Source organism: Lonchura striata, chromosome 3 (assembly GCF_046129695.1).
Source record: "Lonchura striata isolate bLonStr1 chromosome 3, bLonStr1.mat, whole genome shotgun sequence".
NCBI lineage: Eukaryota > Metazoa > Chordata > Aves > Passeriformes > Estrildidae > Lonchura > Lonchura striata.
In genome coordinates this window covers 51,654,384-51,726,472 of record NC_134605.1, presented here as the reverse complement: position 1 = coordinate 51,726,472, position 72,089 = coordinate 51,654,384, and the positions used below count along the sequence as shown (strand labels likewise).

Genomic DNA, 72,089 nt, shown 5'->3' with positions numbered 1-72,089 from the left:
CACTGGTTTTGTTTGTACCGATTGCATTTGCCTTTTTAAATTGTTGTCTAGTTTTCTCCTAGTAAAGAATTGTTACTCCCACTCCCATATCTTTGCCTGAGAGCCTTTTAATTTAAAGATCCTCGTAATTCAGAGGGAGGGGGGTTTGCCGTTCTCCATTGCACAGGAGGCTTTGCCCTCTTTCACAGACTCCTGTCTTGTCGAACCAAGACAGTCAACTAGCCTGGAGAATTTATACATGAAAGACAATTAATGAAATGTTCAAAACATTGCAAACTGTTAGGAGTTTTGCCCTTAAATATGAAGACTTATAGAAAATCTGCAAAAGAAAATACAGAGTGGTGGATATTTCTCAAACTCATGAAGGAATAAAAGCAATATGTATGTGTCCATTAGTAGTAATAATCCTCTTCCTACCCTGGCATGGGAATGGTGGGGGGAGACAGGGATTGGAACTGCAGACAACTTTATTGAAGTACAAGTGTAGGTCAGCCTTCACTGTTGGAGGAAATATTCCTCTTAAGATCTTGAAGACAACTTCAGACAGATGCAAGAGCCCTAACACATATTCATGCTATCGCTTAACACCTTCCATACCACAGCAAATTATATGATGTTTGGTTTATCATGTATGGGCATTACAGTGAGGGAAGCTGTTTGATTTAGTATTTTTTAAATTAATGGAATTTGGTTATTGGGGTGTCAAGAGTCTGCAAGGAAGAAAGAGGCAGTGGATGTGGTAATGCAAAGAAGTTGTCAAAGAAGGTAACTTCACTGTGATTGATAGTATGTATGTTGCTGGACTGCTGCCATTCACCCTGTGAGAGATTTGGTGGGGGCTGTTGCACATAGCTGCAGGAAATGGGCTATTTGGTAGGAAAATTGCAGTGATCTTCCTGGACAAGAGCTATGAGGATTGAAAGTTTGCAGGGAAAATTCATCCTGGAGCAGAAAGGAAGCAAGAGCCTCCAAAGAGTCTTGCAGAGGTAATTGGTAAGAGGCACTGGGAGTGGAATATTTAGGACACAGGAAAGGCAGAAAAGAGTGGGGAGAAATTTTTCCTGTTGCTTGGATGGGACTGAACACAAGGTTATTGGAAGGGTTACCTTTTGGATGAGATTAAAAATACCAGAGTGTATCCTGCCTACACTGAAGTCAGTGATGGTAATGACTATTTCTACTGACATTAAGGTAGCCGGAGCCCCACTCATGATCTGAAATAAATGAAGAAAACTAGGATAGCTGTAAAACGCTTTGATGTCGAATATCTGTGGCCACAGTAGTGATTCTTAGGCATTAACCCAAAAAGATCTCTGCTAGCCATTTTCTAGGAGAAAGGTATCAATTTTTTCCACTTTGCAGAGATATAAAGTGAGGTCTATGTAGGACTTTCAGAGCAGAAAGGAATTTGGGTGCTTAAGTCTGATTTTAATTATACTGCTGGAGCTGGGAGAGAGGAGAGAACAAATACCCTGGCTCCTGGCCTTTTGATAAGACCACCGCACAGCTATTAAAGGACTTGTTTTCCTTTCTGATTATATTTGACCATTTAAATCCATTTAAGCTTCTACTCTAAAAGGAAAAGTGTTCATGTTCAATTCTGGAGTAATTAGGTAATGTTGGTATTATGCTCTGAAACTGTGAAGTGGTAATTTATGTAAAAGGCAAGTAGTAGTATTATTAGTGCTTGAGTATGATATCATCAGGCTGATGCATAAGAACAGCAAAGTGTGAAAAATTGCATACATCTGCTGTGCTTTCCTAAAAACAACTGAAATCAAAAATAATCAACTGGAAAAAAAAATTGATGGTGTAGTTTGCAACACTCATAAAATATGTCTGATAAGAAAACAGGGTGCATATTTCCAAATAAGGAGCTACCAAACATGAGGTTTGAGTAGTTTTAGGAAATCGAAACTATTTTGCATATTTACATTTCTTTGTTTACATTTCATTATTTTTCATGGGTTTGAAAGACTTACTGTACATATTTCAGAGCAAAACTTAAAGCATACTAGAATCGAGTCTGTCGTTTCCAAATCCTAGGGCCCACAAAACAGCTACTTACACAAATGGAAACAACATTTTCTGGTGCCAACCAAAATGAAAGGCTGAAGGAAAGCAGGAAGTAATCCACATAGAAAGTGTGTAACTAATCTTGAGAGGGATAGCAGCAAGGCTCTCTGCAGCAAGCATTCAGGAAGGGAGAAGCACAGATAGGCATCTTCTACACTGAGAATGGCCTGTCTGAGCAAGATTAACCCTTGCCACAGAAAACAAAGATAACCTATTGGTGTTCCAGAGAACACACGATGTGAAGTGCTGGATTGAGATGAGACCACATTTGGAATATAAAGCCTCAAAATACAGCTTTGCAGTAAAAAGGTTCTCAACTTAAGAAAGGCAGTGAAAATCCACTGATATGACAGGTCAGACTGGAATGATTCCTAGAGTCTTCATCTTTGTAAAAAAAATAAAACCACTGGAAAAGGTTTATGCACAGTAAGTTCCCTAAAATTACAAACAAAATGAGAAGGTTTATTGCTTACAAATTCTCCTGAACCCACAGCATATTTCTAAAGGCCTGGAATAGATAGTGCTGCCATCACCACAGAGTACACACATTATAATTATTTAATTTGGGAGAAGAACATAATCAAATCAAAGGAGAAAATGTAACTGAAACTGCAACTGTCTGCTGACAATGTATGACATGTGACACCAACACCACAGCTGCTTGTAACCCTTTATCATCAAGAGGACGACTAAACTACTTCCCTATTTCTTTAAATAAAAATTTAAAGTGGCAAAGTTGCTAGACAAACCATAGTGGTTATATGAAACAACTACTTTCCTACATTCTACATCACTATATTTGCACACACTTGTTTGCTGTACACAGAACTCTTGTAGTCCCACAAAAGTCAGTACTTCTCATGTGATTTAGAGAGATTCTGCTGCATGTTATGCCATTAGGTCCAATAAGCGCATCCAAAGTATGTGCTTATCCATATCTAAATTGGTGTTCAGCATTGCAACAGAACATTTCTCTTCTATAATAACCATTATGTTAATTTTCCTAACATTTTCTTCAAGTCAGAAATATTGCAATTGCAAGACAAAATCTGGACTTAATCAATGGAATAATATAATTATATTTTTAATTGGTTGTTATTAAATTCCAGGCCAGACACTCACACAAATCAATGTCTCAAGTAGACTGTTGTGCTATAAAGATGTGACCACCTGAAAATCCAGTCCCAAGTACAGATAGCTGCTGGAAATAAGTTGTGTCACTTTGATCTGGTAGTCTGAGAAGTTAAGATTTTGTCAACCTTACTCATTCTGAGAATGATCTTACTTCCTGCATAGCGTCATCCACTTAAAATAGAATGTTTGTATGCAGATACAAGAGAGTAAGGTACTGTGTGATCTGTCAAAAAAATGTGACTGTTAATCATGTATATAAATGTATCTGTATTGAGCCATATATTTGCAATCATAAATCTTTTTTTAGCATTCCAGTTCATTCTAATAATAAATTTCAATTATTCAATGGACTTCAAATAAATTACTTGTCAACTACCAGTTCAATTAATTACAGAATGTATGCAGCAAATGCTTTAGGTGTACTCATCCAGGTATAATACATACTTAGAAGTATGCACTCTGCTTTCTAATAATTTTAATTAAATAAACCATTGAAGTCTTTCTTAACATAGACAAGTAGTATTAGCATGTGGCTTGGTCTCCAAATTGAAAAAATACTTGTTCATACAGCCTAGCCCTGGTGACCGCTTTCCACCTCTGTGCTCTATTTGAAGCTTGTGTTATTCAGTTTACTACAGAAGCTGCCACTGCTTTATCAAAAGCACCTGAATGTTTCCTTTTGTTATTTCTGGTTCCCACTGATACCAAAACATAAAGAGTAGTGAAAAGGTCTGTGTTGGGATTCTCTGTGACAAATGGAATCATGCTTGATTCATTATTTGCTTATGTGTGTGTTTATTTTAGTATATTTACATCCTCGCATGCCTCTTCAGGAAATAATGTTCCTCATAAGTTTTCCCATTTTTGCAGAGTTAATTTTTCAAAAAAGATACCTTGCAGTGAAATTACACTTAAGGAATACTCTTAGTTGTGATCACACAAATTTGAAAGACTGCACAAAAAGGGTATGTAAGGGTAAAAAATTGAGCTTGCCAAGACATTCTCACATGAATAAGATCATGAAGATAAAGGGTGCAAAGCCACATTCATTGTTATCAAAATACAATATACTGGCACATTAGTATCTTGATCCATCTAAGAAAACACAAAAAATGTATGTGGGAAGAGAGTAGCACAACTTGCATAGCCTGTGTTCCTTAATTTTGACCAGCAATTTTATGTGTACATCTTTGGTTCCAGCACAACAAGAAGAGATGCAAGCACATGAAACTCTCTAACATATCCCCTAATGTTTCAAGGAAGGTCCTTGCCCTAGGAAACTCCTTTCAGAATGATTTGCTGCTAATAAAACACACCTGTAACCCCAATTCTCAGCACAGCAACCACTTACAACCAGCATAGAGATGGTTTATCCTGTCAAACCTGTCAAAGAAAAAATTAATTCCATACAGGCTAATTGAGATAGCACATTCTATGCCTCTTTCTGCATTTCCACTGACTTTCTCCCACTAGCCAACTCTTAAGAATACAATACAGATTTGCTTTGACATCACTCCAGTAACTCATGGTAACATAGGCCACCACTAAAAGAAATTCCCAGTGGGTCATCTCATCCACACTTGGGCTCCCTCCCAACAGAGGGGAGCAGTGATGGGTTCAGAAAACTCGTGTCTGATATTGAACTAAGTAAACTGAGATAATCCTATGTGTTCTGCCATAGTCTGGATTTTGGAGCTGTTCAAACAGCTAAATTTGTCATGGTAATTTCTTCCCACCTGGATACACAAAGGATCTCATTACTAGACCCATGGTTAATCTTGTGTCCAATCTTTCCCCTCAATCCCATAAGAATAGTCAGTCTCTCAATAACCCAGAAAACAGAGCTCCCTGTTAATCACAACCCCAACAGCAAAAAAACATAACTGTTCTTCTCACAAAGGGAATTCCAGGGGGTAATAAAAGGCATGCTGAGAGACAAAAGCAGATTTCTCTGCTCCCTGGGTGCCCATCTGGAACAAACTTGTCCTTTTTCCTCAGGATGGGCAGTGAAACTAGAGACAGCAATCCAGCAAAGAAATGGGGACATCCTGCACCTCCATCCTAACTGCCATGTGCCTCTGGGAAGGGTGTGTAGTTTTGGTGAAGGTAGCTTTGAGGAGATTAGATGTGAGAGCAGCCAGAAGATCATGGCTTGCCTTCCCAATAGCAGTGTCATTTCTACAGAAAGGGCATTTCTTCCAGGATATCATGCTAATATAAAATTTCCTATCAGATAACCCTAGCAGCTGTCCTGACCTGGATTTTCCTGACTGCTTTATGTCAGCATGGGAGGGAACACACAGAAACTCACCTCCACCATCATCTGGGACAGAGAAGTTATGGACAGTTAGGGATTACATTTTCAAAGTTGCAAAAAAAGGACTTGAAGATCCAAGTCCCCCTGAAATTTGTTGCCCTGGGTATCTTGTTCCAGGGATATATTCCCAATACTCAGCAAGCTTAAACATTTCCAATAAATATCTGAAAACAGACCATCTGGGATTCTCCTTTGTGATTTTCCTTTCCTTCCTTTCATCACGATCAGCAGACATTCCACTCTGGAATGAGTAAGCAGGGCTACATCTGCAAGCCAGCCTTCCAATCCAAAATGTTAACATTCAACTGAGGATCCACCTTTTTCTTTGCCATTGTCATGTTTGATATTCCTCAGTGATTTGTCCTAGATGGAACCTTCAGTCACATTCTCCTTTCAACTCTACTCTGATTCTTCACTTGAGAAGCAATTCTGTGAATCCTGCTGCTTTCGTTCCCACCCCTGGCCATCTCTAGCTTTCTCCTGATATGCAGTGCCCTGCTTTCTTGCTGCCTGACTGGGGAACCAACTCAAATGCAAAAGACTTTGAAGAGTATGAGCGAGAAGATTTCTTTGAGTAGCCATGGCCTAGATCAGGAGTAGCAAACAAAATGAGATTCAGGGTTTCCTGAGAACTTAGTGGTGATGGGCTCATGCTTTGTCCTGCATTCCCTTAACTGCCAGTCACAAGTCTTCCTGGAACGCAACCAACTGACTGTGTTCCCACTTTGCTGTGGCCATAAACAATGACAGACTTGCCTTGTCTGGCACCGCTCTGCTGAGCCTTATCTGGATCCCATTGTAGTCCCTGATGGAGAAAGTCCCGTCCCACCTAATTCTTTGTATGTTGACTGTAAATGCCTGAAGCTGTGTTTTGTATGAGTGAAGTGTCATGGAGGCTGTGACTTCCCTACTACTACTTCTGGCACTCTTGTGCCAATTGTCCATAACTCACTTTGGCAAGCTGGCAGCTTCCAGCACCTGAAAGCTGAAAATAGGAAAGGGCATTTGCAGGATAGTGATACGATGTGTGCTTGGCTTTAAAAAGGATTACAAATTTAAAGCAGTGGAGAACAAAAAGGCATACCAGTATCACCATGGATATGTGACATTAAACAAACCACTTGTCATGATACACAGCTGACTACTTGCCAAATGGAACAGGATCTTCATATTATTCATTGCTTTGTCCTGCTAAACCTGCACACCAATGAAAAAAAAAAATAACTCCAGAAAGGTACTGTCACTTTTCTGACCATCCCTGCCTGTGTTGGAGATGCTTGTTCAGAGGCAATTCCCACATCCATCTACTGACATGCATTTGAAGACCAAAAGGTGAAACCATGATGGGCACCCTACTTAACTGCTGCAGGAAAGGGAGCTCCAGGATAAGGTAACTTCCTTGAAGCAACTCACATTTTTAAAGCTTCCTGTTCTCCCAGCGCTTTGATCCCTTTCATCCCTTACAGCTGAGACATCAGCCAGGTATTTTCCTGGTATCCCATGTCTGCCCAACTACTGCCACCTGTCCATGTGGCTTTGCCAAAGGATTTCACCAGCCACACAGAGACACTCATCCATCACACCTCAGGTCATTCAGGAGCCCAGCTCTGCCTTGTGTCTCCTTGAGATGGAGGCAGAGCTAACCATCCTTTAGGTTTTATAAGTCACTGCAGCCAAGAACCTGGTCCACCCAAAAGGGGGCAAGATGCTGCCACCTGGAGAGCCTCTTGAAGCATCCCATTTGCCTCACCTGCACCTCCCCAGGGAGGCCCTCCTGCACTGTGCTGCATCCTTACAAAGCACGTGGAGGAGCAGAAACCCCATCTCAGCCTACACGATGGCCGTCTTGACCTCATATTCACAATGCTTTGTGCCAGGGGAGTGTCCTGCCTAGCACTGTCCTCTCTGCGTGTCCACAGACGGCTCCAAGAAGAAAAACAAACACAGAAGCAGAAAGCCAGGCAAAGGCACTGTGGAAAAGTGGGCCACCATCCAGCTCTTCCCTGTGGCATGCCTCCCCCAGCCCTTCAGCTCTTCCCTGCTATTTGAAGGGCAGCATGGCTGTCCTTCAGAAAGGAGCTGGTGGATCTGGAGCAAAAGGCAGGACCGACAGCCTCGGGGGTGGGGGAGCGGCTTGGGTACGCGTGGCCCTTGCTGGAGCTGTGCAGCGAGCCACGGCTCTGCCGGGCAGGGGGAGCGATCGGGACGTGCCCAGCCAGGGCGATTGCCCGTGCCCACCCGCAGCCCACACGTTCTGGGTTTTTTTTCCAATGGAAACAATCGTAAATAACTGTAATAAACCTCACCACACCGGCCAAGGGCAAGAGTGGGTGGGCACTCGCCCTGCACAGCCCGGGTGGCAGCGGGCAAAAAACAGGGAGATGAAGGGACGTGGGAAGTGGGGAGCGTGCCGGTATCCCCACATACACCTCCCACATACACCTCCCGCATGCGGCGCCCGTGTTTGTGGAAAAAGGTGGATTTCGGATCTCGCCTCCGGGAGAGGGGCCGGCCCCATGGACGCCCACGCGGGTACTGGGGCCTCACGCCGGCGGATCCGGGCACCTGCACCACGGCGGCGCCGGAGGGACGGACCTCGCCCTGCCCGGGCAGCGCTGCCGGAGCGACAGCCCCACTCGTGTCGGCGGCCGCCGCGCTGCAGCGACACGACCGGACGGGGCGCAAGGGGCAGCGGTGATGCCCGGGCGCGGGGCCGGACGTGGGCAGGAGAGCGGCCGAGGGGTGCGCGGGGTGCCGCTCCCGCCGCAGAGCCCCGCTTTGTTCCCGGGGGAGGCGCTGAGCGCAGGGTGCGCGGGTGCCTTCCCGACCGCCCGGCCCCTTCCCGCGTGTCTCCGAACACGCGTGTGCTCCGCTGCCTGCGCGCGCGCGCTGGGTGTTGGGTGCTCGGGTTGGTTGTTTTTTTTTTTTTTTTTTCCCTTTTCTTCCCCCCCTTTTCCCTCCCCCCCCCCCCGCCCCGCTTGCTCCAGGTTTTACTTCTGGTTGCCTGTAAGGGTTTTGCTCCTCCCTTCTGAAATCCTATATTAGCCGCGGCCAAAGCCGTGTAAGGAGCACAGCTCATTGTTGGCAAGTGCCGATGCGCCTCGCGGAGGGGCGAGAACCAGCTCCGGGGCTGCGGCAGCGATCGCGGCGCCGGTCACGTCAGCGCTGGGGAGAGGGAGCCGGAGAAGCCCTCTCTATGCTGGGTGACTCTCGCTGACTGATTCCACCGCCACCTTTGAAGGAGAAGAAGAAAGAAGCCGGGAGGTGAGTGCGGCGGTTCTCGTGGCTGGTGCCGGGTGTCCCTTTTGTGTGCAACAGGAAAAACGTGACTGTTATAAACACGCGAGGAAAGGTGTTTCTCAGCTGCCTGGCTTCATGTCCTTATCTGTGCATTACCGTATTTTCACCAAAATAATTGGTACTTAATTCCAAAAGTTGCTGACAGCGGCTAGGTGGGACTTGCCAATTCTTTGCTTGTTCCCCGCAAGTTAGCGAGAGTGCCGTGGGAATCCGCTGCCTTCGAGGGCGAAGCTGGGGGGCTTGGGCGGCTCCGGAGCGTGCGGGGAGGCGGCGGCGGTGGCCGAATGCGACGCTCCCCGCCGATAGGTATGCGCGATTTGGAGTGGGAAGGCGTGCTGCCCGCCGGATTAGCGGAGGGGACCGCGATTTTCGTTCCGTGGGTTCTCCTTTTATTTTTCCTTTTGTACTCCATGGTGGAGCCACTGTAGATTTTTGGGAGATTTTTTTTTTTTAATTATTATTATTTCCTCCACCGGGAAGGAGAGATGACTGCAGGACCAGCCAAGTAGTTTCTGCCAGGGCCAGGCAGATGCAGCTGGTCCGAGAGAGGGCGGCTGGATGTCCGAGGAGGGTGTATTTTCCTAATATATTCACACGCTAACTTTCCAGGTGAGCCATGGCAGACCACATGATGGCCATGAACCACGGGCGATTCCCCGACGGATCCGGCGGGCTCCATCACCACCCTGCGCATCGGATGGGCATGGGGCAGTTTCCCACCCCCCATCACCACCACCAGCAGCAGCAGCCGCCGCAGCAGCACGCCTTCAGCGCCCTGATGGGCGACCATATACATTACGGAGCTGGGAGTATGAACGCGAGCAGCGGGGTGAGGCACGCCATGGGACCGGGCAGCGTGAGCGGAGGGCACCCGGCCGGCAGCATGCCGCCCCCCGCCCGCTTCAGCGGCTCCCAGTTCATGGCCCCCCCCGTCGCCAGCCCGGGAGGGCAGCTGAGCGCCAGCATGCAGCTCCAGAAGCTGAACAACCAGTACTTCAGCCACCACCCCTACCCCCACAGCCACTACATGCCGGACTTGCACCCCGGTAGCCACCAGCTGAACGGCGGCAGCCAGCAGCATTTCAGGGACTGCAACCCCAAGCACGGCGGCGGCGGCGGCAGCGGCTTGCCGCCCGCCGTCCCCCACGTCCCCGCGGCAATGCTGCCGCCCAATGTCATAGACACGGACTTCATCGACGAGGAGGTCCTCATGTCCTTAGTCATCGAAATGGGGCTGGATCGCATCAAGGAGCTTCCCGAGCTGTGGTTGGGACAGAACGAGTTTGACTTCATGACAGACTTCGTTTGCAAACAGCAGCCCAGCAGGGTGAGCTGCTGATTCATTTAAAACAAACAAAGGACTTTTATCGGTGCGAATGAAAACATTCCCCTAGACACGGTGTCTCACTTTTCAGGGCTTGAAAAGGTGAGAATCTGGAAAGCAGAGTCAACTATGCGCTTGTATAATTTTTTTTTTTAATCGCTGCCATTTTTTTTCTTTTTGTAGCTTTGTCACTCACTTCCCCTCCTGTAGTAATAATATCTAGCGAACTCTGCCTTTTTATGTTGGTTGCCCCCCTCCCGACCTCCCCCTCTTAATTTCCTCGCAGTAACATGCCCAGAATTCCCACAGTGCCGGACTGTTAGATATTAATCTTGGCAAATTGCTTAATCTTGTGGATTTTGTAAACTATGATTTCCAATGACTTGAACTGCATTCAAATTTTGAGTGAACAGGGAAAAAAAATTGCATTAGTTGGTTGCATGAACTTTGAAGGGCAGATAATACTGCACAAAAGCTGCCATCTTGCTTAATTTTTAACTATGCATTGCAGTGCAGACTAATTTTTTTTTTCTGAATACGCTAAACTGGAAGCTTAACAGATGTGGGCCAAACCTTTCCAGATCAGGAAAAGTAATATTGTTACTTAAAAAGTCTGCTACCCATTCCCCCTCCCCCATATGTACAGACAATAATATGGTGTGGATGGAATGTTGACTAGTGGCAAACATTTCACAGATTTTTTTTTTTTTTTTCTGTCTTCAGCGTTTTGACACTGTGCTAATATAGTTTATTCAGTACATGAAAAGATACTACTGTGTTGAAAGCTTTTCAGGAAATTTTGACAGTATTTTTGTACAAAACATTTTTTTGAGAAAATATTGTTAATTTATTCTATTTTAATTTGCCAATGTCAATAAAAAGTTAAGAAATGCTTTAGTTTTTCTAGAAGTCATTTACCAGTATTTTTCTTCAAAACTCTTCCCCACTGTCCCTGGTAATAGAACATACCATCTATCTGTACAACCGTGTTGGTGTGCAAAAAGACATTCCAAGATAGAAAGTACACTACACCCATATATATGTCATGGTGAACTCGGTAGGTGAGCGGGATTTGAACATACTTACAGCATACAGCCTCATGCGTTACATTGTAATATGCCTGTCAGTGTGGTTTTCTGAAAAATAAAGTTGCCAAGGGCGCAACTTTTTTCGTGACTTGCCAACATACTTGCTTTAAATGTAGTTGTCCAGAGTTATGATGCATAAAGTATTTATTATATTTATCTATTAAACTTGTAATTTTATAAATCTGCTTTCATTTATATAGTAGACTTTGTTCTTTTGTATATTCATTATCTCACCTGGAAGAGCTATGTAAAAAGTGTTTGTAACATGGGAAGGGAGGGTGGTGGGTGTCACCCTCTGCCTCTCTCTTACCTCACAGGGTAACACAGGATATTGCTGTATCAGTCCAGATCTGCATGACACTGGAACCAGTTTTGTTTCATTTCCAGTGACTTAGGAGAAGGGGAATATATCGTTGAAGTACTCCACAGTGAGACATCTTTGACCCCTCTCCCCCAGAAGTTGTTGCCAACTGAAGCCACTGACATAAATCCATACAGGTCTATTTAAAATATTTCAGAGAAAAATGCCCATTAATTTAAGGCAGCTGACATTTAGTGCCAACTGTTGCTGCCTTCTGCCTTCACTCAGCCTTTGGCAAAGCTCCTGCACAAGTTATTAGTTTGGTGAGGGCTGTGGGATCAGGACCCTAATAATACATGTAATCCTGTTTAGCCACGCTTCCCAAGTTCGACAGGAGCAGTACCACTGAGCCTTCTTTTTGCTTACTTTTTAATCCTTGTCTTCTGAATTAGGAAGAAAAACAGCATGGTGGATGTAGTTAAATTTTAAACCTGGTCACGTTAACAGGAGGATATCACCACACAATGGGAGTGTAAATAGCAGTGTTTTGAATCAAGCTGGGAAATTAAAGTGATTACTATTTCTAAGATTGCCCCAGCTGGTGAGAAAAGTGATACTTGTCTTTCTTTGCCTTACAGACACAAAGCAGCTAACATGTTTATGGACCAAAAAAAAGAGTAAATATTCAAGTATTAGCAAAGGTAAAAAGAAGGAAGTGTATGCTTCCTGGAAAAACTAAGACAACAAAAATGCACTCTGCAGGCAGTGACAGTACATTCCTAGAAAACTCAATACCAAGAACTTAAAAAAAAGCAGCCTTCTGGTTTCAGCCAGTGATTGCTACTGTTCTGTGACAGTAAATTTTGCATCAAATGACAGTAAATCATAACTTACCAATTCACCAATAACGTAAAAGACTGCTTAGAAGAATACAGCTGTAGTTTTAAGAGCCATTGCCCAGTTTGCCACTATATAAATCCTTTATCCATTTTAAGGCTGTTTGATCTTCACACATTTCATTGCCCTCTTCTGCAGGAGTTAGGGAGGGTGATTTTTCTGATTCTAATCAACTTCTTGTAAAACAGACTATCAAATTATGTGCATACCAAATTGCATAGATGTTTAAAGCCTCAATGATCTTCTAAAACCAAAGGGAATACTCTCACTTTAATGATAGGCACTTTTGCTTCATAAAGTTGGTTAAACAACAGATTCTTCAGCTGAGACATCACTACTTAAGTCTGTCAACATTAAATCTTTCCATGCAAGATTTTCCAAGAGTAGGCAGTTCCATGGGCACACTGGTAGAGTCTATTTGCGTACAACTCCGTGTAAAACTGAGAGCTGCTGCCTCTGAGTAACAGCAGCTACGGAAAGCACTGGCTTTGGGCAAGGCAACGCCAAGGGGTTTTATGATTTCTTAAAAGTAGACTCCAGGGAAATTTGACAAATAATCATAATGTCTGTCTTGTCCCTTAATTTTTAATGAAGAGTCAGATCCCAGTGGATACCACAAGTGTGTATTATTTTATTCATTATATCATCTACTGAGCAATATTGGGGGTCTGACCCTCATCTTGCCAACACGAACCCCTTGGCAATGCTCCCACTGGCTCCCATGGCTGAGGCAGTAACAAGCTTTCAAGTAGATTCTCTCTGTCCTCCACACTGCTTCCAAATAGACTAAAGTAATTTATAATTGGAACCCAGCAATTAGTGCAGGATGCACAGTGACCCAGTTTTCCAGCTCCTCGCGAAGGACACTGCCGTCTTGCGTCCCGCTAAGCTGCTGTCAGTACAGGAAACTTGACCTCTGCACGTTGGCTGTTTTTCAAGAACTTCCAACGCGGTACATGCGATCTGCTCCTCTCTCAGCCACGGCCATAAATAGACGCGCTGCTTTATCTGGACGGGAGCGCAGCCCTAAGCCGGCCCGCCACGCAGCGGTGGGAAATACGGCACAGACTGACGCCGTCCCCGTCCTCGTTCCCGGGAGTGCGGGGCTCCCGGGCGGGCGCAGGAGGCGCGGCCGCCCGCGTACCGAAGGCTCGGGCGCTGCCCGCCGGCCCGGCCCCTCAGCCACCTGCGCGGGGCGGCCGCGGCCCCCGCGCGCCCCCCGGCGGCGGCCGCGCGCAGCGCCGCGCCCGCTGAGGGCCGAGCGCCGCCCGAGCCGGGACCCTCCGCGCTCGCCGGGGCCGCGGGGCCGGGGCCCGCAGCGAGGCGTGCCGGGCACAGCAGGGCACGGCTCACCAGGCCGAGTGCTCGTCACTGCCCTGCCCGAGGCACCCCTGGAGAGCCGTGCTGGGGGAGCCGCGCCCGCCGACGGGCGACCCTCCCCAGCACCCGGCCCGAGGGGGGTGCGGGCCCTAGCGAAATTTCTCGGCGCGGATTTGGAAAAGAAGCGCACAAACTGGTGAAAACATGCCTGTTGGTCTCAGGTTTTATTAAAAAAAAAAAATTAAAAGTAAAAAAGAAAAGTTATATAAACAAGGATTATTCCCTGCTTATCTTGTCTTGCTAGGGGAATTGGAAAATTCCAACATCTGGATTTGCGGAGTTCCTTTCATTTGTTTCATTTTTTAGTCACTCTTCTTTTTTTTTTTTTTTTACTTTTTCCCCAGGGAGATGTTTTCCGCACTCAGTTGGATACAAAGCCCTGTGGATATCACTGGTGTTCAGCCAAAGGCTTGTGTCTGTGAAGTCCCATAGAATTAGTTCATCAGGGCATAGGTGACTTCTGCATCAACATCTGGCTATAGGAGTCATCCTATTCCGACCTTGTTCCTGCCCTCTTCCTCCTGCCCTCTGCCTCTGTTTCCTCCTGACTCTGTGGCACACCAGGGCTTAACGTGTGAGCTGGTACCCAAGGGGACAATAAACCCTTGTATCAAAAACCCCAGAAAAATCATGGGTCACAAGCACTAAGCGGAGGGAAATGAAGTCAGAAAAATCAGTTCTTGTCCCTGACCCTACAGCTGTCCTTTTTGAAGCTTTCATTTCTTGAAAAATACTTTGGGTTTACTGCAGACAGGAATAAGAAATGCCAATGCTATGGATCTGGGCTACAAACACCGACCTTAACGAGATCTATTTCTGTATCATCACTCATAGGGATAGCAGTGTGAACAAGGACTAGGTAACATTGACAGGAGCTGTTTAAATGATAAGACAAAGTATTTTTTAAATAGTCTGGCAGATATATTTGTCAGATAAAAGTGCACGTGCAATAAAACTCAGATGAGGAATCAGAGGAATTTGGAACCCAAGGCAGCAGCATTTTTTCAGGATTTCATGTATTCTAAGTGCATCATTTTGTCAGTAAAGAGGAGGTGTTTTACATAGTTTATGAAAATATATTTACACATTTCAATATGGTGTCACTATTGTGCTCACGCACAAGATAAAGCTGAGTCTCAGTAACTGCAACAATAAAGAGATACATCAAGTGACTGAACAGATGAGCTGCTGTTATGCTAGGTTCTCTGTTATTCTCTTTGCCTCATTTAAAAAAAAAATTGCAACACCAGGTTTTTAATAGAGTTGGTTCAGTCCCTCTCCATCTGCTGTGCCTTTCCCCCTCTTAAAAAATTACAGAGGGCCAATTTGATCACAGGCCCAAAACAGATTTTGGAAGACTTTTTTACCATATCAAAACCAAGCAAAATATTTTCCACCTTATTGGGCTTTGTGAAACGCTAACCACTTTTCACACCTTTTTCTTTCACTGGGCCATTTTTTTATCTCTCTCCATTGGAGTGTTCATTTGGCAACATATTGCCTATTTTATGAGCAGTAAAAGAAAAGAAACTTTCAGGATTGTCAAGTTTCTAACACTGTGGCTGAAGTTATTAGTACCAGTCAGTACAAAGCATTTCTTAAGCTCAAAAACTAATTATTGAGCAGATGCTCATTGCAATAAGATGCTGAAGGCAGTTTTGACCAAGAGCCTCCTAAGAACTGCCCTGTGAGTTTTCTGCTGAAGGCTGCTTTGCTAGCACTAGTGCACTGTGCAGGAGATGGGGATATTTCTGAAAGTATATAAAATGTCTTATCTGCTGTAATTCAAACACAAGTAACACAGAGTATTTCAGATTTCACTCTCTCTCTCAGCCAGGATACGTATTTTAAGGCTTAATACTCAAAATCTTTTCTATTTACTTCAAGTTACATTATTTGGTCTAATAAGTGATATTATCTCTGTCTACAAACCTCATACAGTTATATGCCCTCCATCAACTTTATATGAAGTAGAGTATGTATTTGAAGGCAGAAATGAATTCCTAGGATTTCCCAATAATGGGGAAAGACACCAAGCTTCTGCACGCATCTGCTTTGTACAGAAACTAAATAGTTATATTTTAGGTTCCTTATAGGATTATAAGGGTTATACAGTTACATTTTGGGTTGCTTATCAGCAGGCTGCACTAAAGGTAATGTGTGATCTAATAAGGAGGTGAAGGGCAATGTTCAAATACCGATATGGAGATGAAGACAATGTCTTCTTAAGTAGCAGGCAAAAAAAAAAAAAAAAAATAGTGACCATCACAGAGAAAGTTTTAGGGGAAAGGTCTGAAGACCAGTAAAGCCTTAAGCACATGCTATGAACAGGTGGCTATCAGTGGAGTGGTCGGGACCGGTTGGTTTTGCTCATCATACAGGGCTCAACCCTGTATGCTAGAAAAGTGGAGAGTTTGAGAAAACATGAGGTGTTGACCTTCTTCATGGACCATTATTTACAAGAAAAACCTGAATTTTCTTAGGTGAATTTAAGTGAGCAAGGCTGCTGCTGGATGGAGCCAATGAAGCCTGCAGTTTTGAGCATCAGCTTCTCTGCTCTTGAGGGTGGACACCAGAGGCACATCCCTGCTCCTGGACTGTGAGTAGGGAACAGTACTATTCCTAATCAGTTGTCACATTTCCATCAGTTGTCACACTGGAAACTGTTGTAGTCAAAGCATGGGCTTGAAGCCTGTGCTCAGCATGCTTCTGAAAACCACCTTCTCTCTTCTTAAATCCCATGTAATACACTATCCCACCTTTGTCTGGTGGGACTCTTTCAGTGGCCATGAAGCACCACAGGCCTTGTGCTTCCTTATGTCCTCACTCAGGTTTAATCAGGGCAAATGTAACCATTAAAAGTATTTGGAGCCGCAGCGTGTTTGCTTTGGGATGCACGGTCAGCCAGTGCGGTGCATTACTGCAGCAGTGCCCTGGGATTTTAGGGGGATGGGGATGGTGACAGCTGGCCTGTTACAAGTCACCTTGTGACTTTGCCCAATAAGGAAAAGAGCAATCTCTGACAGGCATGTTGCCCCGCCCCTGGCCCCGCAGAGAGGGACGCGCTGCAGGGCAGCCCGTCATCCCATCGGCTCTCTCCTTGGTCTCCGTCTGAGCTGTCGCTTTTTGAGGCCTCGCCTGACCGTTTTAATTAAGCACTTTACGTGAAAGATGCCAAATCACAGATAATCAGACAGATTTTTACAAGGAGTTATTTAACTTGTTGATACTTACTTGGAGGTACTTCGTTTCCATTCACAGTTTCTGTATTGAACCAGAGCAGTTGACATTTGCCACGACAGATAAAGGCTCGCTGTCAGAGTGCTGAGGAGAGGCTGCAGTACTGGGAGCTTGTAGCTAGGTGTAGCTGAAGCCCTGCCTTTCTTATTGATTAGCGTATTTTAAAGAGCAGCCTTTTAATTTGATTCATGGTATACATTTTAACTGGATGAATATAGTCAGAATGGGTAGTGACGGATGTATGGAGTAGAGCCCTTACCTAATGCAAGAACTTGCTTCTTGGCAATTCCACAATGCTTTCACAAAAATTAGATTAATACACACAGCGACTCTACTAGGCTGATTCCTTTAGCCCAAACCTCTTAGTCCAGGGGTCTTTTTGACATGGTTTAACACATAAATATTGCAGGCAATGAAGTCCTTTATTAGAGGACTGTATTGTTTTCCCCCAAGCTCTGTTACCAAGGTCTGTGTTTAAAGGGCAAGATTGGCTCCACAGGAATCAGTGAAGCAGAGCACTTCTACATTCCAGAGCTGAGCTCTCAGTATTTTGGCCTGAGGAAGGAATGGAGACTACTTTTCTTCCTTGCCTTCCTTTCAGATCTCTCCAGCTCTTACTGTACATAACAGCTTTGCCCTGAATGGCATTCTCATAACTGTGATTGTAGATAAGGCAAAGTTCAGGAATTACATTCTATTCCTATTAGTTTTTTGTGGGTTTTTTTTTGGTGGGGTTTTTTGGGGGTTTTTTTGGGTTTTTTTTGTTTGTTTGTTTGTTTGTTTTGTTTGTTTGGTTGGTTTTTTTTTGGGGGGGTTTTTTGTTTGTAGTTGGTTTTGGTTTTGGGTTTTTGGTTTTTTGGGGGGTTTAGCTTTCAAAAGGCAGTGGTCTTGAATTGTAAAAATTAACAAGACAACTTCATTATTCACCTGTGATTTTTTTTTTTTCCAGATATGCTTTATAACCAAAATCTAGATCTGTGATCTTTGAGTCCAATTCTGACCTAGGTAACTGCTTGGTCAGTGAAGTCCAAGTCAAAAATCAAGACCTGACTGATGGACTGATGGACTGGCTTATCCAGTATACCCATAGCCTTGGAATCCTTTTTGGAGAGCAGGCCAAAACCACACAGCATAGTCTGAATCTAATGCAGTTATTTCAGCCAAAACCACACAGCATAGTCTGAGTCTAATGCAGTTACTTCAGCCAAAACCACACAGCATAGTCTGGGTCTAATGCAGTTACTTCAGCTCCCCTGAAGTCACCCTACCTGAATCAGTGGGCCTAAAAGTGCTCAGAACACATTATTCATTTTAGGAGGACTATATGTTGCTTAGTTATTTTATGCATATATATATTTATGTATCTATATTTACACCATAGTGGTGTAAATTAGTCTTGGGTTTTTTACGTCCTTCGTGGAGTGGAGTCTGGAGTGGTGTTGCTGGAGACACTGCTGGATCAAGTTAATGTGTTGCATGAGCACAGCACTGCAGATGCAGACATGAACCATTCTCTCTAACTCCAACACCTTGTGTAACAGTGGTCATTTCAAATTGAAGTACATCAGAATTCAAAATCACTATGATAGCTGAGAGTCTATATGATGTTCTCATTAATATAATTCAAATATAGTGTCACATATTTGAGTACAATCTTAAAGTGTTGTTTGGGTCAAGAATGGGTAAGAGTACGGTTCTGATCCGTATTTTGCTCTGACATTAACTTACTGGGGTTTATTACTGTTAAAATAATTCTGATAACTACTGTGACTTTCTTGATTACCTTTTTTCCTCAGCCTAAAATGAAATAACTTGAAAATGTCTTCTTCCTTAGTTTTGAGGGTTTTATATCACCCTGGTAGCAGGTGGTCTTTAACTACTGAGAAGAAAAGGAAAGTAGATGAAAATATGATTGACTAACATTTTCCTAAATTTTTTTCCTCCTCCACAAAAATGAGCAGCTCCAAAGTGCTTGTCAGTGGCTTTGGTCAGCCTCTTTCACTGTGAGGAAATTGCATGTTTCTTTTTAAGGAAGCTTAAATACATTCATGAATCACTTTCATGTACACCACATCTATGGGATATAGACACTTTTGTTTTCTGCTTGTTCTGCTAAAAAAGTAAAGACATAGGTGTATATAGTATTTAACATCCAAACCAATTCACACTGCCAGTAAAGCATCCATTGTTATCAGGGAGATTTTGAACTTTCCTTTAGAAAGGCAAATTGCCAGCTTATGCCTGCTTGTGCCAAGTTACTGGATTCATGACTCCTCAGTGTTTATTGCCTGAGGTGGGTGATCATGCTGAAATGCTGCATGACTTTCTTATTCCACTTTGTTGATGAAGGTTACATGGAAGATTGGTGACCTGTGGGTGTCCTTGACATCTGATGGTGTACAAAGGAACTAGGTCATGGAACAGGACTTTGAAATTGATAGTGCATCACAAGGACCCAGCTAGTCAAACCCTAGTTGGTGACATAGAAGAAAAGAGAATACAGACTCAATAACCAGACTCAAAAGAACTGTATTTTCTCCTTACTCACTGTTGGCTGGCAGGTAGGAGGTTTCTGGGGGCCTTTCTGACTGGGGCACCCTCCAAAAGCTTTTCCTCTTTGTGACTGGCAAATAACTGAGAAAGGGTAGGACTAAATACTGGGTGGTTTTATTTTTTCCATTTTGTGGTTGGTAAAACAGTCCACAGTCTTATGAATTGTGACTATTCTTGCCTGCTCTGCTAGCTGATCTCCTAGAGAGAAAAGATTATGGCAGAGAAGCCAACACTGAGAAGTCTGGAGGTGCAACCAGACAGTAGGAGACTACTGCACCAGGAAAGCACAATCATGTAACAGAATGGTGGCTCTGGGTGACTTACTGTCTATATTACAAGACAGGGAAGATAGATGAGAGTTCAAATGATGGGGGGGTAGAGAAGGAAAACACACTGAGAAAAGGTAATATTTAGTAGTTATTAGAATAATGATATTACAATCCTATGATTTTATTTTCACTCTCCTGTGTGGGTTGTCATAGTCACAACCTCTGAAATTTCTCAGAGATCTCACACTTTTTTTTTTTTTTTAATTTAATGAAGATCAGAGTTACACATTTCCCTGGTCATGTGGACTACAATTCCTTTGTACAGGAATACATTAGATTGGTTAACATGTAGGCCCCACAGTCCTATATTTACTTAACTTAGCCCTCCTTTGTTAAAAGCAGTGTGGGTTTTAGACCATCTTTGCTCAAGCTGACTGGACAGGTCACATTAGATTTTCAACCTATGTAAACTCTTTGCAGAAAGTGAGGGCACACAAAGCACACAAAGACACAGAACATTTTTGTGAGGTGGACTTCCCTTTCGTTCTAAGTATGCAACTCTGGTCCTCCTGTATTAAGCAAGCATGCCATAATTAAAGTAGAAAAGAATCAGAGCACATCTTGTTCCTATCTGCATGACCTTCAGTAAGTCCTTATTTATTGTGCATTAACATGTAACACTTTATGTCTCGGTTTACCCTTTCAAATAATGAGTACAATGTGCCTTTTGCAGTTCACTGCTGCTTGATGTTGAAGTTACTTAATAGGTTATATTACAATCTTGCATGCAAGCAGCTACTGCACAACTGGATAACACTGGAAGCCACAGAAGCAAACAGTAATTAGTGATATATCTTGCAATGCTATAGAAGCACAGACAATATTACAGATTGCCTGATGATGAGTTTCCAGGCGAACTAGTATTGTTCTCTCTGATTCCAAGTGGGGGGCTAAATAGTTAATTTTCTTCCCTTAGTTCAGCAATTCCCCATACTACAAATAGTTTGAGAGTCTCAAATTACATAACTGCTCTGAGGCTATTGAAAAGCATTTTCTCCTTTAGATTGCTGTTAGAGGAAAAACACTCTTTAAATCCATAGTAATAGACTTTTGGAGACACATCTGAAGATACCTAAGGCTAAATATTATGTATGTATCTGTCTGTATACTCCTATTCAAGTCCAGGCTCTAAATTAGAGACCAAATTGCCTTTCCCAATAAATATTACTTGCATAGGCTTTTTATGTACAGAGAATGAAGATTTACTATATTATAACAAGTTGGGAACATTGGTGCCACATCTTGTATTTGTCTTTCAGCTTTGTAAAATATGAAGCTCACTTTCACCTGAACTTTTCTTTATTCATCTTTTCATCTCTTGGGTTCTCTTTTCTTCTTTATTAATTTGGTCCCACAAATGTTATGTTTAATAAGGTGCTTCTGCATAGCTAGGAAACCCTTATAAAAAATCTAGCCGACACCATTTCACTTTTCTGATCTGCCAGTGCCAATATACCTCTTGCATCCTTTTGCGTTCTCCATGTAGTGATTCTCCTTCCATGCATGCCTTAAAATAGGGCATTGGTGTTTACATCAGTAGCAGCTTTAGACATCACAGAGTAGTGCTGCCAGTTCTGCTGATCACAGGATCATTCCTTCTCAACTAACAGTTCATTGTCCACCCTGTCATTATCCTATAAAATAAGATCATCATTAGGACTTCTTTCACCATCACTATCTCTTATTTTCCTGCTTCTTTCTTCATCTTTCACCACAAATGTTCCCCTGATTTCCAAGTGTCATTTATCTCAATCTGTGTAATTTTCATTGTGTCAGACCCTTATCTTTCCTCCAATATTCCTAGATAGGTTGGTCATAACCTCAGTGTTGTTCAGCTCCCTGCCCCCCTCAGATTCCTTATGATTATCAGCAGAATTTGGACCTTTCCAGAGAAAAATGCTTGGCTCCAGTTATGAGATGCTTTCCTGCCCATGTACAGCTCACACAGCTGAGAGATTCAAGCCTTCAATTTCTAATTTGCTTTATTCTCTCTGCTGCTCACAAGCAGGTGCTGCTTGGGAAATCAATGACAGCTCCACACGCGAAGCAGCTGCAGGACTGAGCCTTTAATGAGTCTTTTCCATTTCTAATTTTTATAAGCCAGTTCTAGCAGCAATCTAAAATAAATGATACATATTGATAATGAAACTGATGCAAGTGAACATTACTAGCAAATGGAAGGATTTAGAAAAGGGAGGAGAAGACAAAGACAACTACCTTTTACAAAATAATTCAGTCTGCATTATCATGCCAGAATAGATAATTTCTTTTCTATAACTCACCCTTGACTGACATACCACTGGCATTTAAAAGACTTCCCAATTACATTTGATATGTGATTTACAGCATGATCACATCTGAATTGGGCCCAGAAATTTCCCCTGGCAGGTTCAGAAAATGTCTGGGGTTGATGGTTGACTTGGCCCAATTCTGTTCCCATCGTGTGTTGATAGAAGATGATTTCAAGCTGGAGGAGTATCATTTTAAAATGAAATTACATGACAAAAATAGATTGTTTCAGGATTCATACCTTTTTGAAGCTTCATGCTAGATTTGTGCTCACTTATAATGATGTAAATCAGCAGTAACTTCACTGCAGTACCAGAATAACTAGAAACAGCTAATACTGCTCTTTCCCTTTATATATGGAGAAGAGTTATTTTCAAACTGCTGATATGCATTCAGGTGTCACCATATGCCTCACCTGAGGGTTTTCTTTACCTTTTGTGTGATTTTTCAAGTGGAGCTATCCTCGACTCTGCCAAATTCTCCAAGTAGCACACAGCATAATGTATTTATGTAGAGTCTGTCTCTTGGGCAAGCTGAAACGGTGGAAATTGCCCGGAGAAAATTGAAACCCTGATAATTGATTTTGCTAGCTCTTAAAGTTTCAAAAGACTTGAATCTTTCCAAGAATAAATCAAAAACTGTTCAGTAGCAGACCATGGGGATTCCCTCCAGATTCTTAGAGTGGTTTCCTTGCTACACTGCAGAAATTATATTCTTAGTGATATAGATTAAGAATTAAATTATTTGCTTAAAATAGTTGAGTCTGTTGCCTATTGGGGTTTTCTGTGTCAGTTAATTTGGCTGCGCTATTAAGTGCCATTGGTAGCCAGGATCTTTGAGCTCTGGAAGAAAAAATGTGGCATACATTAGGTATATGACAAACTCTTCAGGCCATAAAATCTTATTAGAAGGCAAATCACAACCTTCCAACCTTTTTGTGATTGATGTGGAGCTAGGAAATCTGTAGAAAATTGATACAGTGTGGAATGCAAATATATTATTCCCCCTCCCCTCCTTTTTTTTTCACATTAACACAGGACTAAACAGAAGAGAAATTATTCCCAAGAGACCACCATGGAAAATAACCTATTGGTCCTGGTGTTTACAACGTTTCTATCCAAGTAAATTAAACCCAGTGGAGATTGGTCTTGACAAACTTTTCATTGGAAAATCATAGGAGGCTCCTTATACTGGTTTAATTGTAGGTGGCAATGGCAGAGAAACACTGCCAAACTCAGCAGCTTTCTGACTTCTAGATCACTCTTCACATGTTGCTGTGCTTCTGTGTCTCAAGATCCATTATGAGGGCTCTTTCTAAATTCAAATTATATTTTATGTTTATAGGCATTTCTAAATTCTTCATCAACACTATACTTTCATTATATATTTTGTATACATGCTTGTTACTGTATATTATCATGTTATAAGTATATTATGTTATTATGCAATGATATAAGTATATTATGGTGATATTTAAACAGAACAGATCAATGCTATTTCATAGAATCACAGAATTATAGAATGGTTCAGTTTGGAAGGGACCATCTAGTTCCACCTCCCTGGCACAGGCAGGGACACCTTCCACTACACTAGGTTGCTGAAAACCCCATCCAGACTGGCCTTGAACCCTTCCAGGAATGAGGCATTTACAATTTCTCTGGGCAACCTGTTCCAATGCCTCACCAGCCTCACAGTAAAGAATTTCTTCCTCATATCTTATCTAAATCTCCCATCGCTCAGTTAAAAGCAATTTCCCCTTGTCCTATCACTATCTGTCCATGTAAAAAGTCACTCTTTCTCATTTATAAGCTCCCTTTAAGTACTGGAAGGTTGCTAAAAGATTTCCCCAGATCTTCACTTCTTCAAGCTGAACAAGCCCAGGAGGGGGTTGTTTCATAGGAGAAGTCCTCCTACATTTTTGTGGCCCTGCTCTGGCCTTGCTCCAACAGGTCCACACCTTATTTGTGCTGAGCTGGTGAGGTCTCACAAGGGCAGAATAGAGGAAGAGAATCACCTTCCTTGACCTGCTGGCCATGCTGCTTTTGATGCAGTCCAGGATGTGTTTGGCCTTCTAATTATGTTTATAGTTATAATTGACTGAAATAGTGATATTACAGCAAGTGGTTCTGTCCCTGAACACTGTAATTTGAAAAACGCGTATCTGTCACAAAATAAACCAAAAACTGTTCAGGAGGAAAGCCATGAGAAACTTATTCAGATTCTTAGAGAAGTTCCTGCGCAAGAATAAAAAAAATTATACTCTCACTGATACAGAACTGGCACTGAAGTAGCAGACCATGTTAGTCCACTGACATCTGCATCCCTGTGTGTGACAGGACTGGGAATGCTAGTCTCCAAATTTCCTTCTGCTGCTGGCTAGCAGGGTCATGGAGCAGAGCAGCTACAAGTTGCAGAGGGGTGCAGACAGCCCTTTCCTTGCCAGTGCAGAAGGCAGAAGAACCTCTTCAGCCTCTTTGCCTTCTGCCAAAAGACTGGCTCCCAGGGGAGATTAGGGCTTCTGCAGAAACTAAGTGTTCATTTAGGTGGAAGAACAGCTAAGGCTTGCCATTGCTTGTGGTGAAAAAGAAACCCTCAAAACTTTTTCAAGTGGTTTTATCCAATAGAGTATTGCCTTCAGTGTTGGCATTTTTTAAAGCCCTTGAGCATTTGAGAGAGAGACTCTAAACATGAACCATCAGTCTTTCACCTAAACTATCCCATGGGACACAGAAAAAACACACACAACTCCCAAAAGCAACATTAGTGCTGGAGGGAATGGGGAGAGGAAGGAAAAGATGAGAGCTGAATGTTGCAGCTGTGGAAAATGGCCTAGGCAAAGAAGAGAAGAGATATGTCAGAGGAAGATAGGAAGGAAATCAAAAAGCTTCAATAGCATTGACTTAATGATGAGCCTGTCCTTCCATTTGGTAAGGCTGAACACATTCAATATTATATAGAGCAAATGACAAATACAGGTAGAAAATTTTTTCCTCCCTTGGGAAATCTATCCTTCAACAGATTTATGCTGATGATGATTATGTTTAATCCAGAAATAGACAGTTTTCTTGTGATATTCCCTATGGCCTCCATGGAAATGCCACTCTCTTTGCCAACAAAGAGAGCATAGGGTTATTGATATGCAATCCAGCTCATAACTGAACACACCTGTAAAATAAACTTGGTTTTGTTCCTGCAAATTCTCAAGGAGTCATCTAGCTTTAATGTGAGGAAGATACATTTCTCCTCTTTCACATGTATTAGGGAATGATTTCTTTCTCTTCCCCAAAACAGGGACATGAAATGCCTAAAACATTGCAAACACTAAAACCTCAGACATAGTGCAGGCTTCACAGAAAGCACTTTCAGTCCACTCTCTCCTGAGCTTGCCAGATGTAACCATCCCAGCATGCAGAGTCTAAGTGCCAGTCAGTTGGTTGTCCTCAGCATGTAAATTGCCTGAATGGCAGTTTCAACACACTCATCTAAATTTCTTCTGAGTTTCCCTTTCCATTCCAAAGACAGTTATTTCAATTCACAGCCCAAAATCCAGCAGATCTCTTTTAATCTTCTGAAGCTACACCCACATACTCCCCACAAATTTAGTAATACTGATTTTATCTGTGCTTTTCTATTTCCCGACTCTACCACAGACTGCTTTATTTACTTGCATATTTAGGAACAACTCAGAATACATGGCTTTGTACTACTTGTAGCTGGTTGTTATAATGATGACCCCAACAAATTTCCCATCATCAGTGCACTCTGATGTCTCAGGGACATGACCAAGATCCCAGTGCCCAGTGAATCCCATCATTTCATTTGAGCTGTGATAAGGGCTCCCATACATGAAGGGAGGCTGTTGCAGAAACAAGCTGACACATAATAGCTTTAACCCCAGTGAAAGAGAGCAAAGCTGAACCCGTCTTTCCTTGTGTTTGCCAAGGAGTGAAAATATGCCAGAGTAAGTTTCTGCAGCTCAGCTGTTACTTAGCTCCTTGGTAGCTCAGTTGTGCATTTTGATCTCAGAGCTGATTTTATTTCAAAAGTGAACAGGGGCTGGAACAGGAGAATTTTTCAGTCAAATCAGGAGGAGCACAAAGAGCCCATACAAACACTCTTATCTTCACTGGTATTCTGATCTCTCACACTGCCCTATCACAAACATCGCCAGAGTTTTATCTTCTCTCAAAACACATCCAGCCAGTTTCCAACCCTCTCCAAAAGATTTTCTACAGAAGCCCCAGACCTTGCAAGCTCACTGCTTTTCATTACCCCTAAATCAGTGACTTCCTTAGGAATACTATCAAGACACCATTAGTGTCTGAAGAAAATTGGAAGAACAGATTTTCCCTGAAGCCATAATGCCCATGCATCCCCAAATTATAGGAGCTACCTTTTCCAAGTAGAGAAATAAGACTAATGAGAAACCACCTCAAGCGTGACCTTTTTGCCCCACCATCTCCACAAATATAGCAAGACCTTTAGTCCTCTCCAGTAAAAGTCTGAGATGCTGCTAACATACAGACTATTTCTGAACTGGTACTTCTTGATATTGAGCTGCCCAGTACTTCTTTCTCTGGCATCCCTTGTAAATCAGGCACAAAGCATTTCTGGTTCTTCTGTTGTCATGGATTAGTCTGAAGCTTACTTCAAACCATTATAGTATACATTTATTTTGCCACCCTTTGTTCTGAGCCTCTTTGTTTTTCACTGGAGACCAAGTCCTGTCCTTCTTCTCATAGCCCTGGCTCCCACTTCCAGTACCAGCCTATCGTTTCTCCACTGTTTGCATATCTGTGCATTAAACTGACCTACATCTCCTTCTAGGGAGTGGGTAGCAGATGGTGCTTAGGTGATACGGAGTCTCAAGATGCTGCTTGAGTGGCTTGTGGGTCACAGAAGAGTGAAATTCTGGTTGCCGCGTAAGCAGCATGCAGCTGAGGTCCCTGGAGAGCACTCTGCACGTTTGTATCAACAACTTTGGGCCAACATGAGCCAGCATGGTCACATACAGAAAGTAGGTCAGAAGGTTTGCTTGGCTGCAATTTTTGTTTGGGAGCTGCTGGGATCGGGGGCAGCTACACCACTCACCTCTTTTAACATCACTGCATTAATGGAAAAGTTGGTCAACAGAGGACCACCATGGTTGCTGGCACTGGAGCACTTGTCCTGTGAGGAGAGGCTGGATATTCAGCCTGGAAAAGGGACAGCTTTGGAGGAGATTATGAAGAACATAGAGATAGGGTCTTTATAGGAGTGTAAAGCAGGAAGACAAGAGGCAATAGGCACAAGCAGGAACAAGAGAAGTTAAGGCTAGGCAGAAGGAGAAACTTTTTCAGTGCCATGACAGTCAAGCCAGATAAGAGGCTTCCCATGATCATGGATCATGGAGTCTCCATCCACAAAGGTTTTAAAGACTAATTTAAAGCCCTCAGAGACCCAATCTGAGATCACAGCTGAGCTTCCCTCAAGCAAGAGCTTAAACTAAAGATGTCCTGTGGTCTCTTCCAGACAGTGAGTCTTTGATTAGGAATCAGTTTGTTTTTAACAAATCCTGCCCAAATCCAAGACTGCAAAGGGCAGTAACAGCTGGGAGTTCACATTATGGAAATCCATCCCAGTCTTTGTGGTAGACACTGAAAAATTCAACCAAGTTTGACCAATCTATTGTCAATACAGACAAATTTCACACAGCACAACCCCTCAAGTCATTGAGGGATTAAGACTTAAATTTGAAGGGGAGCAGCTGTGTAAGTATCATTTCTTTATTTTCTCTTTCTGAGGGTCCAAGTCTCTAATCTCTCATGCTATCTCTGTCAGAGCAGGGAATAGCCAACATAGTTGGCTCATGCTGCCAGCCAGCAGGCAGCTTCCCCTGCGCCTATCAGAGACGGTCCCTGCACAGTGCACACTCAGTCCCTGCACTCTTTGCTCCTCCTGTGTCATTCTGTCCTTCCCTCCTCACTTGGTCTTCCCGTCATTCTTTCCTCAGTGGCAGGATTATAGAGCCTGTTGCTGGCGTGCCCTTGTCTGAGCTTTCTGCCCGACTTTTTTCCTCTGCTTAGATCTTCTCTTTGCTCCGGTAAGTCTGATGAATGCCTTCCTTGCTGTCACTGCTTGGTGACATGGCACAAGGGCTTTAATGTAAGCACTTCCCTTTGGGAGCGTCAATCTGCATTTTCTAGGAACAGCCCTAGGAAAGCCAGGGCACCATGTGACATCTGAGGAAAACAGGAAGGTATCCAAGTTGTTGGTGAAAGTAAGAAATTCTTGTCTTAAGAGTGATCAGAGAAATTTAAGATTACTTTGGTAGCACTTGTGTTGAATTGAGACTAGGGGCCATGCATGATCTGTTACAACAGACCAATGGTCAAGATTCAGGTGCCACATGAGAGGTGAGGCAGGAAGCTTCAAAAAGCCTCCAAGTGTGGTTCTGAGCCAAACTGCCACAAAACTTCCAAACTTTTGTTCAGTTTTGTACTAGAAAATTGCACATAAATCATAAAGCTCTTCAAATGCAGTGGGTAGCTGATACAGTTGGTTTTATCTCTGCTTTCTAAAGTAACACACAGGGCAGTGTCTATCTAGACTGTAAGAAGGTTCTTGTACTTTTCTGAAGGACGATTGGAGCTACAGTAGCAGGGGCAATTCCAGAGTTTAATGTTTGCTCCTTTGAGGTGTCACTGCAGACCAATCTGGTGTTATATGAAGATAAAAAATCAGATTTTATCAGCATGTGTTGGCTAGTGCAAATATATGTAAAGCTTTGGTTTAGAGAAATTTGTGTGTATGTGAACTTTGAGCATAAAGTGCTAAATACCATCACTCATTTTAGAAGAGCTTAAAATAGCTCCTGGCTTCAGAGCAGGTGCCATGTGTCCTTCTGCTGAATGCATGGGGATGCAAAAGCTAAATATAGACTAGTCTGTAAACCCTCTAGAAGTTCAAGCTGCAAGAAAGAAATCAGGAAGCAAATCCCATGACAAAGAAGGGGAAGCACACTGTTTATAAAAGCTAAACAAAACTCTGTGGCAGTCTTCAAAGACAAGCTAAGAAAATTGTGTTTTGATCATGCCAGGAGGGTGCCTGGGCAGCAGAGCCAGCTTCCAGCAGTGTGAGAGGTGGACCGGCACACCCCAGCACAGGAGCAGTTTTCCCAGCAGCAGTGGGATGGCTATTGCAGCTCTGCTAAATCAGTCATTGGCCCTTGCCTACTGACCTTTTACTTTGGAAATACTGACTATTTTCAAAGCACAGTGAAGGCAAATTGTGCTGTAAATGTGAAATATTGAGGGATATAGTTGCAGACAAACAAACTCATCATGTAACCAGACTGATCTGAGGCACACACCTTTTGTCTCTGGGTGCAGCTGTGGCCATGCTGTGTGCTCAGCTATGCTGAGAGTTCCATTTCTGTCCTGAGTTATCCCAAGTTCTTAATGGAGGAAGGAGAATGGAGTAGAGTCTTTCTCACAGTGGGGAGGCAGCAGCACCCTCTGGCTCTTGGGGGTGTTCCCCACTGAAGGAGAGGAGGACCACAGCTACTATTTGTAGGCAGCAACCACAAGTGTCAAGTTTCCATCCAAAACACCAGGGCCAAGAAAGGTGCTGATCTCACAGTTGTGGAACAGGTCCAGGATTTGGGAATGCAGGACAAAAAGAGTAAAAAGTAAACGATGCAATGCTCAGACTCAGTCAGACTGACCAGTCCTCCCCCTTACCATAAAACAGAGTAAGGCTGTGTTAGAAGTTCAGGTGCCTGGAGGCAACAGTAATGCTAGTAGGAGTTGCAAAACTGAAGAAGTGGCCAGTCTAAAATTGGGCAAGTCTGAAAAACCAAGGAATTCCTCTTCTGGACTCAGTCACCTAATTTTTAGGCATTACTGTGTTTAAGATAGAGTATAATATAAATACTTTGGGTCTTGCTGAAATTGGCACCAAAAGTCTTTTATGGCCTGATAAGGGAGAATTCCTTGTGTACATCAAGGTTAAGCAGGCTGGAGTACAAGGGACAGCTGGGGCCAACTGCAGTAAAAACTCCCAGCATCAAAGGCTGTCAGTAGGCAACTCTCAGATGCTGTGACTCCCTCAACATAAATTGCAGCGCTGTTGAAGCTGTTGTGCAAAACAAAGTATACAAGTCTTCACAGGCATTGTGTTTGTGCTGGAAAGCAGTTATCAGAACTCTGGTTTAGCCTGAGGAAGAACAAAATAAAACATTAGGATATTTATTTGTGTGTGTAAATATAACTGCTAATATGACCCAGCAGGTTGGCTCCTTTGGGTTAGAAGTTTATTGCTGTGTATTTCTGGGGTTCCTGCCTGCTCACCATTCTGAGCTGGTGGGTGGAAACTCAGCAGATGTGAATTGCCATGGCTTCAGACTGATTATAACTAATCCCTTTCTAGCCAGGAATGTATGTTAGGGAAGATTTCCTGCAAGGCCAGCTTGTAAACATTTGTGTCCTTGATTCTAATCATCCAGTTTCTCTTTCATTCACCCATGTTTTTCCCTTGTTACAGAGACACATAATGCCACAGTTGATTTAAAGCCTACAGTATTTGGAGACATGCTTTGTGATTCATATAAGAGGAAACCTTTAGACAGAGAGTGCTACCACATGAGTGATGAAGTTGGGAGGCAGCCAAGGGAGAGAGTCGGGTACAGAGAGAACATCAGCTTGTACTTTCTTACAAAGAGGGGAAGATAGAAAATAAATTAATATTTGGAAATGGATCATTTTGCAGTCCTGCTCTATGATGAACATATTACAAAAATAGGTATTTTGAATGGGGATATACTTTCTGAAAGTTTTATTCTGCCTAAACAAGAGCTGGTAGTCCTGGGTTTCCTACCTGATAGATTGCCAGCTGCCAATTATCTCAAATTAATGATTGCAAGAGTAAACACTAGCCTGAACATGTCAGAGATAAACACATATTTTGTGGAGTGTCTAGCTTAGCCTTTACAATATTCTTACTGACTTTGAATTAGTTGGCAGTCAATTACCTCTAGTTCAAACAGATCACAAACAGGAGGCTAACATTTGTGCTATCTGGAATTATTTACTTAAATTGCACATATGCTATCTAATTTTTCAAATCAGATTAAACTCAATATGATATCAAATCAGATTGCTATAATTTTACAATGATTTTGCAGTGATATAATGACTATGCCACAAGGAGTGAGGAAAGAATGGGACAAGATTGTATGACAGGTCTGCAAGACCAGGTCCAGATGCATTCCTGAGCCATTTCTGCTGGCAAGTTGTATCTATGGGTGGACTGCAGGGGCATGGATTTATAGCTAACAGTTTTCAAGCGCTTCCTGAACCAACTCAAAGCTTTCAATTATTTGCTTGAGAGATGATCATTCATTTGACTATCTTATCTTCAAGCCTGGTTATATAGCTAGAAAATCAGATCTTCAAAAATGTTGCCTTAGTGATGGCCATCGCTACACTTCTAAATATCACTTTGACTGGGGAGAATTTAAAAACACTGAGTCATTTATTACAGTAAATGACATATCTTTATCATATAATGCCTTTGGTCATGTTTACTGTTTTGAAAGCTGTAGAAATTTAGACACTATAGAAAACATATGTTACAGCCTGTTTGAACAGGGAACAAAATGCTTCCCAGTTAGCTCCATGTTTTCAAAATCTTTTAAAAAATAAGAAAGCAACTGCTTCAGATGCTGGAAAGAACCAATCAAGTAAGTTTTGCCCCTCTTCCCCACTGTCACCATTGTAAATCATGTTATTAAGGAAAGGAACAAAAATCAGTCTGGAACAGCAAGAGAAAGGACTCATGGCTGAAAGAGTCTGCAGTCAAGCAGTAGTGGGGGTTAGCTGCAGATCAAGGTCCATCTCTGCACCCCACACCTCTGCACTACTTCATGAGGGCAACACAGATGTGCCAGCAGCCTCTCCCTCTGAGAGGGAAGGGGCCTTCACTACTCTGAGCTTTCCTGGTGCCCAGGATGCCCTTGCTGGCAACCTCATTACCAGGTCCTGGGTAAGCCAGAGCAGGAACACTGATATGTTGGGGGCTCTGTATTTGCCTGGCTGAGTGCAGCTGCTCAAAAACCTGAGAAAACAAAAGCTTCCCTTTGCAAACTGGGAATAAATTAGCTGAAATTTAGCCCACAGAACACCATGGACAATCAAACTATGTTATGTGTGGTTGGTTTTATTTCATTGTGATTTATTCTGTAGTTTGTACTTTGTCAAAGAAGCTGTCAGCAGCATGCAGCAAGTACAAGAAGGGTGGTTTATAGCTGTTAATCTTATTCTTTGCTGTTATTGTGACAGTACCAAACCACGTCACTTGTAGATGAAGCACCATGCTGGGCTTTTCGAGGGCACAGTGCAATTTTCAGTGCACCAGTTTAATTTAAAATATTTTTTGTGATTATTGACTTAAGATGTGTCAACAGGAGAGAAACAGGAAATGAAACTAATGCAGCTCTGAAATGAAGCTGCCCATATCAGAAGACAGTGTTGCAGGTAAACAGATCAAGAAAAGTAAACATTTGGCAAATATTTTATTCAAGAAGAAAAATGGTATAAGTGACTGGGGTGTCATTTCATGTGTCATTTCTGGCAGTGGGAATAAGAGGTTTTCCTTTTTGAAGTGTTAGATTTGGGTAGGCTTTTCTCTTGAAAATTATATAATTTGCCTTTCTCTTTGCAGGCAAATCACCTTGGTTATTTATCTAAGTGTGACATATTTGTCAAGCCAGAACTAATGGATAAGCTGCCATCCCAAATTTCACACAAAATCACTCACATGCTGGCCAAGCTTTGGGAACAGCTTGATGGCAAATTCGTTATATGGTTAGTTCTATGCCTTTAAATTAACTCTCCATTTGTTTTTCTGTCAGAGGCTGCGCTAAGCATGGAGAATGACCAGTCTTCTACCTCACCTGGGCAGGACATCCAGGGGCAGAGTGGGGACAAACCTTCCCCTGGCCTGGCACCCTCTGCAGCAGTCCCCATGGTGCAGCCAGGTACCTGGCCTGAAGCAGCTGTGTGTGACATCTCAGAGGAGCTGAGCCGGCAGCTGGAGGACATCATTAAAACCTACGGGTCTGCCACAAGCCTGATGGAGAAGGAAAGCACTGATGCAGGAACTGACAAGCCTGAGAAGGGAGAGCCAAGCAGCTTGGAGGATGCAGAGTACGAAGATGGAAATGAAGAGAGTGAGAAAGAGAAGCTGGCTCCTGGGGATGCTTCCAAAGCAAAGGAGCCCAGTGGCAACAAGGAGCAGAAGCTGGAGAAGAAAATCCTGAAGGGACTGGGTAAGTATTTACATACTCACACAGCCCTTCTGCAAACACAAGTGAGAATTCCCTGGTCCTTGCTCTTTACCATGTTAAGTTCATGGTATGGATGATAGAGACTTCCAGCTACCACTGAAAATTACAGTGACCATTACAACTTTTCTATAACTGATAATTATTTTTGGCACTACCCAACATGTAGGCTACATCAGATATTAGTTATTAAAAAAAAAAATTTGTATCACACAACACTGATGTACTAGTAGGCCACCCACATTGGCTAGCCAAAGCTGTCAGCCCAATGACACACTGCACAAAGTCACTTAGAAGGAAAACCTAGCCTACCTTAGTGGATGTTTTCTTCTCCTGTCTGCTCAGATATGACTACTCACTGGTCACAACAGCAATAAGGGTGCTACTGTTTGGCATGGGGACCTGCAGAATAAATTTACTGTTATGACCAGTTTATTTTTCATTTAGTAAACCCCTGGACTCACCATATAATATATATGAAATAAGCCAATGCATTTGTTCTCTAACACTTCAGCCCTGGTAGGGCTGTGAGCTGAGCTAGAAAGAAGTCTCAGCAAGTTTTTGAATACATGTACTTTCTGCTGGGAAGCCACTAGAGAGCAGTGTAGTTACATGCCAATCTAATATAGATGTAAATTATTCCTACATTTAACTCCAGCCAATCTTCGAGCCTGTCCTTTGCAAGACAACCCAAACCCAAATGCAGACTAAGCCTGTAAATGAATCATTACAGGACATTCTTACAGACAATGGACTAAGCATAAGACACAGCATGCATTTTTTTCCTCAAAATTTATTTGAATGTCCAGAAAAAAATTCCTCAATTTTTACTGCCTTGGCTTTGGTGCTGTTACTGCTACCTCAGTAGTTCAGTGAAAACCCTACCAACACACAGTTCTCCATCTGCCCTTGTAACAGTTCACACCAGGATTTTATTTTAGCTCATTTCCACTTATTTATGCTGATGCTGTAAAGAGAATTTCCTGTGAAATAAAGGATTTTCTCCAGAGACAGTTCTCCTGAACTGCACTAGAATAGAAGTAGAAAATATCCAGCCCAAAGCAGAAAGCAAATTTTATCTCACAGTCTCAGGAAAGAGGAGCATTTGGAAAAGCATGTCCAAGCCCCTGGGACCACAGGAAACCTTAACTCCAGGGTTGTCAGGGATACTTTGTATTTGATGAACAAGCACTGTTCAAGCTCCAGCTCATACCTGGGGCTGAAATGAAAACCAAGAGGTATCAGAGGAGAAGCAATACCTAAATGGCTGTGCAGTGATTTAGCTTTGCACTCCCAGGGAGTTATTAGACTCCCTCTGGAATACAGGCTTTCTCCACCAAGCCAGGGAACTGATTTACACGAGTATCACGTAGCCCAGACCTGGCTGGCAGCACCTACCACTCTCTGATTGTTTACTGCCACGCCATAGTCTTTATATCTGACTTAATATTCCTGATGTCTTGTGAGGGTTGGTCAGCAAAGGAGATAAATACACCAGACTTGATCCACTTTCACTTGAAAAGAGAGCTGTTCCTGAGCCTTTGGGGTCCAGGCCCTTTCTGTCCTAGTTCAGTCAAATGTGCCATGTGTCTGACCTAATCATATTGCAAAAACATTGAATGAAAATCAGATTTCACAGGACAAAAGCATTTCACAGACAATGCTTTTGTTAGAAAAAAGCACATTACTGAGGTCTGAAATGGAGAAAAGTTCTAGCATGTTTGTTTTCAAAGAAAATCTCAGAAATTTGTAGCAAAAATTATTCCATTTCTTCCAAAATACCTCATTTCACCCTGTGTTTTTACAGATCCATGCATCAAACAATCAATTTCGTAACAGTACATCAACTACAAACTACCTCTAGCATCAAATCTCTGCTTCCTCTTTTTCTAAGGAAAAGAAGCCACCCTACTGATGCAAAATTTGAATAAGCTGAATACTCCAGAAGAGAAGCTGGACCTGTTGTTTAAGAAGTATGCTGAGCTGGTGAGTACAATGCTGGCTCTTTTCTGTACAAACTGCCTGCACAAAAAGGTATAAAAAGTACATGACATGCAGCATGGTCAAACCTCACATACCATTAGTGTCTGTCCTGATAAGTGAATCCTAATACAGTTGTCATATAATTATGGGTCAGATAATTATGGGTAAAAAAGAGAAAAAAAAGTAAAAAGAGTGGAAAATAAGATTAGGGCCAGAAAGATGATGAGGCAGAATATTTGTACTTAAAGGCAAATCTACCAGACTGACCCATAGTGGAGACTGGTGTCTAGACTCCTGCCTTTACCTCCAGCAGCAGTTTTGCATGTTCTTGTTGTGGGTATTGTTTTAACTTATACATTGATGATTTAATCAAAATGAAAATAATACTTAGTATTATTAGGATTTAGTATAAAACTTCCTGTATTAGGAAGCAGAAAATAGACAAGTGAGACTAATCATAAGAGAATCCACAGCACAATGAAGAGTCAAAGCCCCTGCCACCATAATGTCACTCCTATAACAATGCCACCTACCTGACTGTCCTTTCCACACTTAAGATGGGTTATTTTCAGATGAAGGGATATTTTCCTTTGTAGTCAAAGGACTGTATGACCGTAAGCTGTGGAAATCTTACAAATGACAGCATTTTACACTTTCTGGAGTGCTGAAAAATGTGCAAAGCAGAACATTGACTTTTTAATTGGTTTTATGCACAGATGTGTCCATGTCTCATCATAATGTGAAGCGAAATTTTGCTTTCCATTTTTCATGTAAATTCATCTGATTTCATAAATTGGGTTCAGGCTGTTCATAGTTTATCTCATGCTTAGAGGGACTTCATGCTCATGGATTAACTGAAATAGGTCTTCTTCCTCTATAACATACTCTCTACTGCATTCAGATGGCATTGCAGCACTGTATAAGACAGGGGCTGTATTGCCAGTAGCCCATGCAGGAGAAAGGTGCTGAAACAAAAGTACTGAGCACTTGTTTCTGACATACTGTGCAATGTCACTGAAATAAATCAATCCTTAAATACAACAAAAACCTTGTTGGAGACAGCCTTACCCTGCTCACTCGAAGCGGCTGAGGGGCGTATGGTGATTAATGGCTTGTCAGCAGTTGGCTGTAGCTGTGACCGCTCTCCCTGCTCCCTCCTGTCCATCCCCTCCCACACACTCCGGATCATGTCTTGCTTTTGCTGAGTTGTTTTCCAGCCAGATCAGCTCCCTGGTCTGGTGAGCCGTGTGGTGACACAAACACTTGCTGCAGCACAGCTCAGGGGAAGGTGTAGCCGTGTGATGGAGCTGGGTGCTTGGCAGTGCTTCCCCCACTTCAAGTAGTGCTGGGGCTGGCTGTAGCTGAAGAGGCCACCCAGCAAGGTTATTGCCCTGCCAGCCCATGCCCTGGCACAGTCTGTACAACTGTGGGTACACAGCAGGCCAGAGCATGGGCTTGTGAAGGTAGAAGCCACACCAGAGGGGATGGGGAAGTGGGAGGGGAATTTGGGCACGAGTCTGCCACGCTACTCGCCAACAGAGAACATCTCATTCACTAAACCCAGTGTGTTGGGTTAGTAAAGCAGACTGTGGTGTACAACAGCTTTTGCTTACAAACAGCTGTTGCAGAATTGTTTATGACTGAATTATTTTCAGAGGTCCTGTGAGTCTCACAAGTGCTGGGTGCAAGAACAATATGCTAAAAAATAAAGACAAGCTCTGACATTGTCTACAGTGGGATCAAGATAAAACTTTTCTTTCCTAAATTGACTGTTTATTTCTCTAGGACAGTTTTCAAAAATCAAAACTGCTTTATTTGCAGTTAATTTTAGCTTCTATTTAATTAATTACTCTTAAAAATTTATCACTGGGGATGCTTTTGGCATTTCTATTTACCAGTGCCTTTTTCATTGCAAAAGTAAGACCGTGTCTTAGAAATTTCTGAGAACTTTGAGGTATAAGTTTCCGATGCAAGTAATATTAATGGAAAAAGCAATGGAAAAGCAAAAAAATGAATGGAAGACTTCTTATATCATGATTAAGACCAACTTTATTCTAAGCCCCCTATCTCAAGCACAGTTTGAGTGAATCATGAAATTTGGATAAATCATTATCCACTGAGCACAGGCTGTGCATGCCAAATGTGAAGCAAAAAGAACACTTTTTATGTTTTTCAGCAGAAAGGGGAAGGGGACAAAAACAAACTTATGAAGGAAAAATATCATTTTACATTATTCATTAATTCTGTAATCATTAATTACAGAAAATAAATTTCTTTTCCTACAATACTAGAAAGATTATTTCAGCTAGTGCAGCTTGATTAGATGCAAAAGCCCATATTGTGATCCACAGGAGCAAAAATAGACAATACACATGTTAAAAGTTGGACATAAACCGTAAATATACTCCAAGCTGGTGAGAGCATTGTTTTGTGGTACACTTAGCTGTGATTTGATCAATAATACATAGATCTCTCTACTGTAAGCATAAATTACTGAATATCTGCATAAAACAGATGAAAGTGTAAAATATGATGCTGTTGACTATCTTGTTTGAGCTGCACATCATTCCCCAGTGGTCACAGACTTTCCCAGTCATACTGGGGTTAATTAGTACATGTGGTACCATATTATTAGATAACGTAGTCCTAACAGCAACTTATTATTAAGGTTCGTATATATTTAAATTCACGTGCTACTGTTTTTCAATCAGAAAATATTTTGACTTCAGAAATACCTTGCAATGTATGCACATCTGTGATACAGTGAGGAGGTGAAAGACTTCTTTGACCTCACTGTTAGGGTATTAATTTACAGTACAGAAATTTTTTTCCAAATATCCAGTGATAGACATGCATCAAAAAAAATAACCAGACTGTGCTAATAGTAATTATGTTGCTGGTCCTCTTTTCCCCCTCCAAATACACCCCCCTCCCTACCAGCCTCCTAGGGAAGGCAGTAGTCATGCACCCACAGAACATCAGGCTCCCAGGGGAACATCAGGACTGTCTGTGTTACCTCCATGAATTATATGGAGACAAAGAGCCCAAAAAAGGTCTGATGCACCATGTCCCAGCCTCACTGATGACAGAACCTTCAGAAACACAACTGAGAGATGCTCTCACATGGTCTCCTATGAATCAGAGGAGACTGGCAAGAGGAGGTGCCGCATTTGGTGTCATTTTGGTAAACTCTACTCAAAGAGAATTCTCCTCCATCAGTAACAAAGTCCCCCCATGAACAGCATTCCTCATTTCCAGCACCTCTTCTGTTGTTTTATCCAGCAGGTTCCTGGATATTTAGGAAACTGCTTCTTTTTCCTGGTAACTGAAAAATAAAATAGAATGAGCAACTGCTGTATCACCTCATGATCTCAAGAAATCTCACCACATAAAGCACTACTGACTGCTCTAGTTCCAACTGTTGAAAAAAAATAAAAACCTCACAGATATCCTTCAAAGAAATTCAAACCAAAAAAGGAAGAGCTAAAATGGCGTGACAAGAATGTTAAAAATTATATTTACCTGCCCACACTATAGCACACTTTGGACTGTTGCAGCAAGCAGGCTTGGGAATCTCCAGGTTCCTCTCTCCTATCACATTAGTGCTGGTAAATATAAAATATTTTATAAGAAGATAAAAAAGTGTGAAGAATTTCCCCAAACCAAAAGTGCTCACTTTATTTTCTTTTCTATCCCTCTTTGTTTCATTTTAATCAATGCTTCCCTGTTTTAATCCCTGTTTTGCCCAGCTTGAAGAACATCGTGCTGAGCAGAAAAAGCTGAAGTATCTACAGAAGAGACAGGCTCAGATCACCAAGGAGAAGGACCAGCTGCAGAGTGAGCACAGCCGAGCCATCCTCGCTCGCAGCAAGCTTGAGAGCCTGTGCCGAGAGCTCCAGAGGCACAACAAGAACCTCAAGGTGAGTGGGAGCCTTATCACAGCACCCAGCAGTGAGGGAAAAGATGATGCTGACACCTTGCCATCTCCCTCTAGTACCAAATCAAAGGGACTTCTGCATCTGCACATGCAATATGTAATAATTATATATATGCTCTAATCTTGAGGTCCATTTACACCAAGACCCCTTTGTTTCTCATTTGGAAATATCCCAGCTCTTTGGGACATTGGGTTTGCCCACACTAGCTCTAAGCCCTACTTGCATTATTCGGGAGCTCCGTGCAGAGGAGAGCAGTGGGGCTAACAGATCACGTCCCTCAAAGTGCAGATGCAAATGCACGTGCATGGACAGAAGCACAGGAACACCAGCTTTGCTCCAGTGGACTTACAGGAGGCTGGTGGGTGTTTTCATGTAATTCGAGCACTTGGACTTTTTCAATTGATTCATGAGGGTCGGTCAATCAGGACATTTGCCTAAAGACACCAAATGTCAAGACAGGAAGAATGGTAACATTATTTGTGGAAGTTGTTTTCATTATGAGACTCAGTTAAAAGAGAAAATTTTCAGGAGTGTCAAAATGCTGGGATACATACACCATGTCTGCCAATTGCTTGGTACATCACACCATTTAAATGTGAAATTTATAATATGATTATACTCCTTGAAAAATGTATGTTCAAGAAGAATATTTCTGTTGTGATCATCCTTTTTTCCTGAGTACGTGTTAGTTATGGTGTTGGTATTAGTATACAAAAGGCCTCTGCTTTGATCTGTTCAAGCCTTTTCTTTATGGGGATATAGTTATGTAGAGAATTACACATAGGAATTGTCAGCAGCAAGAATTCCACCTGCTATAACCTCTATTACTGGTAATGCATTTTCATTCATTTCCACTAGCTCAGGAGTGGGCCTTCAGGGTCTTGCTCTGTCTTTTACTGTGTGCTGGTAAGAATACAGCTAGGAGAGAGAATAGTCACATGTTCACTCAAACTGTGCCCTAATAGAAAGATAAAAGCAGTTTAACACATAGAGAAGCTAGAAGTAAATCTCTCTGTGCTCAGTTATAGTCATGCAGAACTGGTAGTGAAAATTAAATTTGTGCCTGTCATTTGTATTAGACCTAGCTATTCCTCAATATTGATCCATAGTGATTTACCAGGCCATGTGTGGGTAAAATCTTTCAAAAGAAATACAAGCCAGTTTTAAAGTGAATTAAGGATACAGTGTACAGTGCTTTGCATAGCTTTAACTGATACTCCTAAGCAAATCATATTGGTGGAACAAATCAGTGAAGACTGGAGCATTTAGAAAAACTAATTATATTTGGAAAAGATATTTGGAACAAATTTTGTTGAATTCCTCTTACAGTTTCCCAGCTACTTTATGCTTATTAATCTTCCTACTAGAGAGCATGATTTTTCCATTCTCGTTGTATATAAATACTTCCTTACATATTTTGTCTTTACAACTAGGAAAGTCCCTTTTCAACATCTTTTTACCCGTTGGACTGCTTTACTTTGTGAATACGTTCTTTAAATAAACCTATATATTTCAGGGTCAGTTCTTATTTTTATCATGTATCTTTGCCGGGTGAGCCAGGGAAGATACCCAGGATGATCTGGTATTAGGAAGAAGTGTTCAAATTTTCATAATTTCTTTCTGAGAATTTGGAGACCTTTTAAGAAACCCAGAATACTATCTTTCCTCTGATTCCCATGCAATCAGTATGCAAAAAAAACCCAAAATCAAGTAAAGACATTAAGATAAAATACACTTACAGAATGCATGAGAAATAAAGTAATAAAGGCATTAATTATCTTTATCCAGTTTTGTCTCTCTAAGAATTTTAGTACAGTTCTTGGAATATTTGCCTTTATGCTTTATGCTCCTGGAAATCTGTGAATGTTCAGAAATTCATGTTCTATTTATTTAAATGAGTGCATTTTTCTTTCACTTATGACTGTACTGAGAGGGCACAAAATCAGAAAATCCATCAAATGGTATTTTTAAAATCTTATGCTTAAATATTTTTTGTTGTTGTTTTAGCAGGACAAAGATTCATAAATTTTAGTGCTTGCGATTAGCAGTTAGATTATGTTTCAAAATGTGGAAAATAGAATCTAGTAGTTTGTGTCATTTCAATAGCAAAGGAGAAAGCTGACCTGCCCAGATCAGAAACCCCCTCTGACTTACCATGTGGTACATTATATGCACATCATGTAATGTAAATGTCATCTTCACTCATCTGGTGTGTGGAATTCCCATTAACTGCAGATCCGTGTAGCCAAGTGGTGATGAATATGCAATGCAGAGATGCATTGAAAATCCACATAGAAGAAAAATTTCTGGTTAGTAGTGGATACCAGCCTCAAATTCTCACTTACATACAGTCCAGCTTTTCTGATTATTTCCTTGCAGTTATGTAGATGTTTAATTCTCCCTCCAAGAAAAGCAGAATAAAGGTTTGCAAAATAGCAGAATGTGCTCCCACTGCAATAGAGAGCAGCTCTGCTAAGAGCAAAAGCAACTCATTTCTCTGCACGGAGTCCATGTTCTGCCAATTATCTGGCAGTTTGGTAGCTACTTAGCATCTTGTAGTGACAAGAACAGCTCGGGTCCCTTGTCCTTCCTGCCACCAGGCATTAAGCAATGACTTTCATACAAATGTCACAAAAGTCAACAGCTTCAGTTATGGGCTCAGCTCCAAATTGGCTCAGACTGTGCCTGGGAATGAAGAGCTCAGTTCAGTGAAAAGAGGATTTCTCAGTCATATCATCTTGGCTGATACGGTTTCAGCAGACCAATAGTCTTCTGGAACTGCCCCAGAGAGGCACAAGAACAATTCAGCATCAATCACACTCTTCTGTTTGCAAATGATCTCATATTCCTGCACTAAATCCCAAACTGCAAAGTATCCTGTATTAATTTTAACAAGGCTTTACTCAATGCATTCTTACACTCTTGGCAGCAAAACATAAGAGCAAAAGCAGTATTACACTAGGACAAGAACATATGTTTGAAAGGGTAAACATGGAGTGCAAAGGTTCAGAAAAGGGCAGAGAAAAGAGAACAATAGTTCTCTTTTGTTATCTTTAGTTAGTTTATGGATGGTCTTTGCTCAGTGCTGTAGCCATACTGTTCTACTGCTCAGCCAGTTCCCTTTACCCCTATCCACCATTAATCTGTGACTGAGATCTCAAGGACTTAACAAATGAGGGCCTCTGAGGAGCTCCCCAGGACACACACCAGCCCTCATCCCCAAGCAAATATCCTTCTCAAGTATATATTTCTCCAAAGCAGAACAGAGAAATCCTGCATCCTGCAAATAAATGCTTGCTGGTTCAGTGTCTTTACCATTAATCTCTATATTGTCTCTGTGCTCTGTATTGTATCATTTTTCTACCTCAGAAGAACAGGAAATAAGATCTTCTGAGTAACACGTATGCAGAGGGTTGGGTTTTTTACATTTGCGTGATTGGTAGTCTCAGGATGTCTCGTTTCACCTTGTAACAGAACTGTTTGGTGTGACATGCACAATCCACTTTATTTGGTTTATATTCATACGGACTTATTACTCTGGAGAGCTTTAAATCATGGTAGTGATGTGTTATAAGGCTACCTGCGTTATAACAATGAAATGTTTTTGAGGAAGGATGTTTTGAAGCCATAGAAAGAGGACTTCAGACATGCAAGCTCAATTTCTCACTCTGACTTCTGGAAGTGAAGCACCTGCGCTCTTCTGCCTGCTCAGGGCTGTACCTATGTAATGGAGGGGCATGAGGAGTTTTTTTTAAACAGTGTATTAGAGATAAAATGGAATTCTGACTTAATCAAAACTACCTAGGAATTCAGGTCAAATTTGGAAAAAGTTTCAAATAAAAATAAAAATAATAACATTGTTTGTAAACACACCCTTTCAAAAGAAAATTAAATGTTTCCTTTTGGGAATGGTAAAGCAATAGATTTAGAACATCTTCTGAGCAGCATTTTTAACTCTACTTTGGAAGATCATTCTTCTGCTAAAATGATTTAAACAAAAAATATCTACAAATAACTCAATTGCTGGTCAAGCAAAATGTTTCAAAATCATTCTCATCAACTGAGAAAAAAAAATTTGAAGACCTTCTCTTTCATCTTTCTGCAAATTTTGTGTGTCTAATTTCCAAGCCAGGTACTGAACCAGGACCCAACTCCCAAGTCATTTGCACAGTTCCACATTAAATTTTTCCTTCCTATTAGGAGAGAGAGTCCTTCTGGGTTCACACTTTGTATTACTCCTTATGAATACACACACAGGTTCTTGTGTGAACTGCAGAGCACAGCAGGGCTCTGTCCACCAGGGTATTATTAATTTCTGTGCACTAGGGTATTATTAATGGCTCCATTGCCTTCCTCCCATCATCCAAGGTGTTGGCCTCCCTATCACTCCCCAGACAGCAAAAGGACAAACACGCCCTCCCTTGAACAGCAGCTGTCCTAGATCAGGCTCGTGTTGTGCATGCTAAGCAGAAATTGGGTCATTTGGTATTCACCTTACTTTATGAGCAGGGCCTGAATCAACACCTGCTATGTCACATTCATGATACAAATTATACCTTATTAGAGTCAGCTAAGGCTTTATTCAAATATATTTATAGAAAATATCCATATGCAGTGTTAGCAGAGATTTTAATGCAAATTACTATGCTAGTTGAAACCTTATTAGAGTATGCAGTTTGCATGCTGTAGAGTGAATTTTTAACACGGTCCTGGCCTGATTTGTAGCTACAGCAGATATGGTCTAGCAATTCTATATCAGGATTACATTCCCCAGAAGGGCACACTGCCCCGGAAGAAAACGAAGGAATAAAAATTTTCTGCATTACTGGATCCAAAGCAGTGAATCCAGGTTCTTTCTGCATTGTCTTTTGTATGAACAAATCTAAAATAGAACTTCAACAATAGGGAAAAAATTAAATCTGAATATCTGCTTTGATTCTGTGGGAAACAACTTTAAAGCTTTCCTTGAATTCACTAACTAGTAAATTAGTGCAAATGCTCATGTCAGCTAAAAAGTTAGGGAAGGAAAATTGAAGAATTGGAAGGAATTCTTCAGCAAATGATGGATTTCTCTTAAAAATTTGAATCCCAAAGGCCATGAATTTGAGATTCCTTTTTAAAAACAAGGCATTGTAAAAGGTGATTTTTTTTTTAATTCAGTCAAAGAAAATTTTGATTAAAAGAGATTTTGACTGTTTCCACTAAATACCTTTTTCAAAAAAAAAAAAAAAAAAAGCTGTGATGCAGTATCATGAATCAAGATATGGATGTATGTCCTCTCCTTCAGGCTTGCTTTGACCTAAAGCTCTGTTCTACATCCATCTTTATAAATGCAAATTCTTAGTTCCCTAATTTCTTCGGGCCACTGTGTAATTTGCTCTGTAAATTTAGAATCATGCCTAATGCTGGAGCAGATGAAAGCAAGAAAATCTCCAAAGAGGAAGGCAAATACGTATAATTCTTCAAAGGGAAGCCTTATGCTACTCTGAAACAGTATTTTTCAGGAACTGCTTATTATGCCTCTCACTTACTGTGTTCTCTCCCATTTAACAACAGGAGGAAACAATCCAGCGGGCACGGGAGGAAGATGAGAAGAGAAAAGAAATAACTAATCACTTCCAGAGCACACTGAGTGAAATCCAGGCTCAGATCGAGCAGCAAAGCGAGAGGAACATGAAGCTCTGCCAGGAGAACACGGAGCTGGCGGAGAAGCTGAAGAGCATCATTGACCAGTACGAGCTGCGGGAAGAGGTGAGCGGTGCCCTGGCTGCGGCTGGGGCGGGCAGCACACCGGCTGTCCCAGGGGAAGCAGGAAGCACTGCCAGCAGCCTGCCCATCACTCGGCTGTCTCACAGGGTAGAGCCCACCATACTTTTCCCTCTGAGCAGCACTGTGCCTGCAGAAAGCCCTCCGGTCTCTGCCTGCGGCAGCCAGGGTAGCCTTGCCGCTATGGGGGAAGGCGCTGAGGCACCCAAGCAGCCAGACGTGCCAGCTGTGTGCTGAGCTGCCCCAACCTGTTACAGCTCTCCCAAATCCCTGGGGACCTCCCCCAGCATCCCTTTCCTCCTTCCCACTAAGCTCCCATTGAGTATATCCCAGCTCCCTTTCCTTTAGACAGCCTGTTCTGCAGGTGACAACCAATATATTTTGTTGCCTCCAGAAGCAAGTTGCTGAGAAGGGCTCTGATGTAAACTATTTGACTCTTTCCCAAAGCATAAATTTAGGATGACAGATAAAGGAGACCCTTTGAATTGAAATAGATTCTTTCTTTTTTTTTTTTTTAATTTTGACACCAGAAAAAAATCCCCCAGTAAAATCCCAAACTACCATTTTTAAAAATTTTATTTTAAATATCAACAAATATCACAATGGGTCTTTTTATAGTTTCTAAGTACATTTACTGTGAGCCTCAGTGCAATCAGACAATATTATCATACTGAATAAAACATAAGTTATCTGTCTTTACACTCTGGAATGACGGATACAATACCTGCTTCTCCAAATCTGTTGAATCATGTATGAATTCCTATACTGAATGAAGGAAATGTATACTCTTGTCTTGTGGTGTCTATGAGAAGAAAAAGTAAACCAGAAGGACACATGCAGAATAATTGCTCCTATGAATTTTATCTAAATTAATTAAGAGGCAAGAAGGCTATCAGCAATATTTATCTCCTGAAAGTCACCATGAAGACAGACATTTTACAAGCTAGAGGAGGCTTCTGGTTTCTTTGGTCTTATCTCCAGATCCCCACTCATGTCCTGTCACCCAGGCCCTCCATTATGCAGGTGTGTCCAGAACAAAGGGGATGTGCTGGTCATGTATTTATGGCAGAGGATGTAATGAGCTGTGCATGCTCCCAAATACTGCAGATGCAATGTGTCTACACCATCATCCACATTCTGACTCAGATGCAATGGCCATTTAACAGCTAAAAAAAAAGTGTGTTCCCCAGCATATTTATCATCGATGAGCAATTTTTTGATCTTCAGTCATACTAGATTGTACTGATGACTGTATGTATAGACCATAGAACTGGCAAAGATGCTAAGGCTTTTTCTTTTTCTTACAATAAATCAAAATTGGTAATGTACACCAGTTTCCCTTCCCATGGTAATTCTGACACAATTTATTCTTATCAGTGCTGTAACTTTTAAGTAATTGCAGTAGGTTGAGTGTCTTCTTGTTTTGCAATGATTTTGTCTTTTAAGTGTTCCAGTAAATAGCTGTACATGTACAAGCATGAAGGTCTATGTAGATAATTAAACCTGCACATTCAGCAAAATTTATTTTTTTACAGCACCTTGACAAAATATTTAAGCATAGAGAACTTCAACAGAAACTGGTGGATGCCAAGTTGGAACAGTCTCAGGAAATGATGAAGGAAGCCGAGGAGCGACACCAGAAAGAGAAGGAATATGTATGTACCTATCCTTCTAATGTGTCTGTCTTTTATTTAGCTTTAGGCAAAAACAAGCTCTGCATGCTATTTCACTAACATATTCAGGTCCAATCTGGGGTACAGTAGCTGAGAAGTTTTTGTAGCTACCATTAGGGCTCAGTGCAAAGGAACAGCCTCTGAAGGGCTGCTTTCTTTGGCATTTACAGTTTTAAAGGCATGCTGCAGAGCAGTGGGTTAGAGCCCACTGCTTCAGCTAACTCACTGTTACTGTGCAGTTGTTGCATCGTGATATTGGGTCAGGTGGTGCCTTTGGTTTTCTGTTGTCTCTGGTACTTGATACTCCATCTCCCCACACAATGAATGCACACATCTAAACCATCAGAGAGGAGACCAAGAATATGGGATTGAAGTGAAATGGCTGAAGGCTGCTATTCCCCCAGGTTCCAAGGCTCCCCAGGCATCCTGCCGTGGATGCACTTTTGCCACTTGCTCTTACAAAGCCTCCCCTTCACTGTTTCCCTCCCTGCACTGGTTTGCCAGTGCCTCTTTCAGGCAGGCAGGGTCTGGATCCATTTAGCAGCTTTGTCTGCTCTTCCTCCCTTTCTGGAGGTGGGGACATCTCTAGCAGGGGGACAGGGAAAAGCAGGAGGGATGTCCTCTGCAGGCACAGCTGGGATGGAAGGAGGGCACTCCTCCATCTGTAGTCTCACACATTTTGTGACTCAATCAGACTAAAATTAATTTTCTCAGACTGCCTGGTATTTTCACAGCAATCTTCACATTTACAAAGGATCGGAGTTCAACGCAGGCGCGTGATCCCTCTTCTCAGTGGAGGCAGCAGCTCTCAGAGGGAGTGACAGGCTCTCATTAGCCGGAAGAAAGCTTTAGTTTTCACCAGTCCTCCAGCTAACCCAGGAGCAGCATGAGAGATTTCTACAAAGAGAGGACATTTATCCCTTCCCCATGTCTGGAAACAGATATATTAGGACAAGCATGGCACTAACAGGGATCTTAAAATACTCAAAATAGATGAAAATATGGGGCTCTAAGACTTGCCATTAGAGCACAGGGAAAACACAGCATACATCTCTTACCAAAACCAACCCATAAGAGCATTTATCCTCTTTCTCTGCACTTACCTTGCAGCTGGAACACCTACTCCTGCTCAGCTTTACTTCTTGCTAAAGAGTGAGGGTGAAAACGAGGTGGGGCTTCTCTGTGCAAATCTGCATATCACTGCATGACAATTTGTAGTCCAGCTGACTTATTCTCCTTCACTCTGAAACCTACATAAAGCCAAACCCCAAAATTTCATTCATGACCATTGATTCTTGGCAGATTTAAACTCCAGAAATCTCCAGATGTCTAAGAAATAACTTACAGTGGCAAAGAAAATATGGGCTTACTTTACTGATGTCACTGGGAGTTCTGCTAATGAGTACCAGATTTCAAATACTGAGGAGGGAAAGAAAAACTCAGAACAGGAGATATAAAAGACCAGGCATTGGCTCTGTGGAAAACTGGCATATACAGCCTTGTGTCAATGATCTTTCATGCTGCATCTCTCAGAACATGAATTTTGGTGCTGCTTGTCATCTGTGACTGTCCCTGCTTTAGCCAAAACTTCTTTGTATGTATTATCCAGAACTGGTAAGCACAAATTTGGTGTTTTCATTTCTTTTAAAGCACTGAAAGTAATCACTGTCTACAACTGGGAGAGGAAGATTTTCTTTTGGACTTTGCTGTGTGTAAGAAATAACAGATTTGAAAACAAGCTACAAAACCTTTACACAATGGGTGTATAATGGTATGCACAGTGTACAAAGAATATTTTTCCCATCATCCAAATAAATGCTTAAAAATCCTATCCTTGAGGTAGGCTGGTGATGTATGGCTAACATCACCTCCAAGCAACGTAGATTTAGCTGCAGAAATTAAGGCCAAAAGCCATGCAATGAGTCAAGGCATAATTAGGCATGTCACGATTCATCACAGGTAGCCCAGCACCCAGAGAGCTGGCCTACACTTGGCTCCCACCTCCCTCCTATTGATGTGCTCTTAGTCCCACCCACCCAGCTATTGTGCTAGTGTCTGCGGGAGTAATGTATACACATGTGTGTATGAAATCAACGTGCTTTTGATGGAGTTCTCTCACTTGGCCCTAAATCTCTCCAGCTCAGTAATGTGCAAAGTTAGAACAGCTTTCAGAACCTTTCTATCCATAGGATTTTGTCATCCCTGTGCATGATCTTTGCTGCAGGATTTTGCAAGTGTTCTTAAATGAAAATTATTGTATGCTTTTATCTATTTGATTACTCTTTGAAGGCTCACTTTGATGCCTTCCCATGCACTTCTTCCATGCAGGAATCTTCACCCCTGTGCAAAACTTCTTTACCTCAGACAGTGAGAGACGTTCCCTCTTGCAGAACCTGTACACTTCAAAAGGAGGTCATCTCATTCCTTGCACAATTCATTCTACACATACATCAAATAATGCAATTCCCTATTGAAGCAGCAGTGGTTCCTAATATGTGGTTTCCACAAAGGGAAAACTTTACCTAAGGATGCAATTTTATCACCATCCAACAACTGGTCAGCACTACATCATTGGAATTTACAGAGTCTGACAGCAAAAAGAGAAGCTTAATTTTCACTAAGCCAGCCCCTGTGACTGTCTGAGCCTCCAGCAGCTATCATAGCTCTAATAATAGAGTGTGGCATCACCACCCTTCACTAAAGTGCTGCTCTGTAAACACCACATGCAATATTTATTCATTTCTGGATACTTCAGCCTCCTTGTTACCACTTCATAGTCTATTAATAAATGTATCAGTTCTGATTCATTTTCTCCCAGCTTGGTGTTTGGAGATGACCTCAGGCTGCATAAGAACGTGTGCTAATTTGAGCAAGCCTCTCTGTGGCTTGCTTCCATTACAGCAGGGTTTATTAACACTTGGATTTTTGCTGACTGCAGAAGTTATGCAGGTCAATAAGAGAGAGGGATTTCATTAAGAGGCAAAAGAAGCAACTTTTCTTTGTCTTCTCTGTCCATCTGTTGTGCTGTGTCCAAAGACATGGTGCAAGAGGTGGGACCTTTTCATTATTCCAGTCACACTGGGTATGGAGGTAACCCTAGCTGAGATTAAAGCAATTCAGATAAAAGTCCAGTTCTTAGAAGTAATGACTGGCCTAGGGACTGGGTAGCTCTGAAGGCTTTCAAAGCACTTTTCATTAAATCATTCAAGCCTTATAAATTCTAAAAGACACTCTAAAAAAGTAGATATCAAAGAAAGGTGAAACCTAAAAATCCAGATTTCATGCAAACTTTTAAAAAATAGTTTGGGTTTTTTTGTTTTTTTTTGGTACATGTAAAGCGTACCCTTTTCTGGGAAAATAAATGCACAAATCAATGCTCATTTAACCCGTACCAATTCTTATTACTGGCCATGGCATATCCTTTTTGAAATTTCAATCAACAAGATCTGAATTAAAAAACTTGATTTATCTCCATGGAATCAAACATTAAATTAAATTCTCAAAATAAATATTAAGAAGCAGGTATAATACAAGTACAACACATCATTTTTTCATAATTGAGCTGCAAAACTTTCTAGTCTAGGAAAATTTAGATGGTATAAATTCAGCAGGTCCAAATCAAAGGGCCAAATTGATGGAAGAAATATTTTTCTAGAGCTAATATATACATGTTTATGCAGCTAATCTAATTCAGATAGTCACTGTGCCACAAACAGCTGGAGACCGTCAGCATTTTAGGGTTCATCCTCAGCTTTTTTACCAGGTGGTATTTGCATAGTTTACATGTGTTATTTCCAATAAAATGGTTAGAATAAATTTTTTTACTGGGGATTAAATAAATTTTCTGCATGTGCTTCTACTTACCTTTCACTTCCAGTATAAGATCCACTGACGTACACAGTCCTTTTAATTATCAATGTATTTTCAGAGCCCAGCTGTGCTATTCTAAATACAATTTACAGTACAATTTAAGTTCAATTTAATCCAACAGAGAAAAATCCTGTGGTAAAACAACTTCTTTATGTCTCATTTCTCAAGCCATCATTAGCATTCTTTTTCTAAAATATATTTGGCTTGACTAATAAAACACTTTATAAATGCTTGGTAGATGACAGGGACATTTCTTTAACACTCTGGTAAATGTTTCCTGCTTTCAGATTAAACCAATAGCTAAAATATTACTGTGTACTTTGGAAGTGCTGACTCAGAACTGTAGCCAGGAAAGGTCTCTGCAAACCTAATTCCTACAGTCTGTTCAGCCTTGACCAATCCTCCTTCTGTTTTATCTGCAGTCTGCCTGTTTTATCTGTAGCCTGCACATCAGAATGTGATTTTGCCAAACACCATGGAGTAGGGAAGCACACCTTCCCAGGAGAAGCCAGGAAAGAAACTGCAGTCAAGCTCCTCTTGGGCTGCTTGCTTAACCTGAGACATTTATCACCCTGAGCTGTAATTCTCCACTTGTCGTTGCAAACAGAGCCCAAAAATAACAGACAGCAGCAAATATATGACATTTACTATGCACTGGCTTTCTGAAAACTCAGATTTTTTGACTGTGATCATACCCACATGTTAACTCATGGTCATTAATGCAAAAGGAAGTTTGTCATTCATTGAAGAACAGGAATTTGGCTGGAACTGTGCTGAAATGAATGTGCCAGAAAGTATCATAACCATTCTCTAGAAGTCTGCTGAAGATGTGGTTAAATACCATATATTTTATAGCCCACTTAATTCCAAGTAGGTTTTGAACTCCTATTCAAATATGCCTTTGGAAAGCAAATAGCCTGCTCCATGTCTCAGGATAACACTAAACAGTCTGCCTTACCTAACTGCTCTAACTATATTCAACTGAAAGTTAGATCACTCCTTATCACAGTAACATCAGTAGCTGGAGGATGAGGATTTCCACCTGATAATCTAGGGACCTAACAATTTTCTATCTGTTGCCCAAAATACAGCTCCTGAACCAAGCCGCAGAATGGAAGCTCCAGGCCAAAATGTTAAAGGAGCAAGAGACTGTCCTACAGGCACAGGTGACGTAGGAGAGGTGATTGCATGGTGTTTGTTTGCCAGTTTTTAACCTGTGAGGCACATCCCAGGTAAAGTATCCAAACTACTTTCTGTGTATTCCTTCTAGCCTCATTCTACATCCCATAGACTATTGCAAAGGAAACAGTCTATTTTCAAGCCAACTGTAAGCTAATGCCCATACTGCAAATCATGTGGGGTGTTTAGTCTAAAGAAGAGAGGAGGAGGCCCTTTTTGCAAATTGTTCTTATTTAAAAGAGGTTTGTGCAGATGGAGAGAGATTTTTTTGCCAGGGCATGTGGTAGGACAAAGGGTAAAAGTTTTAAAGTGAAAGAGGAGAGACTTCTTTTACATATAAGGAAGTAATGTTTTGTTGTGAGGATGGTGAGACACTGGAAAAAGTTGCCCAGAGAAGTTGTGGATGCCCCATCCCTGGTAGTGTTCAAGACTGGATGGATGGGGTTTGAAGCAACCTGGTCAGTGGGAAGAGTCCCCACTTAAGCAGAAGGATTGGGCTATGTGATCTTAAAGGTCCCTTCTGACCCTAATCATTCTAAAGTGCTGATTTATGAGTGTTTACAGTGCTCAACGACAGAACAACGTGTGTACCTTGATTATTCACCGTAACTATCTGTCAGGCAGGTTTCTTATACAGCATAGCACTGGAGTACATAATTATCAGGAAACAAGTTTACCAAACTGGACCTGCTGTGCCCATATGCTTTTCTGAACTGGGGTGCAAAGGCAGCATTTCCATTAACTTTGACAGGAATTCTGTCTACTAAGGGCTTATAGAGAGGGGTCTCTAGGATTTCAGTGCTTAAGTGTAATTTGAAACTTCCAATAAAATAAAATTACTTGCCAAAATTACACCAGGAGTCAAGCTGAAGTGAAAGGCAGTAAAACCAAGACATAGGCAGAATATACTACCCTTTGGGAGCAATGCAATAATCCCTTTTAATAGTCAAGTGAGACCTTGAATCAATGAGTGAGAACACTAGATGACATCAATAAGAGAGAGTATCAGTAGATTTTTCTAAATGTAAGAAACAATTCTGTAGATTCACAATTATGACCTGTCTGTGAGAAAGAGTCTCCCCAAGCAGAACCCTGAGGGTGGTGGTGCCAGTCTGTCAGCCCCTCTTGCAGCTGCCAATCTCCTCAGCCATCAGGAAGCACCCTTCTAGCTCTTGTTCATAGTTAATCATACAGGCAAATTGTCCCAGCTTTTTTCTTGCAGATGGTCTAACTGCTACCTGTTGAGCCGTCAAGAAATTTCAGTATTAAACTGATAACATGGAAGCATGCTAAGAGGGGTTTTGTTTTTCATGTGCTTTTTCAGAGGCTGAGATAAGCCAGTGGCACACCGAAGAATATCATATAAACTGCTGCTGACAATAGTTTGACAGGTTCTGCAATAGAGCCTCAAAGACCTCCAACTGAGTCTGTCCTGACTGCAAGCCTGCTCCCAATTTTCTCAGAGTGGTTTTAATTAAACTTTTATGTTCAACCAGAAGAAAAAAATATTATGCAGGCAGACCTCTGTAGCCAGTTCAATGAAGCTGGAGGGAGGTACTGATAAAAACTAGAACATTTGAAACAGAAAAGGTGTTTTTAGAAAACACCAGTCAAGTCTGTAAAGGCATTGAGAATACATGTGCCTCTTGCAGACTTGTGCAGACAAAAATTAGGTTATTCATTTCCTGAAATGAAACATGCAGTTAAGTGTGTTGCTCAAGTGTGAGAGCTCTGTCACTCACATATCAGCCTTCATTTGGAATTACTGGGAATAATAACATTATTAATATTATTTTAAAAACTTTTTATTATTTCCAGTATGGTAGCACCAAAGGACTTCCCTCATGAACCAGATGCTGTAATGTAAGGTGTTGTGCAAGTGCAGAACAGAATAAAGAGCATAAAGAGCTCCTTGATACAAACAACACAAAGCAATAAATAGATATTATGCCCCATCCCTGGAAGTGTTCCAGGACAGGTTGGATGGGACTTTGAGCAACCTGGTCTAGTGGAAGGTGTCCCTGCCCACGGCAAGGAGGGTCTTTTGGGTCTCTTCTAACACAAGTCATTCTATAATTAACAGAGGAACAGCTGCACAGAAATTTATAAGATGTTAGGTCAGTGAGATAGGGAGAAGCCATAGTATAACCTTCACAATGAGATATCACTCTGTTTCAGAGGTGATGATAAACACACACTTCTTCCTTGAGCTGGAAGGAACTGGGGACATCATGTTCATGCCAGCCAGTCTCTGGATGGCACAATGTGTCAGAGACAGTCGAATCCGGCACTCCAAATGGTAACAGGGATCTGGCACCAGCTGAGGAGGTACACCCAAACTGTGGTGGTGCTTCCCAGGATGCTGCACACTCTCCCCATGCCTAAGCATGATGCTTAGGCAAACTATTTTAGCTCCATGCATTGAAACCAAATAAAAAGATAGAAGCCAGCCAAGACTTCTAATGTTTGGTAGCCAGCACAGGGCAACCACTAAACCATGGCAACAAAGAAGAACATAACAAGGCCAAGGGGGTGTCTCCATCATAGCACCCTCTCAGCATGGCAGTGCTGAAGAGCCCCCACTTCCCCCACTTGTACTCACAGCAGTGCTGCCTGTGCTCTCCATCCTCATACAGTCCTGCTGGATGCAGCAAGGCAGTCCTCATCTCCTGATCTTGGGGCACTAGGGCATGCTCCCAGTGAGTGACATCTCCCAGAGCCTGTTCCCAGCCACTCGGAAAACATTAATTTATTATTCAGTTTAAATTGCAGAAGCTATTCTTAGTGTTGTGGTGCTGTTTAGAGCCCCAGCTGAGGTCAGAGCTTGCCCTGTTCAAACATGAAATGTTTTTGACCTAATTAAACAATTTGCAAATATTGGAAGGTAAAGCTGAGACAGAATTGAGGTGAGCTTTTTTAAAACAGATCTGGGCTAGGAGCCTCAGTTCTCTGACTCCCATGCTTGCTCCATCATCTGGCTTTGGGAAACTCTGACATTTCTCCTTAGAGCTGAGATATCTCTTCCAAATGTCAATGTTCCACTGCTACACCTGGTATCAGTGGCCCACCTAGGCTGTGGAACTTGGGCTGCTAAAACAAATCCCTCTGCATTTTTGTTTGTGCCTAGCCACAGCTCTGGCTACGGTCTTGTATAAATACAAACATGCAAGCTTCATGTCAGCCAGCTCTGATACTGCCACCACTGAGTGCTTGGAACAAGTTAATGTCCTGAGTTTTCACCCAGCTCTGTGGGGAAGGGCTGCAGTGTGTACCCTTCTCTCGGCCTCTGAGGCCCTTACAGCCCAGGTTATACCTGGCTGGAACCCTGCATTTGTGGCTGTGGCAAGGGGCACATAACAGCTAGCTTGAACAAGCATGATACATAAAATAACTGTACTTGATTTCAAAATCAGAATGAAACCCACCCCACTATTAGCAACATTTTCTAAATCTTCTTTTCCTCAGTAACTTCACAGTAGTATCAAGGGAGGGAGTGAGTTGGCTGGAACAACACTAAAGAAAAGCTCCTAGGTAATCCTTTATCCAGCTCCCTGCTGGTGTGGAAAGAGAGGGCAGCCAGTTTCCACTCAGTATTCCACGCCTGGAATACTGCAGGCTGCTCTTGACCCTCCTAGTGCTCTGCAGCCACCCTGCTTCAGCCACCACATGTGACACTATCACTTTTCCTAACAGCTGCCAGGCTGGACAGATGAAATGTCTGATGACCTAAACACTGCTGGGGATGTTCTGGCACCAGAAGGAACAGAACAAGCTGGAGCTGGTCTTCTTTTTCAAAGAGAAAAAACCCAACAAGCAAACAAATAAACAAACAGAATAAAACAACCAAACAAAACAACAACAACAACAACAACAACAAAAACCAAACCACGCAGGAAAAGCCCAAAACAAGAAAATCTTAAAGAAAAACTAACCTCGGATCTTTAGAACATTTGCTCCCCCAAAACCACCTGATGATTTTACATACCAAAAAAATTGTAATAATGACAAAATACAACCACAGATAGACTTTCACATGGCTGCCAGGTATAAACTGATAGCAAAATATGGAGCCCTGGTAGTCTGAAATTTGGGACATTGCAACAGAACTTTCTTCTGCTCTGCTTCACAGAGTGAAGTGAAACTGGCAGAAGAGGCTGGCTGGGGATGGCTTGCTCTGTCTTTGCTGGCCTTGCCTACAGCTGCAGTCCAAAACAGAGCTGACAAGGTGCCCTCTCAGCTTGCTCAAGCTGTGGTACAGGGATGCATTCTGAATGAATCCAGTGCAGAATCACAGCAGTGTGAAAGTAAAGGGTGGGCTTTGTTTACACACCAGGTAATATAGAAAGTGAGCAGTGACACTCCTCTTTAACTGGGACGTCCAGTGAAGCACATCAAGCACTGCCTGTGCAGCTCCTGGCCACAGCCTGAGCCACCAGGTGGAAAGATGGAAGAAGGGAAACCATGACTGCAGCATGATGTGGGGATGCCTCTCCCCCAGTTCACTTGGACACCAAAAGCATCCTAGCCAGAGTAGCACCCAGGTCCTAGCCTGGCTGGAAGAGTACTCTGAGAAATCCACAAAGCAGGTGAACAACCAGGCAGCTATGCAGTATTGACCTCCTCTTCCAGGGCTGAAACCCCCAGGTTAAAGCTGGGGTTTGGTGACATCTGCATGGTGAAGCAAGGCTTAAAGCTCAGGCACAGCTCTACTCACACTGGCTCTCATCTTGAGTTAATCACACTGAATGGTCCTGCACAGCATCAGTGGTTGGACCAGTTCAGGTTAGTCCTTGCCCATGGAGATGGGCCAGGGATCAAAGCAAGGAAAATGTTTTCAGAAGTCTTGACATCTACAGAATTACTTTTCTTCAGGACACCCTGCATAGGGATACCACAGCTGCAACTTTCAGGAGAGTAAGGCATCCTTAACTCCCAGGTCTTTTTAAAATCACTTGTCTGGCTCTTTCTATTCTTACTCAGTTTATCTTTCTGCAATGGAGGAATCATAATAGTTTGCAACCATAAAAAGTTGCTAAGAATTTCTGAAACTAATTTCCATGTCCAAACATAATACTTATTTTATTATCTTCTACCAAAGTAGAAGTTCACCATCCTGGATGTTCTGAAATTACTGAGTTTTTTTTGTTTTTTTTTTTTTTTTATTCTTCTCTGTTAATACAGATCACTCTCTACTCTGAAAGATTTGAAGAATTTCAGAAAACATTGGCCAAAAGCAATGAAGTGTTTGCCACATTCAAACAGGAGATGGAAAAAGTGAGTAGGAGCTCATGCCTGAACTCTGTAATTGATACTTTCCTTTTAGATTTTGATATTTCTCACTCTAATAATTCTACCTGAGATGAGACCATCTCTGCACATTTTGAAGAATAATTTCATCAACATACAGATAAGATTTAGGACACACTCAGCCACAACTGACAGCAGGTTAGATTTCAGCTTTGCAAGCTGAACAGCAGAAAGGAGAGTAGAAAGCTCTCCATTTCAGCTAAAACTGAAAATGCCAGGAAGAATAAATATTTTACCTAAAATATAATGTGGTGGTTGGATACAGATCCCTAATACATACCAGAGGGGGAGCCTGAAGCCACGTGTATCAGACCATGTTCTCAGGAGTGCCCAGAACCTTCTGGGTGACTGACACTGGTACAGAGAGTTTGTTATAGGCTACACATATTTCCACTAGAGTGTGTAGGCAGATCTGAAGCCCACCAACCCCTTTACACCATGTGGAAACAGTCCAAGAGACTGTTTCCTTCCCATAATTAATGGGAGTTAAAAACCAAACACATCTACATATTGTACCTGCTTTCATAATAAAAAATGTTCTGCTCTGCCACCAAGGCTCAAAATCCTCATGCCCTGATCCAGGAAACACCTAATAATTCTTCACAGAGAGTTCTGCCCATAGAATTCAGGAAACAAACAGGAAAAATGGTGCTGGTGGTGTGTTCTGGAAGTAGTATAGAGGGGTGACTAGCCCAGGGGGAATTTCCCTGGCCTTAAGGCCTCAGAAGAGCCCGTCTTTAACTTTCTAGAGTCTAACACTGCAGTCTGGTAAAGACACAAACAGATTCCACCAAATTCTTTGCCTTTTGTTTTTGTGGTAGTTTGTCTGCTGGAAGTTGGCTATAATCAGCTGGTCCTACTTTTGGGACTACAGACTAGAAAGTGATATAGCAGCTACTTCATATGAAATCCATCCCTTAACATAAATTATTTCTTAGCACAGACACTACAGCCGCTGGTAGAAGAGCTCTAAGTAGAGCCAAAGACTTGAATAAAGGGGCTGTCCTAATTTCATCTTCAGCATTCAGGAATTTCTGTTGTGATTCAGCTTTTTTTCCTGATTCTATAGATGACAAAGAAAATGAAGAAGTTAGAAAAGGATACTGCTACATGGAAATCCAGGTTTGAGAACTGTAACAGAGCATTACTGGATATGATTGAAGAGGTGAGCAGTCTTTCCATCTCAAGATGCATCCTTTTCCCCACGTAAAGCTTTAACTAGGAGATGAGATAATCCCAGAAGTCAGTGAAAAATTTCTTCTTGAATCTAAGAGTCTTTCTTTCAAGCTATCTTGATAATTGGATGTCTTTAGAGAAAAAGACAATCCCAACTGCTTTTAGATTGTGCAGGCTACATCCACTACATCCATGAGAAACTGAATTATGTAACTCTGAATTTTAAGTACGCTAAAAATGGGTGATTCTCAATGCTCTCTCATACAAGCAAATTGGCATTAGTTCACTTCATGCTACTTTCTGCATAAGAGCATCCACCCAGGAAATTAATGTGTTCTAGCTAATGAACTTTAAAATCATGCCTTTCATTAACTTCCTGTGTAGTCAGACTCTAGGAGTCAAAAGCAAGTACTGTGTCTCACCATGCTTTTAAATGTGCTGTCCCAGGGGCATTGCAAAGGAAGTTCATAAGCACATTGGAACTCATTCAAATAAGATAAGAGGCTGCCTGAAGTTTCAGCCCAAATATAACCTGAACTTGGACCAGATCTTTCTGGTTAGCTTTGTAGCTTTGTGCTATTGCTATTTCTATTTTAATGGATTTCTGTATCTCTTGTTTCCTCATTGGATGTAGAAAATGTTCCAATTCAGGATGCTCTTACAGAGCCCAGAAGCAAGATAAACAAACAAACAAAAAAAAGGCAGCTTGTTTGCCTCCAAATTCACACCCACACCAACCAAAAGTCTAAGCAGGCTTTTGGTTGCTTATGTGTATGGACATCCACTATGCTTTTATTATCTCTCCAGATCATCAGCAGGTATTCCTGCAAATATATTTGAGTGAAATTGATCTGAATGTGTATCCAGAATGTTAATACATTGTAGTTACAGGGATGAATTTCCTCTTGAAATTTTGGTCCAAAACACCATAGTTATTGAAGAGCAGTTGGTGAAAGGCAGCCACTCGGCAGCATCCTCTGAAGGCTGCTCAAATAATTTCCTAATTGCCAGTTCCACCAATGAATTGCATGCACCCAAACTGAGCCTGTACCTTTGCCTGATGTCTTTGACTACAGAAAGCCATGAGGTCCAAGGAGTATGAGTGCTTCGTGCTGAAAATCCAGCGACTAGAGAACCTCTGCCGTGCTCTGCAGGAAGAGAGAAATGAATTGTACAAAAAAATCAAGCAAGCACAGTTCCCAGAAGAGGTGAATGGAAATGGTATCTTAGAAGAAGAAGAAGAAGACGATGAAGAACATGATACTAAAACAACCCCTTCCCCCTCTGAGCAGGCAAGCATTGAGCTGCATGAGAGTGACAAGAGGATGCTGAAGCAGCTGGCTGAAGCTTTCAGGGTGTCCCACAAGGGAGAGGAGTCCCTCCCAAGCAACAGCAGCAATCCAGAGACCTGTGACACTCAAACATGTAATGCCGTCCTGGTGCCAGAAGCTCTTGCTCCTCTCATTCCACATTCAGAGGCTAGGAACAACTGTGAGCAGCCCAGCACAAGCACACCAACACCCACTGAACACACACCAGCACCCACTGAAAGTATGACAGCACCCACAGACAATGTGTCAAAGCCCACCAAAAGCATGCCCTCAGTTCCAGACAGGGTGCCAACACCCACAGAAAGTGTGCCAATGACTCCCGAGAGTGTGCTTGTACCCACTGGGAATATGCCAATACCCACTGAAAGCATGCCAGCAACCCCCGAAAATGTGCCAACCCTCACTCAAAACACACCCATGTCCCTTGGGAATATGCCAGTACCCATTCAGTGTCCACCAAAAGCTGCAAAATGTGCAGATGACCCAGCAGATAGATCTGTCCAGGGTCAGTCTGTGGAGCAAACAGGGGATACAGACATGGAAGCAGTGGATTGAAGACACCATATGTCCAGGCTTGTCTTATGCAAACAGAGCTCTGCTTTGTCCTCTAAATAGATACCTTTTTTTAAGAAACAAAAATCTATTCCTAAAACACACTCATGTATTTGTATGCAAATGAAATGCACTTCTCTTTGCTTCCACTATCCAGTAATAATGGGTCTGCAAATTTTGCAGTCCTTCATCTGCAAATTTTGCAGTCCTTCATGTGCTTGAAGTATAATATTTTCTTAATGACATGGAAATACAATGAAATCACAGGACCTTTTTTTTCCCAGGCATAATGAGTCATCTCATTCAGGAAAATAATTTTAGTGTTGCACTTCCATGTCTCAAAAATCAATGCAGTTCTCATGCATATATTTAAAGACTCATAATTAATTATATCTATTTATTTTGACATGGCATAAAAGGTGGCCAACTTGGACACGCAGTGATTTTAATAAATGAGGTGAAAGGAATCTGTAATTACAAAGTGAAATAGTGAAACCATAAATGTGGTCAGCCATATCCAAGGAGTGGTGCTACAACCAGAGGTGAATTTTTGGGCAAGGAAATGACCACTCAGCACTGTAACCTAAACACCCACAAGCTTTCAGCCTTATCTTCCATTGGTGTTTTCTGCTCTGTGTTCTAGAATAGGTTTTGTTTTCAACAGAACTACAGGGAAAGGGAAAAGATCTTATCTAGATTCACATAAAATAACTGAAAACAGCAGAAATTTCCAAATTGATGGCAATTCCCAAGGTAGGGGGCACGACTCTCTTTCTACATCCAACAGAAAACTGCTACATTATCATACTATGCGGAATCACAAGGCCGACAATGGGGATCATGCCTCTTTCCATCTCACAAACTAGGTTAGAAGTTCAGAAGTTGGTTGCAGATCCCAGTTTCTAGGCAAGGAGAATAAAACAGAGTGGAAAATACCAGGATGTATTCAAGAAGAATACAGGAGAATAATTCTGAGATCACGATTCTGGACAGTGCTGTCCTTCCCAGTAACAGCCACATGAACCACAGCTTCCTCCTGGAACTGCTGCATGTGCTAATGCTCCCAGGAGAAGATTGAGGACTCACCTGTCACCCCATTCTGGAAGCAGAGCACAAGTCAATAAGCCAGAAGCAAAGAGGAACCAGGAAAGCAGGAATCCCTTTCACGACACCTCCAGGAGCTGGCTAGATTCCCATCCCCTTTCTTGTCTAACTGGCTTTTCCCATCTGCCTGCCAACAGCTGTTGCTTAATAATGTAGCCACCTTGTCAGAAACTGGTTTATTCTGGTGCCAAAAACAGAGATGACGAAGGAAGGAGGAAAGAGAGGATACCTACCCAGACAGCTCCACAGTCTCAAGCAAGGAGAGTAAGCAAGCTTTTTGAAAGAAGGTTAAAATAATCCTGGGGGACATTCCCTGTTTCTCATTTCTTTCCTCTGAATTCCATCCAGGCCTTTCAGAGTCTTATCTGGATAGCTTAAGAATTTGAAAAGGGCAATTTACCAAGATGTTTAGAGGTTAGAAAGGGAAATCTTACAATCAAAGAAACCCATGTTTATAGACAAATCCCAAGAAGACCCCAAAGACAAAGCAACTCATTCAAGCCAAAGTTGAAATCCAGGTGAACCAAGAGAAAAGATGTAATCTTTGACACACTGTGGGAAACAGTGGCCACAAAGTCTTTCCAGCAAGCCACCCTCCAAAATTGGGGTTTGAATCTTTGCTTGCTGCCAAGACGGTCCATACCCTGGTTAAATATGTCTGTGAACTGCTTGGTTACAGAGCTAACCCTTGGAGTATACGGAGCATGAACTGCAAAAGTGTGTTTGGATAGGGCCTGTAGCTATCATGACTACAGTTTTCAATTGTGAATGCCTTACATTAGATAACAAGACCTACAGGATTTATCTCATGTCTTTAATCATGCAAAAGTAGATAACTTGAGTCTTAGTTATCTTAAGCTCCTTTTATAAGCAGTGGAGAAGGAAAAGCATCTTTTGAGGATAAGTTATCCCATGATAAGACTGGTATCCAAGTCAGAAGGAATTACTTTCTCTCCGAAGATGATCTTTCTCTTCAGATGCTAGAGCCAGCCTAAGACAACTAATTTAAATTTAGTATGTCTATTGTGAGGTATTTAAATTAGGCAATATGAATTCCATCAAATATTCAGATTCAAAGCCCTAAGTGAATGGCCATCTCTGAAAACCAAGCCAGTTATGTTCCTGTGAAAACATTCATCTATAACAAATCTGTTTCCTAAGATAAAAAATTGTACTCACCTGATACACTTCTTTTAGTTTCCATTGACTTAAGTTGGTAGAGATATAGTTTCTGTTACAAGTTTTGTTTGTTATCAGGGTGACTTTTAAAATTAATGCAATTTATATACTTGTTAATGTTTTGGGGGTTTTAATTCTTGATCTTGTTTGATTCTGTTGCCATTTTAGTAACCACCTGCATGAAACTGACTTCTTTTTCTTTAAATACACCCTTTTGTTTTCTTCAAATAGCGGTCAGTTGTTGATGTTTTCTTATACATTCAAATATTTAATGCATTAATAATGGCCTTGCAACTTTAGGTTATTTCCATTTTACATAATCATTATGGTCACATCTTTAATTATGTAATTCATGTCTCATACCTTCGAACTTCAGCAAGCAAAGAGACAAGGATCCTACAGATAAAGCTTCCTACATAGTTATGATTTATTCTTACAGCATTATTCCTTATGAATAAATACACAGCCTTCTGGGAAAATTACTCCCACTCTATTCCACCTTCCTCATTTTTGCCCTTGAAATTCTAACACTGCACTCACATACTTGAAGCTCCTATTACTATGAGTTTCTCTCACATACTTGTTGCTTCTCCTCTCTTCTCATGTACCAACTGAATTTTATCCCAGCAGTTTCCTCCTCATTTTCAGTATGTATGCACACATATAGTGCTGAAAGCACAGGAGAGTGACCTCCATAGCTTTTAGTTTCAGGATTTGGCTTCACATGTTTACAGGAAATGAGAATTGCAGGGAAAATTCTAGCTGATCCCAGTCTGCATAGAGTATTTGGAGTCAAACTATGGAGATGGTTTGTGTGTAATGTCGTGTCCTGTAGAGCTGTGGAAAGCTGGAGTACCCTCAGTAGAAGTGGAAACTCTGTAAAATTTAACCAAGCATCTCTTTACTATCCACTGCATCAGACTGGAAGATTAAATCACCATCACAGATTTCTGTGTGCTAACCTAGATTCTCTCATTCTTCTTCAACATTATTTCCTGGCCTCCCTTGTTCTCTTCTTCCACTGGTACCCAATATAAAATGGACTATGCACAGTAACCTTGTGAAAAGCCTTTGGGATGGCAGTCTGCACAACAGCTCTGCTGCACTTCCTCAGCTGCCTCTGCACTCAAGGCACAGAAGCCCACACTTCTGTGGGTTTCAACACTCATTTGGAGGCAGCAAGTGGCAGTGAGACCTGCCTCCACAGTGTTAATTGTTATCATCATTATTTTAATCCAGCAGTGTCATCAGTCCTGGTGTGTTCTGTGGTTGCCTCCTTCAGTCTCGCTTTTACTTCACACAGTTACTCTCTTACCATCAGGCACAGACTTAGGGGTGAGGAGAGGTGGTGGTGGTAGCTATTTCTTCCTTACTAAGAAGCAATAGCTTTTTTAAAACCAGCATCTGCTGATACTCATTTGGTTTCTGGAACGTCTGTTTTCTCAGGTTAGGTGGTCCAGGTTCCCTATGGCTGACACCAGAAAGCTTTAGCCTGCACACTGACAGCTATTTCAGGTTCTGAAAAACAAAGTTGCAAGCTGAACACACCTCCAGTGTCACAGCCAATCCTACACAGAAAAGAACCTTAAGGCCCAAGCGCTGAGTGCTGCTAGTCATCATGCTATCTCTTTCCATGTGTTTCCCACCAATTTCCAGAGAAATAAAAATAAAATGCCATCTCTGGCAGAAATTAGTTACATCTTGTCCCCTGTGCTCCCATTCAAGGCATCACTCCCACCCAGATGCTGCACCCACTGCCCTCACTAGTGTGCTACTGCATGGCTGCATTTGAATTGGGTCACTCAAACAATTCAGGTTAAAAATACACCACCACAATCACCAAGAAGAGCTAATTTTAACTCAGATCATTGCAGTGATCCTGTTGGGTTTTTGTTCTGATGGTATCTAGGGAAACATGACCTCAATTATGGTCACCATAACTGCTAATTGAACTCCACCCATCCTTTTCTCATAAAGGAATCCACACATTTGGATGTTAACTCTGGAGTACAATGCTGTTCTCAGAGTTAATGGTAGCCTTTCCATTGACTATTTTAACAGACAATTCCTGGTCCAAATACAGAATTTGGAAAGTTGTATTTTAAATCTCAGTCTGACCTCCCCCACAAAAGACAGGGAAGACACAATATCCAATGCACATTGATAATGACCAGCTGCAGCCTTTGGAACTGTGTGTTACATCTTCTGCACACAAAGAAAGCTCTCACACTTCCATACAGACACCCTGGGATCTCATACAGGAGAACAGGTCAAGTGCCAGCAGCAAGGTGATCACTCAAACTTCAAGGATCATGTCTCAGGTCCCAGTCGTTGTGGTAGAGGCTAATTGGCAAAATGACTCAGCAGTATGCATATACTGAGTTTCTTTTTCTTTTCTTTTCTTTTCTTTTCTTTTCTTTTCTTTTCTTTTCTTTTCTTTCTTTTCTTTTCTTTTCTTTTTTCTTTTCTTTTCTTTTTTCTTTTCTTTTCTTTTCTCTTTTCTTTTCTTTTCTTTTTCTTGTTATTAAATCAAAGTTTATAGACCACAGCATCCCAGAACACAAGACTCTGCTTCTGTTACACTGGAGACTGAATGTAATGTCAAAAAAAAAAAAGAGGCATTTTTTTGTCACAGAAAGAAGAGAAACAGTGAAGAAGTCCATGACATTTTTACTAGAAGCAGCCTCTATCTGTGGGTTGGTAATGCAGTGTTACCTCCTGAAATCCAGGGTCACAGATTTGAATTACATCAACTGAAGATAGTTTTGATTTTAAGTTTGTGCTTCTAGACCATTGCTAGACTGCCAGACCATTGCACAAACCCACACCTTTAACTGGTGCTATTCTGCACAGCTGGAGAGTCTGTTCAGAAAAGTCTTGATGACAGAAAAAGCAGTTTGACACAGAGCTGGAAAGAGATGGACCTGCCACCATGAGTGATGTTTTAGCAGCAGATCTCTCATCTGCCTTGGTCAACCCATTTATCTCACCTGGCATTCTCTGCATTATTAAATACACCCATAACACTTTAGATGAAAATAACTGCAGTTTACAAGCATAGTTCACAACAGCATGGTATGTTCAGCTGGCTCCTCAGAAAGGTGTCATGGTTTAGCCCCAGCTGGCAAATAAATACCACGTAAACACCCCTTCACTACCCTCATCCCCACAGTGGGATGGAGGGGAAAATCAAAAAAGGTAAGACCCATGGAATGAGATAAGAACAATTTAACAACTGAGCTAGATTAAAATATAATAACAACTATTATTATTATTATTATTATTATTATTATTATTATTTTATTATTATTATTATTATTATTGTGATGAAACAGGAGATAAAGAGTAAGAGAGGAATAAAACCCAAGAAAGATGAGTGATGAAAAATTCAGTTGCTCACCATCCACTGACTGATGCCAAGCCTGTCCCTGAGCAGCAATCAGCAGCTCCTGGCCAACTCCCCACAGTTCATATACTGCACATTTCACTCCGTGGTGTGAAATAATCCTTTGAACAGTTCATGTCAGCTGCCCTGGCCATGGTCTCTCCTGGCTTCTTGTACACATGCTCACTGACAGAGCATGGAAAACTGAGAATTCCTTGACTTAGAATAAGAACTGCAGAGCAAAAACTAAAGCATCAGTGTATTATCAATATTATTTTCATACTGAATCCAAAACACAGCACTGTATCAGCTACTAGGAGAAAAATTAACCCTATTCCAGACAAAGCTAGGACAAAAGAAGATTTAACTTCTCTTTCTGTAAAAGATCACAGTGACCTTGTGCCTGCAGAACAGCAGCTGACAACCCACCCAGGACTTCCACATCGTTAGTTTGTTTGCTGTTATTTATTTCTATGTCTCTGTTACACACATAACAATAAAGATTCTTAATGAAACACAGCTTAAGCCAGTTACTGGTGAATTGACAGATACCATACTGACATCCTAATTATGTATTAGTGTAACATACTGAATTATGTAGGTGTTTTGTTACAGACCCACAGAGCTGTAGTAAGACACTTTAGTGGTATAAGCCTTGCAACACGACAGCTAAAGGGGCATTGCTGCTCCGCTTGGTGCCCTTCTACTCCAGAGAGGACCTGGGCTTCTTGCTGCACCCTGGAGAATCCCACAGGTACCAGTGGATAGCAGGGGGAGACACAGAATGCAGACACCAGGTGGTGGTACACCTGGAACTCCTGAAAATTTTGCACTATGATCTCTGCTCTTGAGACCCTGTGTCTCACACAAATTAATGACCTTTCTGCTTCATATTGCTGCTTGTAAAATGTGGGTAGTGAATGTGGTTGTGAATTATATTGAGTGCAAGTAATATTTACTCCTCAGTAAGACTAATTGCTCTCATCTAATTTAAGATGCCATTAAAAAAATTATGATCATGTAATATCTTATATTGATAGGGAACTTTAGAGATCACCTCCCCTTCCTAAGGGAAGCAGGATCAATTTTGAAACTACATCAGGTTGCTCAGGTCCTGTCAGTTTTGAGTATTTCCAAGGATAGAGACTGCATGTCTCTGGATATTTGATTTTTCTTCACAGTGATTTTTTTTTCTTTCTATCTAATCTTCCTTGGTGCAGCCCATGTCATTGACCTCTCTCTTTGCCATTATGCATCACTGTCTTCTCTATAGCCTCCCATCATTAGTTTAAGATTCCCTCTGATCCTTCTCCAGGCTGGACAAAACCAGTCCTTGAGATGACATAGGACATTCTAATTTCATAGCAAGAGAACCCAAGCACATGTTTAACTGCAGCAGTGCATTCCCTGCCTGTTCACACTGCTGCTATCCAAATAAAGAAGACACCACTTCTCATTCATCGACCAGTCTTCCCAGTACCTCACCATGAACTCCATCAGAGTGGAAAACCTCACCTATTTTTCCAGCATGGCAGCTCACGTGATCATTTTCTAAGCCAACCTGGTGAAAATGCCTCGGGCATCTTTAGATTGTACAAAAATTCTCAAGAAAACCAAATCATTTTGAATTGGCTTTGCTCAGGGGATGACTTTGTAGGCAGCTGTGCCAGATGAGCAGAGAAAAAACTGTTGGCCAACAGGTGGGTTCATCCAGGTATATTGGGAATGCAAAATCCTCATCCCCCTGCAGCTGCAGCTCCCACAGGATGAGTGGCACAGCAGCAGCTACTTGAGCACTAATTCTCATAGGCTCAGGTTCCTGTGCTTGATAGAGTTTTTCTCCTGAGGTTTTGTCAAAACTTTGTGAGTCCTCAGCAGAACAGTAATTGGTAACAATAACATTTACACAGGTGTATGAACTTTCCACACATACTGTTCCTGCTTGCCAAGCAAAATGTTACAAGGATCAAGAAGAAGAAAAATGCAGCAGCACGAGAACTTAGTTAAAACACACTCACTTGTGCTATGTTCAAACAGAGAAAGCAAAACAAGCAGAAGTCTTTTCTAATCCTTAAAGGTTAAGAAGCTTAAGTCTGTCTTGTAAAGACATTTTGTCTTGTCACACCAGCTTATTACTGAGAAGCCATTCTAGACTAGAGTAGAACAGAACAGTTCAGTTGGAAGGCACCTACAATTATCATCTAGCCTAACTGCCTGACCACTTCAGGGATGACCAAAAATTGAAGCCCTTTGTTAAATGCACCGTCCAAATGCCTCTTGGATACTGACATTCTTGTGCCATCAAGCACTCCTCTAGGAAGCTTGTTCCAGTGTTTGACCACCCTCTTGCTAAAAAAAATGCTTTCTAATACCCAGTCTCTGTTGCATTTTTGAACCATTCCCATGCGTCTTATCATTGGATTTATCATTCCCTCTCCATGTCGCCTCCTCAGGCAGCTACAGAGAGCCACAAGGTCAAAAATTCAGCCTCTTTTTCTCCAAACTAGACAAGCCCAAAGTCCTCCTCCACTCCTCACAGGACATGCCTTCCAGCCCTTCCACCAGCTTTGTTGCCCTCTTCTGGATGCACTTAAGGACCCTCGCATCCTCCTTAGATTGTGGGCCCCAGAACTGCTCACAGTGCTCAAGGCGAGGCTGGTGATGCCATGTCTGATGCACCCCAGGACACATTTTGCCCTCGTGGCTATCTGGGCACACACTGCTGACCCACACTGAGCTGCTGCCCACCAACACCCTCAGATCCCTCTTGGCACAGCTGTTCTCCAGACTCTCCCCATTTATACTTGTACCTGATGTTACTCTGTCCCAGGTGCAGAATCCAGCATTTGGATTTGTTGATTTTCATCCCATGAATCACTGCCTAGTACTCCAATCTATCTAGATCCCTCTGCAAGGCCTCTCCTCCCTCCACAGTCATCAGCACCTCCCAGTTGAGTACTATCAGCACACCTGCCAACAGGACATTCAACTGCTGCATCCAGATAATTTTAAGTATATTAAACAGAAAGAGACTCTACAGGGCATCTCCCAGAGGTTCTCCAACCACCAAAGTCTGAATAATATATGTGTGACAACCCTTTTGAAGTCTGTTAGATATGTACTTTTATTTTAAAAACTGCTGAAACAACTTGGCTAACAGTCATGGCTGATGAACTACGTGACTGCAAAGACTTCTGAGGCATCAGCTTGGTCCCAAAAGAGAGAGGCAAGGTTAAGTCAGTATGATGAAGCTCTCACATGGTCTGTGCCCTAGCACTACTGACTCCAAGACTCAAAAAAGCCTGTCTGAAATATCTCCCCCTGGGCTGCTGCAGTGTGCAGTGTGCCACTGCAGCAGTCAGAGGGAGCAACAGTACTGCAGAGGAAAGTCAGACTTATTCTGAGGTCCTCACTGCCACACTACAGGTTTCCAAAAGCACAATGCAGACATTTCTGGGTCCTGTGCATTTTCAAATTGACACCATCAAGCCAGTGTAAGTTCCCACATGAACATGTATTTTGCCTTGGCTCCTTATTATCAAAATAATAAGAAAATGAGAGTTCAGAATTATACAGCATTTTTTGTGAAGATTGTACACACATAATTTAAAACTTGGCTTACTCTCTCTGGCTTACCTCACAAAACTACATTTCCACTACTCAGCAGCTGAGCACAGAGGGAAGACAGGATTCAGCAACAATCTGAACTAGAAAGTCCAGCTGCTTTAAGTGTAGGTGTGTGTTTGTGCAGAGGTGGCAGCTGAGTGGTCATGGGACAATAGGGCAGCCTTGCTCTCAACCCAGAAGCAAAGCAGAGCTGGGCCCTCCAGCACTCCTCCCCTGCCAGCACATTTTCATCAGAGGCCAGACATGAAGCACATCAAAACCTACATGAATAACAGAACTCCAGTGAGGCCAAGACAACACTGCAGAGGCAAGTGCCAGAGTGCAGACACTGTCCTCAGTGAAAGCTGACTGCAACCCACAAACTCCCATCCCATGGTGTCCTTGCATTGGGCTGTGACCACTGCTATGGGTGGTGACTCCCACCAGCAATAGTGACCTTAATGACGAGTCAGAAACCAGAGAAAGCCCTCTGTGTTTGACAACGGTTTCTCAGCAGCTAAATTTTATATTCCAAATAAACTAAATGAGTCATCAAACAGCTTGAGTGAAGTTCTCTTAGTCTTCACCAAAGTGCTAATTCCACCTCTCCCCCAGTTTGTTGAGTCAGAATGTCTCTCCCTCCAGCCCTGCTCTGCTGTACACAATCCAGAGAGGAACTGCAGTGTTAATTCTCCTATCACCTCTTTCATGCCTTCAGCCAAATGCCCTCACCTAACCATATGAGTCAGATTTCTGATTATTTTCTTCCTGTGAAAGGGATTTAGTGGATAAACCCCCATTAATATTATAATTCTTATTAAGAATTCTTTGCTAATGAGAGATCTGTGAAACACATGACTAGGCTAATTTGTACAGTGCTTGTTCTCAGCAATACCTGTACTGTGAAGTTCTGGTGTCTATCAATTATCCAAAGCACTGGTACAAATCTGGCATAAACAGGCACAACCCCATTTTCACAGACTTAAGGAGACAGAAGACAACTACATTGCCAAAATCCCATCTTGGCTTCCTAGACTGCTGCAAGCTGCTAACTTCTCACTTTTTCCAGCCGCAAACAGGCAGCTGCTGAAACCTACTTGTATTAGGATCTTCCCACAGAGCAAAGGGTGGGTGGGCAATCCTGCTCTACCTGCTGTGGAGCTGAGCTGCCTCCTCTCCATGAGCACTGAGCAGTCACACACACCATGGTAGTGACAGCATGCTCCCACCAATCTCCCAGTGCATGACTGATGAAGCGAGGACCCTCTCCAGACATCTGTGTGGTGCTGGGAACTCGAGCAGGCTCATGATGCTTTAGGTTCCCTGAGTAACAGGTCTCACATCACTGACACATAGCAACGGGGGCAGCTAAGTGCTTGCTGCTTTTTGTCTTGCTTTTCCAAACAGCCTTTTAGATAAATGGTTCTCAGAAGATCAAAAGCACATCAGAGATGACAGAAGCAGAACACAGAAGCAAAACAATTCAGCTCAGCCACATCCATGCTGGTCCTCTCCAAGGCTTCCAACTCTCCACAGTGCATCTTGTACCTGCAAGCACTAAAGTGCACAAGCCAGGTCAGTGGGTCTGCAAGAAGCCAGGTCCATGGCACCCCTGCTGTGAGCATTCCTTCAACTCCAGCATGGGTGGGACAGCAGAAGTGAAGAAGTGGAACAGGGACTCTTCCAGCCAGGGGCAGAGGAAGTTAAATTCAACAAGGCAGAAGCATTGACAATTTTTAAGTGAGGAACTGAATACAAAATCAACAGGAAGAATTGCAGTAAAACTTCTAATTGGAAATGGCCCTTACTCTGCACTTTTTACTTCAACCAACCTGGCTGCTGCACTGCCTGAAGCAGTGGCTTACACTTTGTGTGTTACTGTGCTCCCAACCATTCAGTTTCCATGTTCCACCCAGCTGTATGTTGAGGTCTGCAGCCTGATTCCCCTTTTGCCATTAACCTGGCAGCCAAACTAGCCATGACTGCACCAAAAGGAGAGGCTGTCCAATGCCAAGGAAAGACTTCCACAAAGGTCAATATATTCTTTGCAGAAAACAGACTTAAAGGCAGGCTAAATTCAATTATTTGTATAACTGGAATATCCTTGTTACAGGACTTGTAACCATAGCAATCACTTAAACAAAGCTTTGAAGAAAATATCCCCTCATTATTAAAATATTGATTCTGATTCAGTTTCTCAATCTCCCTCATTTCTGACCTCAGAGGTGCTGTCTGCCTCCAGGTGTTTTAAAATAAACGGAAATGGAAAACACCAAGCATCTTCAGCTAGTATTTGTGTCTTGTGCCAATAGAATGATGCTTCCTAAATACACAAATACAAAAGGATCAGGTTGTCATGTGGGGATTTGGATGTTTGCAAACATTATAAAAGTAATCAGCTAGCAGGGATGTTTCTCAGAACAAGTCTCAGACAATTAAACTGAGCCTACATTAATCACATTGCAAACACAAAGTATTACTTCAGTTGG

General features: G+C 42.0%; 2 protein-coding genes across 2 annotated transcripts; both read left to right on the top strand.

Annotated features, from left to right (window-relative positions):
• Positions 1 to 8,538: 8,538 nt before the first annotated feature.
• On the top strand, positions 8,539 to 11,434 carry CITED2 (Cbp/p300 interacting transactivator with Glu/Asp rich carboxy-terminal domain 2). The gene is made up of 2 exons (XM_021553108.3): positions 8,539 to 8,791; positions 9,437 to 11,434. Exon 2 carries the CDS (start codon positions 9,444 to 9,446, stop codon positions 10,164 to 10,166), a length of 723 nt encoding a protein of 240 aa, XP_021408783.1. The 5' UTR covers positions 8,539 to 8,791; positions 9,437 to 9,443; the 3' UTR covers positions 10,167 to 11,434.
• A 16,701-nt stretch (positions 11,435 to 28,135) lies between these two features.
• TXLNB (taxilin beta) lies at positions 28,136 to 62,837 on the top strand. The gene is made up of 10 exons (XM_021553067.2): positions 28,136 to 28,310; positions 33,120 to 33,536; positions 35,446 to 35,537; positions 39,284 to 39,454; positions 45,029 to 45,223; positions 46,774 to 46,893; positions 51,873 to 51,947; positions 57,142 to 57,234; positions 58,337 to 58,432; positions 59,520 to 62,837. The coding sequence occupies exons 2-10, from the start codon at positions 33,134 to 33,136 to the stop codon at positions 60,327 to 60,329; spliced, it is 2,055 nt and encodes a 684-aa protein (XP_021408742.2). The 5' UTR covers positions 28,136 to 28,310; positions 33,120 to 33,133; the 3' UTR covers positions 60,330 to 62,837.
• The last annotated feature ends 9,252 nt before the right edge of the window (positions 62,838 to 72,089 follow it).

Coding starts and splice junctions, on each gene's coding strand:
- CITED2 (XM_021553108.3), top strand. CDS start 9,444: ATGGCAGACCACATGATGGCCATGAACCACGGGCGATTCCCCGACGGA.
- TXLNB (XM_021553067.2), top strand. CDS start 33,134: ATGGAGAATGACCAGTCTTCTACCTCACCTGGGCAGGACATCCAGGGG. Junction 45,224..46,773: donor AGTACGAGCTGCGGGAAGAG/GTGAGCGGTGCC, acceptor ATTTTTTTACAG/CACCTTGACAAAATATTTAA. Junction 46,894..51,872: donor ACCAGAAAGAGAAGGAATAT/GTATGTACCTAT, acceptor CCCAAAATACAG/CTCCTGAACCAAGCCGCAGA.